This window comes from Cupressus sempervirens, chromosome 5 (assembly GCF_028749045.1).
Source record: "Cupressus sempervirens isolate cs-2001-9-10 chromosome 5, ASM2874904v1, whole genome shotgun sequence".
NCBI lineage: Eukaryota > Viridiplantae > Streptophyta > Pinopsida > Cupressales > Cupressaceae > Cupressus > Cupressus sempervirens.
In genome coordinates, this window is record NC_143122.1 from 485,560,956 (window position 1) to 485,633,044 (window position 72,089).

At 36.2% G+C, this 72,089-nt stretch overlaps 1 protein-coding gene across 1 annotated transcript; it reads right to left on the minus strand.

The window, feature by feature from the left end:
* Window positions 1–6,026: 6,026 nt before the first annotated feature.
* LOC149556858 (protein SHOU4-like) lies at window positions 6,027–47,735 on the minus strand. Its single transcript, XM_089831447.1, has 5 exons — window positions 47,035–47,735; window positions 45,015–45,953; window positions 44,466–44,621; window positions 12,589–12,800; window positions 6,027–6,949 (listed from the first exon to the last, which is right to left on the minus strand). The coding sequence occupies exons 2-5, from the start codon at window positions 45,912–45,914 to the stop codon at window positions 6,757–6,759; spliced, it is 1,461 nt and encodes a 486-aa protein (XP_089687573.1). The 5' UTR covers window positions 45,915–45,953; window positions 47,035–47,735; the 3' UTR covers window positions 6,027–6,756.
* Between the last annotated feature and the right edge of the window lie 24,354 nt (window positions 47,736–72,089).

Sequence of the window (72,089 nt, forward strand, 5' to 3'; positions counted from 1 at the left end):
TCTTCTATTATTTAGGGTGTTGTTCAAGGAGCTAAAAATATTTTAATCAAGGGATGCATTTGGAAAGTGGGCAATGGGCATAAGATCAGGTTTTGGGATGATGTGTGGCTTCTGGATCATCCTTTGATTGAGGATTTTGAGGATAGAACACTTGTTAACAGATGTAAACAAAGATTTGGTATTTTGGTGGAGAATTATTGGATTAATAGTGAATGGGTAAATCTTGCTGAAAGTAATATGGTTTTTACCAGTATCCAGTTAATTTTGAATTCTTTTAGCCTTTATTCTCGTATTGAAGATAAAATGGTTTGGGGGATTGAACCAAGAGGTTGTTTTAAAGTTTCTTCTGTTTTTAGATCTAAGGAAAATAGACCTTTATGGGCTAAAGCTTGGATTAAAGGTCTTACTTCTAAAATTAATATTTTTTTCTGGATCTTGCTTCAAAACAAAATCTTGACTTTGGACAATCTACAAAAAAGAGGGGTTTATGTGGTCAACAAATGTTGTCTATGCAAAATGGAATCTGAAGATAGGAATCGCCTATTCTTAAATTGCAGGTTCAGTTAGAAAGTTTGGAGTTATATCCTACTCTATTGGAACTTAGATTGGGTTCAACATAATAATATTGATCAATGTTTCCAGAGTTGGACCTATCCTTCAAAGGATGTTGATATCGGTTTTCTTTGAAATATTTCTCTGCCCCATCTCCGGTGGGAAATCTGGAAAGAAAGAAATAATCGAATCTTTAGAGACAAAGAAATTCCTGAGTGGGTTCTCAGTCACAATATTATCAGAGCAATCAAGGAAAACTTCAAATCTCGCATAAATTTGAGTGATGAAACCCAAATTAATAATCCTATGAAGACTAAAGGCTATAAAACCAAAATTGATGCTAGAGACAGAATATTAAATGGGATTCTCCACCAATGGGATGGATTAAAGGTAATTTTGATGGTGCTGCAAAAGGAAATCATGGTAAAGTTGGTTGTGGAGGTGTTTTGAGGGACCGTACTAGTAGAATTGTTGATGTTATTGCTAATTTCTATAGGTATATCTACTAGCCATAAAGCAGAGGCTATGGTTGCTTTGTATACTATGAGGATGGCAGTGAATTCTGGTTATTAGAATCTTTGGTTGGAAGGAGATTTTCTCAACATTATTAATATGCTTAGCAATAAGAGCCCAGTTACTTGGACTATTGAGGGAAGTATACTGGAAATTAAAAATCTTATAAATAAATTTGATAATGTTTTATTTTCTCATGAATTTTGGGAGGGCAATTCAATTGTTGATTGGATTGCCAACCAAGCTATCTATAGGGAAAGAAAGTTGAGGTGACAAGCTAACCTATGCAAGGAAGTGGAGCTGATGGCAATAGCTAATTATGACAAGACGCATGTTAGAGAAGGAAAGATTTCCTAAGATTGGATTATTAGGGGAGCGATGGATTTATGGAGGACAATATGAGTTTCCCTAGGAAGTACTTTGGTGCTATTATGATTTTTATTCGACATGTATGTAAGGTTAAAAGCTCCTCAGTAATCATAAAACTTTTTTTTTTCTGGTTTCCATTTCTCAGGTGAATTGCAGGGGAAAAGAAGAAATCGAGATGGGAGGGGAACCAAGAAAGCAAGAATCGAGCAATTGTAGGGAGTGGAAGGCAAATGCTTTTATGTAGGAGATTCTACAAAAGGGGAAATTCACGACTTACATTAAGAGACTCCATGGGTATAAACCACACATTACTGAGATTTTCTTCAAAAACTGGTTTGAAGAAAGGGTCACTTTGTATGGGATCATGGTGAACTTGATTGAAGAATTTATTTATGAGCTTATAAGGCTTCCCATGGAAGGGATAAAATTCAGTAAGGAGACAAGTATCTCAAACGCAACTTTTAAGAAATTCCTGAATACGAAAGTTGAAGAGAAAAATTTGGAGAAAAATGGTGACTTCTATAGCCTAAAACAAATAAAGGTCATCTACAGGGACGTGTTGTCATGTATCTGTGAGTATTTTATTCTTGATAGTAGGGCAAAGAGAGTCCATAAATTTCACTTTGTTTTCCTAAATCATTTTAGGCATAAAGATAAGATCTTCTTTCCATTTTATTTGAAATATTCTCTGCTTCAAAGCCTCTATGCTCATAGGAAGAAAGATTATTGTCCTATGCTTCATGAAGGTTTAATATTATTTATAGAAAATTTCTATAAAAGCAAGGCCATTAAGCCCTCTCCAATTTTGGAGAACAAGAGGAAAGTGTCTGGTAATGATCCTCATTCTAAGATAATTAAGGTTAAAAGCGAGGAGGGCACTAGTGATAGCAAGAGTACAAAAAAAGTTTTCAAATGGGAGAGGAATAAGAAAAACATAGAGGAAATCACAAAATCTGACAATTCTAACAATTCTGACAAAACGGATAGGGGGGAACTTAGCTCCAACCTAGATGGATATTCTGGGAGCAAAGGGGTGTCGACTAGTAAAGATAATGTGGAGGGTAGCAAGGACAGAATTATTGACTCTAATGTTGGGTCGGAAGCCTTGGGGGAGGATGAAGAGAAACAAAGTATTCACCCTTCCCATCTGAAGAGGAATAACAACGAGGAGAAAATGGAAGATACTGGTAAGGAAAATGAGGGTAAAGACCTTGCTACTAAGGACAACAACCTGAGTAAAGAGGAAAAAGAGGAGAGGAAAGAGAAGCAAGATATCAATACTGATATCCAGATCAATACAGTTAATACTGCTATTGATTCTGAGATTAAGGCTCTTGTAGATCGCAGGGAAGAGTCTCATGGAGCGAAATTATTCTTTCTTCACATTGCTACACTCAAAGCATAGGCTTCCCTTTAGGGTGATTCTTGGCTTTACAATGAGGTCATGGTTCTCAAGAAAAAAAATGTGAGTTATGCAAAAAGAGTTGGACTATGAACGTATCATGAGAGCTCATATGGAAATACAAATTGGTAACATCCCTAAAAAGCTCAAGGAATATGAGCAAGAGCTCTATTAATTAAGGAAAGTGGGCAAAGATTGGAACAAGGCACTTCTAGTCTATGTGTAGTGGTGGCCAGTCTGGGTAAGAAGAGCAATGAGGAGATAATGTCTCCAGGTTATGTTGGGATGGGGAATCGAAGAGGACTAGTAAGAGAACTAGGCAAAGCATGAGAAAAAAGGTCGCTGAGGCTCTTGAGGCTCCTGCTTTAGCTTCAGCTAATATTATCTAGAGTACTGCAAAAGCAGGTAAAGAGTTGGTGAATATCATCGAAGAGCTAATGTGGGTGTTGGTCGTGGGTGTTGGTGTGTTGGTTGTTGTTCTGTATGGTTTTACTGGTTTTGCTTTTTGTTTTCCAACTTGTTTAAAACACTAGGTTCTAGGTCCTTGTAAAACTTGATCGTTTTTATTTAGTTTAAACTTTTGGTTCCAAGTCCCTATGAAACATAGTTTCTTTGTTTAAAATTATAAGTTTTAGGTCCTTGTAAAACTTGGTGGTGCTTAATGTTTATCTATAGGTTTTTGTAAAAGGTTTTGGTTCCCTTTAAAACTTGTAATTTTTTGTAGAGGGTTTCGGGTCCCTTCAAAACTTCTTTTTACCTTAATCTAAAATATTATAAGATGCACAATCTTGTATTGTACATTGATTCCCAACACTTGGCAAAGTGTAGTGCAAGTGTGCATGATATAATCCTCAAAAATTTCATAATCAAAAGGCTCAACATTTAGCTTCCAAAATGCAATAGGATTACCATCCTCTTCTCAGACTATGAAATGAAGGTCATTTAATCTTGAAGCTACCTTTGTCCCTGTATTCCCTCTTTATAGATAGAAAATCAATGGGCACCTAAGCATTAGGGTTTAACATAAATATTTCACAAATAGACTCCTTGTCAAATTTGGCCAACAAAACGCTCTTCTCATTGGAGACAAACTAGCTGTCTGAATTATAGAATTTTGATACACTTCTAATTAGGTCTACATTGACAAAAATATTTGGGACAGCAATCCTTCCCAAATCCAATCTCCATGCTTCATAGGTCACAAGAATCATCGATTGTAGTATATCACTTATTGTACATCTACTTCTAATAAGACTGGATTGGCATTATATCACATAATCACAAATTGGTGGTAGGACCACCATTTGAAAAATAATGAACAATAGTTTATTGTCGATTGTTTATAAAATGGTCCCAAAATGTTATATGGCAAGGTATGGCTTCATCGCACTATAGGTAGCAAGCCCATCTTGAACATGTGATAGAACTAACCAATCATATGGTAATAGTGGCATTATTTTGCATCATCGCATATTGTTAGTAAGACCCACTACTTGAAAACAATTAATATTTTATAGCTAATTTGCAACTTTAAAATATATTGAATGCATTGTAATTGATAAAATAGTTAAACTAATATGAATTGTAAGGCGTGATGGGTTCATGCTAATTTTGCGGTTCTCAAATAAAGGCCTACATATAGAATATCTATCATTATAACCATCATCAATTATGGCAATGTCTATTCAATTAAAATATAATAAAATACAATAGATTTATTATTTTGTCTCTTGTTTTGTGAGAGAAATATTAATGATTTCAATAAGAACATTATAAATTGTAACCAGCACCTCAAGCCACCCTTTATCTTGTGTTGCACATTTCGATTTAGTCGAACATTATTTTGCACATTAGATTGTGTAGCTAAATAGAAGACTTATTTTTAAAATAATAGTTGCACTAGTGAAAAGAACGTTTACAAACATTGTTAAGATATGATGGTATGTACTAAATCATATGATGGATGTAAATTAATAAATAGAGCATTTTTGGTATCTATATTTACACATTTTATTCCATAGACTTGTTAGCCAGATGCCACCAAAATCAACTTAAAAAATATGGTTCTATCGAAAATAAATGACAAATCAAATAATATTTGAAATCTATGAGATGATGTGGAATGCGTATTTGATGTTGTAAATACTCTAGTGTAAAAGATTCTAAAATATCATTTTCTTCCAATGTTCTTTCTCCATGGGAACACTTTCTTGCTTAAATTTAAGCAGAAATATCATTTAAGCAGCAGCATAAGGACACAAGAAAAAATGCGATCCACTTTTGAGATAGACTATACAATATCACAATTTTAGATTCTAAAATATCAGTCCATTGTGTAAAGGATGCTAGCAAACACTGGAAAATTACAGACATCCAAAGGTGGGCAAATACTGGAAAAGGTTCATGCTTATTTTCCGGTTTACAAAAGTTATGATGTTGCAATTTTTCGAAGTTCGTAGACAATTAATTGACAATAGGAAAATCCATCTCTACAGGTGAAGACAGAAATACTCTGTGGATGGATGGATAACGCATGGTTTCAACACCTTAAAGTGTTCTTAAAATTATATATCTAGCAACACATGCAGTTCTCAAATTTGTCAGCCAAGAAGTAAGAAACCTGAACAATGTAGCAAGCCCTGAAAGCGAAGTCTCACAACTCAAAAGGTTTCAACTTAACTGCCACTGAAAAATCTACACTACGTTATGTTTGGTGTTTGAAAGTACCATTCCATCGTTTTACTCCTACAAGCTAATGAAATATGTTCAGTTTTTCAAAAAAGTTAATCGTAAGTGACATAATATGGGAGCAAATCCTACAACTCTTCTCAAAAGCAATATGTAAACTTAAATTTTCATGATAACATTTACTCTTGTTTTACAACTGTCGCTGAAACAATATAAAAAGAAAACATTTTTTAAGGTACAAGCACCAAGTTCAATCATAAGGCACTACACAATGTATAATGACTACAAATCATATATCACAGAGAGATAAGTCAACCCAAACACAAGCATGCTGACATATTCAGAATAATTGAATACTAAAATATGAGACTTACTTTAAAATTGGGGTATCTGGGTCTTCACATCAGGATATAAACTGATCCCCAAATAGTCTTGAAAACAGAACCGGATGCCCCATTTTTTGAGCTTGTATCATATATATTCATTCCACTCAAGCAATATATTCCTTGCCAACCAAAAACATAAATTGTACTGAAAAAATATCGATGTCATGACAAGCAATGCTTCGTTTATGTAACTATCATTTGGAAAGTAGACATATCATACAAAATTGACACCTCACCCTACACTAGACCTTGCCTATATATGTGTACATTAATCGCAATCTTTAATGGACTGCTTTTGCAATAATTCTACACAGCTTCTGTAAGCCCAGCTACTCTTGCACATAACACAGTCAAATTTATAGAAAAATATATAAAAATAAATTGAAATCAAATACACAAGAAGCAGCTTGATAAGATCATGTCGACTTTTTTTCCCAAGGCAAATGAGCACTTGATCCAATAGATGAACAATGTATTTTGTAAGCGTCACTGGAATTCATCGTCTTCAGGTGACCTGACCTCATCTTTGTATAATATGTTGGTGTGCCAACTATTATCATTGCCAATTGGTTAATCCCCTCAGGTGCTCTAGGCATACTTTGTTACAAAGAGAATCTTCAAACCAACAAAACTTTGGCCAGCTGTTATGTTATTTCTAGCAAAAAAATATTCTCCACCTGCCCAATGTCCATGCTTCTCAATACCTGTCCTGATATGACAACATGACCAAAAAATCCTCTTTCCCAGATGAAGTGACCTTACGTACATAAAGAATAAAATAGAGCCAATCAACTCCTAACCATAAAGATTCAACCTCGAAGCCGAGGACCTGTAGAATTTTGTGTGCTACACAGGTATAGCATCAACCTTTGAACTATCTTCACATCTTAAGACAAGTCCTTCTAAACTAGCAGGAAGAAGAAACTTTCCCCATTGGCATCCAGTAGATACTGGCTCTGGGGGAGGAACAATCATAAGAACATTATCATTTCTTTGAACAACTCCCATGACACTCACGGTACTTCCTTCTTTGATATAACTGCAAAGAATACAATTTATTTACCAAGCATCATATCAGCCATATAATACCAAATCCTGTGACATCCAAAGAAAAAATTTTAAAATAACTAGAGATAGACCCGCCACCTGTGACACCATATCTATATCTATCATAACAACTTACTAATTTTCCTGTACATGATAGGTTCTTATTGTGTTCATTAGCTAGTAACCAATTTAAAATGATAAATAAAGTTCAAAAATTGGAACTATGAAGTTTGTTCTGTGGTCCTACAAGAGTGACTCCAGAAGAATGCTTTTAAAAAATCTCAAACAAATCCTTGACCCAAAAGTTGCCAATATTTTCAATTGATAGAATGTGATGTCCCCAATGTCCCCTCCTTAGGCAAGTCAACTGACTGATGAGGTTGGCCTATTATACGGTTCCCATAAGCCAGCAGATTTGCATAAGAGGCCCATTTAGGAGCTTATGGAAACATATCAAGTGAGCCAACTGGGCTAATGTTGGACAATCTCTTAGATTTTAGGTGGAATCCCTAATTTTTAAAATGGAATGGGAATGACCAAGACGCATCTGGAGACCTCTAGGATCAGCCTGGAGATTTTTAGCACAGGTACTATTTTCTACAAGTACCTAAATTTTAGGAGAAGACTGTCATTTAGCTGTGCTGGACAGGTGTCATCAGACACAACTCAAATTGGAGTCCAGATGAGTTAGCTATGAATAATTTGGAAATAGTTTCATTATTTGCTAGTCTTACTAAAAAAATTAATAATGTGATTATTATTGTCACTTTGTAAGTCCCCTGGGCTCATAATTTCATGTTATAACTTAAAAAGGGGGACATTTTTTGGCAATGCCAAATAAACCCCTTACAAGGTTCAAATTTCCTAGGGAGGAAATAAACTTAATTCAACTTTATTAAGTTCACAATAAGAAGAGGAGAAACCCTAGAAGAGTTCAAACAGGCTCTTGGACAGAAAAGAAGCTAAAAGGCATTTGGGGGATTGAGTATGCATTCGTTCCAAAAAAATTACAACTCAGAATTTGGAACTGGAATTCTGAGCAGGGGTTACAGCCATTTGATTCATTTGAGAACAAAAAATCTCATTAGATAGAAGACCTATGGGTGTGAGAGATCATCTAAGGGCCTGAATTTGCATAAATCAGCTTGGTACTTCAATTTGCATCTGTAAACTAGAAGCAATTCTTCAGATTAGATTTACAGAGGGCCAAATTGTTCACCATATGTTTGTTAAGTCAGAATTTATCAGAATTAGGACACATTTGTCAGCCGTACCACTCCGGGGATCATTATTTTAGACTCAGCTCAGGCATGGGCAAAAAAAATTGGTCAGACTATTGTTTCAGGTGATTGGGGCAGAAAAAAGATAGTTTCCAGATCTGTACGGCTTCTCAGCAATTAGCAGGCAGTTTGGCATCGGATGTTCCAGAGGTATAACACATCAGTCATTATATCATCAGAACTGGGCATTTCTTTGCATCACCACCAGTTATATCCATAGAAAATCTGAGCATTTTGCTTGATACCAGCACCTGGGCGTCAGAGAATTAGAAGTTGCTGAAAACAACAATATTTACTTGTGTGAAAATCAAATCATTTGCCTGGTAAACTCCTCAGCAAGCTTTGCTCATAATTTTGCATTAAGTTGTTTGTGTTAGCCATTTTCGGATTTTTGGTGTTTGGTCATTTCATTGCAATCATCCATTTTGAAAAAAAAAATCCACAAGCTTCAACAATGCCAAAAAATGCAAAAAAAAAAAAAAATCAGAATCTTTGCAAAAATCCGACTTAGCAAAACAATATCCAAGGGAGTACACTACAGGGGTATTAGAGGACAGACATTCCTGCCATCCAGTGAACAGCATTCAGACTACTGATGAGTGATCAGCACATTCTGAATTACATCAAGAGAGGAAACCACAGGACAGACTTTAGAGTCAGTCATACTCTGACAACATGGCTAAGAAGGAGATGGAAAAGGCTAGTTCCCTTAGCCCTCACTCTAGAATAAATAAGAATTTTGATATCATGATAGATATGATGTCTCAGTTATTGGGACGTATGGCTAAGCAAAATCAGTCACGAGACGAGCAGCCTCAGCATATCACCTATACAAGAGAGACTACCAAAGCCACAGGGTGACCATACTACAACCTTCAATTCAGTTACAAGACCTCTATAGCCAGTTTTCATTCCACAGGGTCAAGGATTTGACCACCTGAAAAGGATTGTCTATAGCTAGTAACTAAAGCTAGAAAAAGATTGTCTAAAAGTTTTAAGTTTTTTACTCATTCCATATTCCTGACAGACTTAGCTATAATTTACACTTTGCGTATATGATGGACTTGTCATTTATGTTCCTTGTTTATCTATGTGATGACAAATTAGCTTCTATTTGATGATGTTATAGTGTCTTCAAGTTTTATTCAATAAAGGGTGCATGAAACAAGTTTTAAATTGTTAAAAATATCTAAATTTCATGGGTTTCTTCATTTTGCCAATTCGTAGCCGAGTTACAAGTAGAGTTGGCCTTGCTGAGTCTGAGTTTGGGAAATATGGTTACCAGTGATGGTGACAAACACCTCTCAGAGGAGATTGATAATTCTATTTGTTAAAGGACTTGTGGATCCTTCACATAGTTAGGTAAGAGCATTTAACCCACCCACATTAGAATTTTTCATGGAGAGGTCTAGGAGTATGAAGCATACTGATTTGAGGAATGAGTCCTCTTACAAGCACTTTTCAAGCAATAAGTACAGGAAACCATTTCATAAAACTGTAGAACAACAAAAGAAACCATTTCAGAAGCCCAATGATGAGTCCCTAAATGACCCATGGTACAAGAATTTAAGTTTTAAATGTGAAGAAACATGGGACCCTAAGCATAGGTGAACTTGTAAAAGGAAGGCTAACAAGATGGAGTACCTTTCAGGAGATAATACTAGTTCTGAAATTTTAGACCAGCAAACTGAGAGGTGCATCAGAAGGATCAATTGCAAGAAGAGGAAAAACCTATGGCATGCCTTTCTAGCATTTAGAAAGAGAGATCATGCAGGATGAGAGGGGTCTTAACAGGGTGGCGAGTGATCATCTCACTTGACACGGGTGCTACACATAATTTCATTGATGAAGGACTCATAGCTACATGTGAAATTCAAACAGAGGAGCTCTCGCGATCCAGAGTGAGAATGGCAAATGGATTTATTGTCACATGTACTGCGAGGACTCTCAACCTTCCCTTGACGTTGAATGCTTATGAGTTTTAGGCATATTACTACATTGTTAGTTTGGGTGAGATGGATGACTTGGCTTCCTATATGATTGAGGAGCTCTACCTTAATGTGTGCACTATGGAGATTAGGTTTGAGGTTGATGGGAGGAAGCGGGCATTTGAGAGGTATGACGGATGGGTGCATTCATATTGCATCTTTGAGGATGGAGAGGTTGATTAGACATGAGCAAGTAGTGGGCAGTAGAGTGTATGTTGATGCCTACAGCAGTTGAGAAGCAGAAGCAAGATTATCCTCCATAGATTCAGAGGATATTGACTAACCATAGTAAGGTGTTTAGCTACCAGACAAGAATATTGGGCACATTTTGCAAAGTCCAAGATTGAGGTTGCTTGAGTACAGGCAAATCTTAGCAAGGACAGACTGTAATGTGCCCGACTTAGGCAGGTCAATTGACAGATGAGGTTGGCATATCATACAGTTCGTGTAGGCCAGCAGATTTGCATAGGAGACCCATTTGGAGCTTGTGGAGACATCAAAGATTTGTAAGCCAGTTTGGTTAGTCTGGGACAGTCTCCTAGATTTTATGAGGAATCCCTGCTTTAGGGATGGACCAAGACTGACCAAGACACATCAGGAGACCCCGGGATCAGCTTGGAGACTTTTGGCGTGGTTTCTAGTTTTAGGAAAGTTCCTAAATTTTAGGAGAAGACTATCAATTAGTTAGCAGTGATCAGAAAGCATCCATGGACAAGTGTTGTCAGACAAAACTTAGATTGGAGTCCAAATGAGCGACCTATGAATAATTTGGAAATAATTTAATTATTGTCTAAGTCTTAATAAAATAATAATAAAAGTGATTGTTATAACTGGTTTATAATATAACAATAAGTCATAATAATATAATGGCTTGACCCAATCCCTTATGCTTGTGATTTAATGTTATAACTTAAAAGAGGGACGTTTTTGGCAATGATAATTAAAACCCTTGTGAGGTTCAAATTTCCTAGGGAGGAAATAGATTAAATAAAACTTAAATAAGCTGGCAACAAAAAAAGAAGAGACCCTGGAAGAGTTTGACTGGGTTCTTGAAGGGGAAAAGAATCTAAAAGACAATTAGGGGATTGAGTATTCATTCAATTCCAGCATTATTTTTAATTGAGGTTTTGGAAAATGGAGATCTGAGCAGGCGTTACATCCATGTGAATCATCTGAGAAAAAAAACTCTCAGGGGATAGGAGACCTGCAGGAGTGAGATATCGTCTAAGGGTCTGAATTTGCATAAATCAGCTTGGTACTTCAATTTGCATCAGGAAACTAGAAGCAATTCTTCAGATCAGATTTGCGAAGAGCCAAATTGTTCACCTAATTTACAGATCTATATTTGTGAAGTCAAAATTTATCAGAATTAGGGCACATTTGTCAGCTGTACCACTCCTGGAATCATTATTTTAGACCCAGCTCACGCATGGCCAAAGGAAATTGAAAATCAAACTACTATTTCAGGTGATTGAGGAAGAAAAAGGACAGTTTCCAGGTCTCTATGGATCCTTAGCAATTTGCAGGCAGTTTGGCATCAGAAATTCTAGCTCCAGCCATACAACACATCATAGTCATTATATCATCTGGGTGTTTCTTGGCATCAGCAGCAGTTATATCTGGAGAAAATCAGAGCATTTTGCTTGATACCAGCACTTGGGCGTTGAAGAATTAGAAGCCACTGAAAATAACAATATCTCCTTCGCATGAAAATCGAATTATTTAATTGACACGAATTCATCAGCAATTTGAAAAAATTAATAAAATCAAATTTGTTCATAGTTTTGCATTAAGTCATCTGTGTTGGCCATTTTCAGATTTCAGAGTTTGGTCATTTCATAGCAATCATTAATTTTGCAAAAAAAAAAGAAAATTCTAAGTACATAAAAACCTCTGCAAAAATCAGACTCACCAAAATCACATCCAGGGAGTACACTACATAGAAGATGTTCAACTGTGGCTATTCCGATTATCTCATCAATGGACTAAATAATTGGCAACAAGCACCAATATATTTCGTGCAAACAGAGACATGTAAGAGATTAACTATAACACATGAGCTAGATGAATTGAATGCTAGCTATATAATATTAGTTTGCTGAAGTATCTTTATTTATGACGATACTGAAATAGCTCCTCTACAAAAAAGGTTTAATGAAAAATACACTAAAACAAGTTCAAACCAAAGAACCACCAAAATCTTCTACAAGAAGAGAAGAGCTTCTAATTGAATTACCAATTATGTGCATTCAGATTGTCCCATCAAATAGATAAAATTAATGCCTAAAAAACAATGAAATAAACTGTTAATTATGTCAGCACAGATAGACCAGAGATTGTGTATTCAAGACAAATGTCCTTACCCTTCTTTCAAACGCATTACTCGATCATCACTCGAGAGATTTCTTTCACCAAGCCACCGTATGAAGTTTGAGGGAAGATCTCTGTTATTTTTGTTAATTTCAATGGCAGTACTTTCATCCACATAAGGCGTAACTTTTGCGCCATAGCCAGCTTTCACCAATGCTCTCAAGCCAGACTGGAAGTCTGAAATGTAGAAATCCACTACATGCCTCTGCCACAAGTAAGATGCGATTCAATATAATAGCCAAGATATGGGAATTTTCAAGCATGATTTGTTTTACTTCTAATTTTATTATGATCAACTAGGGAACATTCCTTGGAATAGAAATATAGGACTGTCAACAGCCAGAAACAGATGCAACTACCGACATTAATCAAAATGGAAGGAATCTTTCTGACGTCATTTAACATTAACATGCTGAAAAAATGATGATTTTACATATAAATGATGTTACATGTCAGTATATATAGAAACAACAGCTATGTGATGACAGAGACTGACATAAGCTGTCAACAGGAAAATAAAATACATAGCAAGATACATTACATATTTTACTGCTTTAGCTATGTACTTGATCGATCATATTGCGCATCTTTTGTTCTCAGATTCAGTTGTAAATTTCCAGCTTCACTGAGATTTATTTTGGTCCTTCCTTACCTCTTTCCCTTTGAAATCGCTAATTATCACACCAAGTAATCTACTGTCATAAACAAAGACAAAGAAAAACAAAATTGGAAGAGATGCTTTGCTGATAAATCGGCATATATATTACAGCCTCTGTTGAAATTACCGTTGTCGTTACACCAAAAGCTCCAGCTGTCAATAAACATCACAACAGCCAGAGACAAGGATCCACGGGAGATGGCTACGCACATGTCACAAATCCATCAGTCTATGCTAAACAGTACATTCACCTAGAGGGGACAGAGGCACCAACCTCCTGACAATCCCCCCTCAGCATGACCCAAGGGATTTGAACCCGTAACCCAGCGCTCTGATAGCACTTGTTGGAATCACCGTTGTCGTTACACCAAAAACTCGAGCTGTCAATAAACGTCACAACAGCCAGAGACAACTAGAGGGGACGGAGGCACCAACCTCCCAACAGCCTCAACATGTGTGTGTGGGTGTGGGTGGCTGGGTGTGTAGAAAAGTGTTTAACACAGATGCAAATTGCATCTTTTCTACTGTCAATTGCTTTGGAAGTCATTTGAATAATCCCATTCACAAGATTAGGCAGCAGATATTATATTTGCTGGCAGATAAATTAGTATAGCAAGAGAGAATAACCCTTAGGATCCATGAATTAAAAGGAATGAGCTCAAGTGGTAAATCAGTGGTGCTTAATAAACAATGTCCAATTTCAAATACCCAGGAGACATATTATGTGCTAATATGTACACATGCCATGTGATCAACTGACTCACTCCAACAGATGAGATATGGTGCAAATTTTAAGTGAATTTGACAAAGATATACCCCTTGGTAGTTGGTAGGAACACATCCTCCTCAATCCTGAGATGTTTCTAAAACAGGGAAACACTAAAGCAACCAGTAATCAACACTCAAGTAGTCAATTTCATACAATTGTCATTTTCAGACATCCAGAAACATTTCCACCATACAATGTTTCCGTAAGGGTAGTTGTTTATTTAGATGCCTGGAATGTCTCCACAAGATGCCAGAAACATTCACGATTATTTTGGTGACCATATAACAGAAGATGTTTTCTGATACCAAAAACTTTGTACGATCAGCCAAAAGCATTTTGGGTGTCCAAAAATTTCCTGACCAGAAAATAAAAATAAAGAATACAACATAAAAAGATGCAAAAAAGATGCCATTAAATCCTAAAAAGCAAACAAGATGTTTTCTAGACCAACAAGCCTCCTCAATTTAGTGTGCCACACTTCATTCTTTCAGTTTGCTCTGTGCAGCAAGTAACACATCTTATTTTTGTAGGTCTTGTTCTCTACAGAGGTTGAAGATGACCATTTCCCCTAACATCAGAAGCTTAAGATTCTGGTTGATCTGTACAGAAAATGTTAAAGGTATCTTTGAAGACTGCCAACAAACATTGGGGTCCCAGTGATAATAGAAGCCAAAATGAATGAAGCAGCACCAAGTGCAATATATAGCACTCAGAATCATATTCAATATTAAACGCAACTCTTACTCATTACTAAAGGAGCTGATATCTACAGGCAATGAAACCAGAAAGATAGGGATAATTTTAACGGGGTCCAGAATAAAGCAAATGATGCAAAGGCTCTTCAAAGTGTCTCTTACAGTGATAAACATTGAAAAGGTTTGTGTGAGAAAACAAAGGAGCCATGATGCAATTGAGCAATATGTTTCACATACAAAAATGATCTTAAAAAAGAAGCCACAAACTTGGCAGATTCCTTTATACATGTGGTGCCCTGATTAATGTAACATTTTTCCTCGATTGGCATGACATAGCACATATGACAAGTGGACCACCAAGGGATGCAAGAGTTTTTCTGTGACCGCTGCACTGCTCTATTAGTCAAGGACATAAAAACGTGGGAAAAATATTCAAATATGCTCATTCTGACTAGGGAACTTGTGATGTCTCAATCAAATCAGATCAATGCCTCAAGCAGTAAGTAGTCCATGGATTGGCCTCACTACGTCTCATTCAGGCACATATTTTCTTAAGAGCAATTGACTGTGGTAAGCACAAGAATTAAGATCCAATCAATTGCAAATGTAATCACAGAAGCAGTGAAACAAGTTAGTACCTCGCATATGTTGCCAGAAATCATCTGCAATGTCCTTGCATGGAAAAATGACTGGTTATTGAAGTGATTGGCATATATTTTGTTCTCCGGGCATTTTGCATGATGGGAATTTTACCCAGTAAGGAGAAGGAACAATGAAATTAAATGAATTGAAGAATATGTGATATGGTAAAACATGTCAAACGCTTAGAAGTTTAGAACTAACCACAACCAAGTATACATGCGTTATTTTTTGATTTCTCAAAATTCACAACTGCAAATTTTGATGGTTATGGAAACCAGACTTTCCATTTTGTATAACACTATATGCATGATGTGAAGAGCGTCAAGTACAATGGTGATTTGATACAGTTGGGAGAATCACGGAGATAATGAAACTAAAGCATCATTCTATCTACATAGCATTGTCATGGTGTGACAAGAGTTAAATTGAATTTAATTACCCAACTTTACAATAAGGAAATTTGGAAGAATTCATAAAATTGAAATAATCTAAGAGTTATATTATTATATAAAGAGCAATAACTTTTTAACCAAAAACTGGAATAACTTGCAAGTTATTCTCAGTTGTTTGAAAAAATAGCAAGTTTGGCAAGCCATAATTATTTTCAGTCTTTGCTGCTATGAATGAAACACAGGAACTCCCAGCAGCATTGGACCACTATGCTCAAGTGGGCTAGGCCGTGCGGCTTCAAACTTTGTTGTCCTAACTCCCTCTCTCTTCATGCAGCCCGATCTATCTTCCTCTCCTCGAGTTTCAGATGGTGTGTTGCAGAATGAGAATATCCAAAAGGAGCAGATTTTTAAAGATTGTAAGAATTCTTTAAAGATTAATCCTTTTAAACTGGTTTAGTTAAGGCCTCAAAGGTTGTGCTTGAAGCAATCAAGAAGGGGGAAATTTTAGTCTCTACAAATGTTACTAACTTCCAGGAGATTAGTTTAAAACTTTAAAAGATATGGTGAAAGTATTCTTTCATGTATGGGGGCAGAGACTAGGGATTCTCTAGTGTCCATAGCCTGGATGCTATTCCCTCAGAGATATTCCCCAAACACTGAGGTCCAATCAAACTGATCTATCTTTCACAGAGAGCTGAAGTTTTCTCGAAGCATGAGTCTAAAGCTATAATCTGCAGATTTGTGGGTAGGATCCTAGGTGCAATTAAAGTTACCAAGTGGATGAAGTTCTATAGCACAGATATCAAGATTCCCTCTCTTTACTCTTTCTAAAGGCTTCAATCTTTTTTTCGTACAACTATAGAGCAGGATTGTATTTGGCTTTGTGGAACATCATTTTGTGGGAGATACTATTTTGATCATGTGTACATTGCAGAGTTGCCGGAAACTCCTCTGTCCTTCCTTGGGCGCGCATATCCCCATATCCAATTTGGAAACATATCTGATACTGTCTGGATACACATCAACTATTGTACTCATGCATAGTTACACTGCCCTACGAGACAAGGGGACGGCGAGACAGGGGGCCAGAGGGGCCTTGATTTGGGGACTGCAGGGGGACGGCAGTGGGGGACGAGGGGACGACAGGGGGAGCAGGGGTGTATATACTATACATATGGTACTTAAAATGCTAGTTATGAAAATATGTACTACAATTATACAGTATAACTTGATATATCATATAAAGATGTAAAAAACAATAAACTTAAACAATAAAAAATGAAAATTGAACATTGCATTGAAGTTTTGAATTGGAAAATCATGATTCATGATCAAATGACAAACAAACAATGAACACTGACATTGAACATCAGCAAATATTAGTCTATATATCAGTCTTCAGATCAATAGTATGAGTATCTAGATTCTACTATCTAAAAGTAATCAATGATCATATGAGTCATGACTCATAAGTCATGACATAAAGATGATTACAATAAGTATCATATGCCATGAATCACAATATCAAAATAAGTATATAATATAATAATGCAAACAAGAACAAGAAGTCTCCCCACACCCACAATAAAGGAGACTTCGTCGTGTCCCCCCGCACCCACACAGGAGACGTCTCGTCCTCTCTGACAGAGGTGGCAATCTAAGTAGCGCTGCCCGAAACACCATCTACCCCGTCCCGAGGACGTCCCCGTCTCCAAGACGGCCCAATTTTGTTGGGGGGGGACGCCTCCCCATGTTACACTGTACCCATGTCTTCCTAAAAAAACTATAATTTTCCAACCGTGCCAAATACTATGGGATTTGATTTTTTTAAAGATTTGACATAAATCTTCTTCCCAAATTTATTTTATTTTTAAAATTATTAAAGCAATTTTTTAAAAATTGGTATAAACAATACCTTCACCAAATGAGAAAGACAATTTTTTTTTTTAAATTGTTTCAAAAACCTGTTTTTGGGGTTATCTTCTAATGCAACTCTATTATGTTTACATATTATAAAGTGTTAAATTAACTTATAAATATTTATGTAGCATTTATGTATCAATAATGCTTTTGAAGTAATGAAAATCTCCTATAATGACTTGGAAAACTGTGTTAAATAAATGTGTATGTGTTATTAAACATTTATTAATATCATGTCCAATCGTATCCATATTGGGGGTCTTAAAAAATGGCAGTATCCATATCCAATACCATATTTGTATTTGTATCCATATCCATATCCATGCAACTTTGGCACATTGCATCCTTTTCTCAATCCTGACTAGGTCTCTTTTCCAAAGGTTCCTATTTGGAACCATTTCTATAATTTTCCTCTGGTATGTAGAGATGCAAAGATGATTCAGTTGTTCTCGGGGAAGATTAATGTTTTTTGTCAACACTCAACCAGATCTGGATGGGTTTTTCAGTTGGTGTGCCACAATTTGTGTCCATAGATTTCCATTCCTTGCTTCCCAATCTAACGACATATAGCCCTCCCATGGCTCTTGGATATGGTTTGTGTCTTTTGAGTATTTGTCTTTAAGGTATTTCCATTGCAGTCAGATTGAGCACAGAAGATCAGCGTGCTCTTGTCCTTAAAACTGTTGACGATTGTAAGCTGCGACAGAGATCTTTATCTCTGGTTTTATGAGAGAAAAATTTGCTTGTTATGACCGTTATGGTCATTTTCAGCTGAAAGAGATAATTGCGATCATATTTAAGCTATTATTTTATGTCAAAGGACATGTGTCATACGTCATACGAAAAGGCATGCGTATCGAAATATGAAGCATTGAATATGTGGAAATATGAAGGGTCTTATTTTTGGGACTCAAAGAGACCTTCGTGTGATAGGTGAAGAGTCTTATGCTTCAGCTACATAGGATAACGGATGACATATATTAGCCGGTCAACTTCCTGATACCGTTTCATAGAAACCAATAAAAAATTCTTGATTATAACCTCAAATAAACTCCCGCGATAGAGAATCTTCTGGTCACTGTGGTGGCTTCTCCACCAAGGGACGCCTCTAACTGAATAGATGATACAAAGAGACCCGATATCCTCATGCGTTGAATAGATACATATATCTTCTGTGAATAGTTTCAGTAAAAATTCCACCAACTGAAGAAGTAATCTGGGCATAAGATTAAATGCAAAATGCTTGACAACACTCATGGCAACTCCAGACTAGAATGAGTTAATAGATAATATGAAGAGATAGAGAGATCTAAAGAAATCCACCATAGAGGAAAAATAACACTCTTAAAAGAATGAAAGCACAAATGTCTGAGAGGACTCGAGCACCAAGAAAGAATGAATATATGTTCAACGCACGAACACCTTAATGAAAATATATTATCGCAGAATGAGAGAGCAAGTATCACTCATTATTCCATAGATGATAAAGATGATTAGAAAATAATCAATCACCACTTCAAGGATCGAACAGAGATATCTTTTAAAACATCACAAAGAATGATCGTGCAAAAGCTCCCACTCTGGTTAATGGCCATGAACATGTCCTGCACCCGTACAAAAAAAATGAAGAAGCTACCATAAAAAGAAAAGAATGAAAAGAGAAAACATTCACCATAGATGATATGATCAACAAGGGTTCATTATCCAAACTAATCAAATCCTCCGTTTTAGCCATTCTGAAAATGCATGCGCACTGTAAACCAACAAAATCCTTCTGAATATACGTCAAACTGTTCAGCATAGTATCCTCAGCATTTCAAATAAAATATGTCGCTTCAAAATAAACTCTATTATGCAGTGCCAATACTTGGGTCGATCTGAGGTTGTCCAAAACAGAAATATCCCCGCAATCCTTAACTTCAATATGTTAAAGTGTAGCTTCAGTAGAAGTGAAGTACACATTATCTTAAACATATTAATCTGTCATCATCACACACCACACACACATGTACATTCTTACTGTTATGCAGCTTGTAATAATAATCATATACTCATGTTAACCTTTGTGATGGTGTGCGAATAATAATCATATACTCATGTTAACCTTTGTGATGGTGTGCGAATAATAATCATATACTCATGTTAACCTTTGTGATGGTGTGCGTGTGTGTGTATGTGTGTGTGTATACACACGCACACTTATTGATGTATCGTGCAGTTTTAATTAGTATCGACTGTCTTAACTAATTTTGAATCATGGCACCGTAGAGCCATGACTCAACGTGGCCCAAGGGCCACGTAAGAGTCATGACCCTACAGGGTCACGAGTCTTTTGATATCATATTTATAGATGACCAATCGTGGTGTATAGACATCAATCACATAGGAAATGCTCTTATATTTTCTGTGATCTGATCTTCTATAAACTATTCTTGCATTCAGAACAGAATTAAATTTGGACTTTATATTACAGTTTCAAATACAGAAGAGTATTCTCATAAACATATAAACAGTCATATATCAAGAGTCTGAATTTATTTCAGTCTATTGTATTTCATACTAAAAGGATATTTGTATTTCCCTATCAGAGATCCTCTTAACTTTTACATGGTATCAGAGCCATCCTGATAGAGAAATTCAATTCTTAAAATTTCTGATATAAGATTCTAATATCTTCAAAATTAAAATGGTGAATCATGTGAGGTTAGAAGATAGACTGCAAGGAGCTTTAAACTTCACATCGTGGAAAATTCGAGTTATGATTATTTTACGAGAGATGGAATAGAAGAATACGCAGAGACAAATAAACCGATACCTGAAAATGATCCAGCGAAGACAACATGGAAAAGACACAACAATAAAGCCATGAAGATTATCATAGATTTTGCAAAGGATCATATTCTTCCTTCTATATAAAGTCTTAAGACAACTTTTGAGATGTTTTCCACAATTAAGAATACCTTTGAAATTAATAACACTAGTAGATTGCTAACCTTGAAGCGAGATCTACTATACATCAAAATGAATAATGGAGAATCTATAACGTCTTATTTTTTAGGAATTTCAGAGTTGAAAGATCAACTTGTGACTATTGGAAATCAAGTAGATGACAAAGACGTAAGCATAACATCGCTAGAAAGACTACCACTATCTTGGGAAACTTTTATTCATGGGGTAAGTTCTTGACTTGATCTTCCTAAATTTGAACTACTCAAAAATGAATGCATTCAAGAAGAATCTAGATTAGTTTTTAGAGGAATCAGTTTAAATCAAGAGGGAGACATTCAAGCTCTACAAGTAAATACCAACAATAAAGGAAAGAAAGGTAAATTTAAACGAAATAGAAAGGAATTCAACAAAACATACAAGAAACGAGATTGGTCAAAAGTACAATGCTTCAAATGTGACAAATTTGGTCACACTCATAACTTCTGCCCAGATCGAAAGAAAATTCAAGCAGCTCTACCAAAAATCAAAGATGAAAAAGATGAAAACTTCGCATTCTATCTAGCACTCTCAAGTGAATTAAACTCCAACAAAAATACATGGATTATAAGCAGTGAAGCATCACGTCACATCACAGGCTTTTAGAGATAAATTTGAAAGCTTTGAAGGATACTCCTCTAAAGAAGTAACCATTGGAGACAACTCTACACACCGTGTAAAAAGTATTGGATCATGTTTAATTCAACTAAATTCAAGTATTACTCTTCAACTTAACAATGTGTTGTTTACACCTTGCATAAAAAGAATTTTAATCTCTATCTCCGGTCTTGCTGATCAAGGATATCGAATTACCTTTCAAGAAGATAAAGTACTATCTTGGTCAACGAACTCAAATATCAAGAAAGCTATATCCATTGAATTTAGAGATGGAAGTTTATATAAACTTTGTAACCAGCAAAACTTAGCCCTAAATCATGAAACATCAAGCTCAAATGAAATATGGCATGGAAGACTAGGTCACCTTCATTTTTGTGCCTTATCATCCATAGGGAAAATTGTAACAGGATTACCTAATCTTAAACCTGATCATATAGGCATTTGCAAAGCATGTGCACTAGGTAAAAACACAAAAGGGTCCTTTCCAAAAAGTGAAACACAAATCTAAGTTTGTACTTGAACTAATTCATACTGATCTATGTGGTCCTATTTCTCTACCTTCCCTAAGTGGATGTCTCTACTATGTGATTTTTATAAATGACTTTTCTACGAGAACTTGGATGTACTTTCTTAAACAAAAGGAATCAAATGAAGTGTTATCCAAATTCAAAGAATTCAAAGCCCTAGTAGAAAACCAATTTGGACAAAAAATCAAAACCCTAAGATTAGATAGTGGAGGTGAATACATCTCAGAATTCTTTTAAGACTTGTGTTTCTGTTGGGATTAAGAAGGAGTTTTTATACTATATAATTCTCAACAAAATGGAATCATAGAATGGAGAAACAAAACCATCATTGAATCAAACAAAGCTATGATGCATGATCAACCTCTTTTTGGGCTGACGCTTCTAATACTGTAGTTTATACTCAAAATATATGTCCTCACTCAATATTGGAAAATACAACTCTTGAAGAAGTATTTACAGGGAACAAACCAGACTTAAGCCACCTAAGAATATTTGGATGTCCTTTTTATATCGTAGTTTTGGGACTCTGCGAGTCAAAGCAGGACTCGCCAAGTTTGAGCCAGAGTCCATAAAAAAGAGGCAGATTGCCTCTGGCCTCGGACTCAGCAGAGTCACCATGGACTCACCGAGTCCAAGGACACTCCTGACTCACAAGGTCCCAAGCTATGGACTCTCTCCAGCAGTATGACTAATAAAGTGCAAAAAATAATAAAATAAAGGGTTAAGTGAATTGTTTGTGCTTTGTATAACATCTATTTTACCTAAAAAGGTCTTACATCCTTTGATAATGCTTGTGATAGATAGAAAACATTTAGAGAAGGGTATTGGAGTTTTGAGAGAAATTATCAAACCGGTAGGCTCTCCCATATCGATTGTTGATTGTTTGTGCAACTTTGTAGCTTGCACTTAAGTATTGAGAGGAGTTAAAGGAAGCATTTGGAGGAGGCTTCTACAAACTTACTTGTATTTCCATTGTTTGTGCAAAAATTGAATGATCTTGTCTTTGCAGTTTGTTCACTACAACCTTCGCCTTCTCCATAGACAGATCCAAAGGCACTGATATATCACCGATTGTATTCAAGACTATTGATCCACATGCAGAGTGGAACACAAAGTTCATTGATCTTGTGTTAAGTAATGAAGATGTGGAGTGGGTTGATCATCTAGAATGGGAGGCAGAGGCAGTAGCGATGGTAGTCGAGGAGGCTACAACGCAAGGAGACTGAGTGTAGGACCTTGAGGCTAGGAGTGATCGATCTGAGTCTGATGATGAAGATTATGTGGGGGTGGATGAGGATGAGGATGCCTTTGAGGTTCAGCCTCAAACTCAGGGAGAGAGGATGGCTCTAGAGTCTTCCATGACTTAGGTGTATTCGTAGGAGGGCATAGGCTACTATGAGCCTTAGTCTTCTACACTCTAGCTAATATTTTGATATATGTGTTGAACTTTTGATTCCATGGATTTCATATATTGTAGACATTTGACAATGACACTATGTTTAACTTTATATTATGTTATTCAATTTTTTTCCTTTAGAAGTTCGCTTTTATACTTACGTGATCTATGCAAAATTGTGTATATGTATTAAGTAGCTTCAAATCCTGCTATAACTATGGTTTATATTCATATTCCTAAAGAAAAAAGAACCAAATTAGAACCATCTAGAAAGAAGGGCATATTCATCGAATACAGTCAATCAACCGAAGGTTACAGGGTCTATGTCCCTAGACAAAGAACCATTGAAATCAGTAGAAATGTAAAATTTGAAGAAGACATTGCCTTTATTCTTTCCAAGAACACTGATGAATCATACTCAGAACCTACTACTGAACTAGATGAAAATCCATCATTAGAGAATGAGAGGGAGAATGACACTAATCATATTACACCATCCATTCCAAATTCAGAGAACATTGAAAACCCTAACATTAAAAAGAGACCACTTTGGGCCAGAAAAATGATAGAAGAAAATCATATAGAACCAAATGAGGTAATCAAAGAAAACAATAGAACAAGGAATCATTCATGCTATGTAGCGCTACTCTCTGAACTCATCAAATCAGAACCTACAAATGTTGAAGAAGCATTATCATGCAAGTCCTTGAAAGATGCAATGGTTGAAGAATATCAATCCATATTGAAAAATGATGTGTGGGATGTTGTACCTAGACTCAAAGATAAATTAGTTGTTTCTTCTAAACAGCTATTCAAAATCAAGCACACACCAGGCGGTAGCATTGAAAAATATAAAGCCAGATTTGTGGCTCACGGATTCTCTCAAAAGAAAGGAATAAATTATGAAGAAACATTTGCCTCAGTTGCCCAATACACATCCATTAGGTCCATCATAGCTATTACAACATTCAAAAGATGGAAGGTACATCAAATGGATGTCAAAACAACATTTTTAAATGGTGAAATTGAAGATGTATTGATTGAGCATCTAGAAGGGTTTATTACTCATGACAAAAATTCTCATGTTTCTAAACTAAAGAAAACACTATATGGTTTTAAACAAACACCCAGGGCACGGTATGGAAGAATAGACAACTCTCTCAAAATTAGGGTATTCCAAAAATGAAGTTGATTCTAACATATATTTCAAAAGGATTGAAGATGATATGATTATTCTTGTATTATATGTTGATGATTTACTAATAATAGGTGAAGAATATCTTATAGCTAAATGCAATCAAGAACTAACAACAAAGTTCAACATGAAAGATTTGGAACTTCTTCATTACTTCTTAGGTCTAGAAGTCTGGCAAAAGGAAAACCGCATCTTCTTAAATCAAGGAAAATGCACTATTTATATTATAACGAAGTTTAGAATGATGGATTGTAAACCTGCAACTACTCCTGCGGAAGCTAATCTTCACAAACTAAAGAATGACAGAGTTGAATCTGAATGTATTGATCCTACTTACTATAGGCAAATTATCGGTTCACTAATGTACTTAGTTAACACTTGTCTTGATATTTGTTATGCAACTAATACATGAAGTCAATTCATGATACATCTTACAACAACTAAGCACATCTTACAATACTTAATAGGTTCAGTTGGTTTGGGTCTCAAATATGATCAAGTTGAAATCAATCTTCATGGATATTCAAATTTTGATTAGGCAGGGAGCTCTACTGGTCGTAAGAGTACCTCAGGATGTTTCAATATTCGGTCAACAATGATTTCTTGGTTTAGTAGGAAACAATCATTAATTGCCTTAAATTCCACTAATGTAAAATATATAGCCTCGTCCATGGGAGCCAGAGAAGATGTATGGTTGTGTAAGTTGCTATTTGGATTGTTCTAGAAACCTTTGAAGCCAATTATCATACACTGCGATAATCAAAGTTGTATCAAGCTTTTGGCAAATCCAGTTTTCCACAATCAATCTAAGCATATTGAGAAACCTTATCATTACATTAGGGATATGGTAGATCGAGATGTTATCAAACTAGATTATATAAGTACAAATGAGCAAACAACAAATGTTCTTACCAAACCTCTTGCCAAACTCAAGGAAAACTTGGTATGATCAAATTGTAATTATGTATATTGAACTTAAGCTTCAATTTTATATGTGTTATTATGCTTCTAATTTGATAGTTGCATCAACTATGTAATAAAAGATGATGATCTTTCATAGACATATATATTCAAAAGATAATCATTGTAAGGTGGTGATCTTACAAATGATAGGCCTGTTATCATGACAAATTATGTTATTGTTCAGGATAAGCCGGAAGTCATTGATAACGAATGTATTATGGTCAGACCACAATTTAATTGTTGGTCTGGAATGTCGGAGATCATAATACATGTTATTATAGAGTTCATAACATTGTGGTTATAGTTATTTGACAAGTCACTATTTCAGAGTGTTAGTCAGATAATTTGCTCTTTGGATGGATATCATTAACATTGATATCATGTTAGAGTTCTATAATATCCCGAATGAATATTCTACTATTTTTTCTCACAAACAGATTTCAGCACCGATAGATATTACTCATGCAAACCAAACCAGTAATATAAACCAGCAAATAAATTGATAAATGCTCATTAAAATACCTCCAATGTTATTGCATTATACATCAGCAACACAATAACTAGATATCAAAACCCAGTCATAAATACAACAATGATAGTTAGATTGGAAACATATTAGAAGAACCTGTAAAACCCAGCGTGAACTTTGTTTGGAATCCACTGCAGTGATGAACCGGGGTTACATCCAATCCACCAACAATGGCCTGAAGGTTTGCGTCCTCAAGTTTGAAATGGAAGATTTAAACTCTCCCAATGTTTCTCCAAAAGAAACTCAAGTTTTCCAAAACAAAGCAATAATCCAAAAATAGCTATGAGAGAACGAGACTCTCTCTTTTAAAGCTCAACTATGATTCTTCAACTACCTTCTATCTTTTCATCTTTTTCCTCTGTCACCTTTAACACACTTAATAATATTAATTTGACCAATTTTATAACTGTTTATTAGACTACCTTAAGGCAAAATTAATATTTTATGAATTTGACTTTAGAATTCTTATCCCAAAAATGGGGACATTACAAGTTCATGAGAAATTATTGATATTTCACTTCTCCCTTGCTAAGAGGGAGTGTTAAAGTGTAGCTTCAGTAGAAGTGAAGTGCACATTATCTTAAGTATATGAATCTGTGATCATCACACACACACACACATATTTATTTATATGTACATTCTTACTGTTATGCAGTTTGTTATAATGATCATATACTAATGTTAACCTTTGTGATGTTATGTTATATATATATATACACACTTACTTATTGATGTATCGGGCATATATATATATATATACACACACACACTTACTTATTGATTTATCGAGCAGTTTTAATTAATATCGACTGTCTTAACTAATTTTGAATCATGGCACCGTAGAGCCATGACCCTACGGGGTCATGAGTCTTTTGAAATCATATTTATAGATGACTGATCGTGGTGTATAGACATCAATCACACAGGAAATGCTCTTATATTGTCGCGATCTAATCTTCTATAAAGTATTCTTATGTTCAGAACAGATATAAATTTGGAGTTTATATTACAGTTGCAAATACAGAATACTTTGAGTATTCTCATAAACATATAAACAGTCATATATTTAGAGTCTGAACTTATTTCAGTCTATTGTATTATTTCATACTAAAAGGATATTTGTATTTCCCTATCAGAGATCCTCTTTCACTTTTACACAATATTCACAAATTGCCTAAGCAACCACTTAAGATAGAACTCCTTTATTGCTTCTATTCAACCTGTCTCTGATACCGTGTTAACGTTTTGGCCCAGAAATCTAGAGATAAACAACAATAAAAGAGCATAAACAAAACACATAACACTAAAGAATTTATCTTGGGAAAAACCTTCTAGATTGAAGGGGAAAACCCAGCCACACTAGCAACAATATCTTTTGTTGATCATAAAGTATTCAAGTACAAGGCTTTCCACCTTTTTTTTAATAATATACCAAGCAATCATATAAATAGATTGAAGATTAAAGGTTCTCTTGCATTCGCAAGTGATGATTGGAATTTGGTTCTATCTTATCATTTCAGAAGTACGTGTGTATCTGAGTTCCGTGGTTGAAGGATACTAGGTGTCGGATTATTTTCAATGTACCAATATCTGTAAAGGTGTTATTTAGAGTAAAATGATGCAATAGAATGTGACAGTAAAGAAAAAAAATTGTGCTAGAGTTACCTCACTGTATATGTGGCAACGTTATTTCTCCTACTCATGTTTTCGAAAGCTTCTTCTTTGGGGTAATGTTATTTCTTTCTCTTGTGCATTTGAAAGTCTGATGTTCAAGCATCGTTATTCATTTTGCTCTGGTGTTTGATATCGATTCAAGAGTTATTGTTCTTTGCAATAATTTCTTAACCTTAAGTGTCAAGTGAGTTCAAGTATTGCTAAAAGAGGAACTCCAGTCTGTGCTGAGAGCAAACCATGTTGTCACCGAATGACATTGGAATGTGTAAGGATGCGATCACAATACTGCATCATCATATGGTTCTGATTTTGGCTAGTAACTTCAACTTGAAGATAAGTATTATTGTTTTTTTAATAGAGGCTCGTACAAGAATCTCTTTTGTGTATATACATCTACATGAATGGTGAAAACCTTGAAATACCAACGATTGTAGCAGAGATGACTACAACTGTTGAATATCACTAGAATGAAGATAAGTTCTGAACTGATATAGAATGTTCTTAGTTAACATTTATAAAGTGATGTTAATTTAGTGATTACAGGCTGCAACAAAAATGATCCTTGGGTGGGGGGGAGCTTCATAAGCTACACTATGTGTACGTAGAGTTTTTTCATATTATGGACTAGCATCAGCATAAAAGGAGCTTTGGGTGCAATGGGATAGTGATAGATTTTGTAAACGTTGTTTGCAGTCTTGGTGGCACACTATCTTCATTACAAGGGAAAATCAAATTTAGAGGGGGAGAGACTATTCAACTTTAGAGGGAGGCTACGTGACAGAGGGAGATGTCCAATCCTTTGCAAGAATATGCAATAGTCAGCCATCTTATTGTGGTAATTATAGTTGTTCCTACTGAGAGGGAGTCTCCATTAAGAGAAAATCTCAGTTATTAATGCATTCTTCTCCAGAAGTTTGAGGTGAAAGCCCTTGGCCCACCCTCTACGAGTAGGTATTGTAGACCACCCTCTGCAAGCAAGCATGGTAGAAATGCATTCTTCTCCAGGAGAAGTCTAAGGTGAAGGCCCTTGTTCCACCCTCTGCAAGTAGGTATGGTGGACCACCCTCTGCGTGCAGGCATGGTGGAAATGCATTCTTCTTTGAGAGAAGTTTGAGGTGAAAGTCCTCGTTCCACCCTCTGCAAGTAGGTATGGTGGACCACCCTCTCTGAGTAGGCATGGTGGAAATGTATCCTTCTCTGGAAGAAGTTTTGAGATTAAAAGTCTTCTTTCTACCCTCTACAAGAAGGCATGGTGAAAGACGTGTGTGACTTCATTTTATGTTCTTATAGAGTAACTATGATGGATTATGTTATGCTTATCATCTTTCATTACAGCTATGTGTGCATGCCAGAGTAAATAACTCTCTCTTGCTAAGAGGGAGGGTTGAAGATTGTAGCTACGACAGAGATCTTTATCTCTGGTTTTATGAGAGAAAAAATTTGTTTGTTATGACCGTTATGGTCATCTTCAGCTGAAAGAGATATTTGCGATCATATTAAGTTATTATTTTATGTAAAAAGACGTTTCATATGTCATGCGAAGAGGCATGCGTATGGAAATATGAAGTGTTGAATATGTGGAAATATGAAAGGTCTTATTTTTGGGACTCAAAGAGACCTTCGTGTGATAGGTGAAGAGTCTTATGCAATCTATTTATATGATTGCTTGGTATATCGTAAAAAAAGAAGTGGAAAGCCTTGTACTTGAATACTTTATGATCAATAAAAGATATTTTTGCTGGTGTGGCTGGGTTTTCCCTTTCAATCTAGAAGGGTTTTCCCAGGATAAATTCTGGAGTGTTATCTGTTTTGTTTATGCTCTTTTATTGTTGTTTATCTCTAGATTTCTGGGCTAAAACATTAACAAAAATTTCAGCAAAACACTGTCAAGTTGCAAAAATGGATGCTTAAAAAGGGAATGCCTGATGGGAACTCTGTTTTGAGAAATATAAGATGCTCCATTGCTTGCCAGAGAGATCCTCCTTCCAGAAAGCCTATAGATGTCTCTGAGGAACACGTTGAAATTTATTTCAATAGTTTGGAGGGCCTTTAAGGCTCGGCAGCAATTGATTTGAAGCTGGAGTTCGTCTGTAGGGCAAGAGAGTTGCTTTATTCATGATTTACCCTCTTAGCAAAAGGCTGTATTGTTTGGATGGTATTGCGCACATCAGAAGGCTGCTGGCAATTGTCTAGAAAAATACATGATCATAAGTCAGAAGATGGAAAACTTCAGATGGAAGATAGAAAAGCAATACAAAGGATCCCAGTGGGAAAATGGATAAACTCATTTCTCGAAGCAGTAGGATGACAGTTCTAACCAATTCTTATTATTATGACAATATGATTTCTCTTAGACTGTGTAGCCTACAGAGTTGGAGTCACTTCTGGTGTTTGATGTATCACTGTTTTTAGTGGCTCTTTAATTTCCTCCAGGTGGTCTTTTGTTCTCTTACATTTATGATTGTACTCCCTTGTTATAATTGTTGTGGGTGAGATTCCCCCATCTAATTAATCAAAAGTATCTATGTTCCCCGGGGACGCGTTCCCCCCAAAAAAGCCAGCATTTCAGAGATGGGGACATCCCCGTCCCCAAAACGCTGGCTTTTTTTTTGGGGGGGGGGGGGGGGCCGCGACACGTCCCCGTCTTGGGGACTTGCGTCCATCCCCAATTTTTTAACACAAAAAATTTTAAAAATATACAAAATGTCACTTTTGCCGTCCCCAAAATGGGCAAAAAAATTTGCCGTCCCGCTGTCCCCTGCCGTCCCCGTCCCGGAAACTCGGGCGAACATAGAAAAGTATGTATTGAACTGTACTGGAAAATTAAAACTTCAACAATTCGAAATTAAATTTAACTGAAATAAAATAAATATATCGAAAATTTAGAAGCAACATTTAGAATGTTAAACAGGAAACCTAAATACTAACCTAATACAATATATCCCCAGTACAAAGAGATAAATTGATGCTGAAGATTTGTGAATATCTCAAAATTAAAAAATAACCACCATCAGATGGGTGTATAGGATAATTTGAAAATATATATAAAGAGTGTAGAACCTGCCAAAAACAACTTAGATGAAATAATCCTATATATCAAAGTTTATTTATGTGTATGTTGTACTTGTGAAGATACAAATTGTAGAAGTTAATTCTTCTCTCACGCTACAGTGGAGCCTTTTCCTCAACTGTTTGAAGGATCTTGCACCCCAATATATATTGGATAATTTCCCTACACACTTATACACTTACCAGAACCATCATCATATAGATTATATATTCTTCACCTCAATATCTATGAAAACCTAATACACCAAGGTTTTGTGTGTAATCTGTACATATCAAGACTTTACTAGAACCTTAATTTCATGGATACTTGAAAGGCATGCTAACTGAATGACTGGATCATCTACAAGTCATGGATCGCCAGCTATCAAATATTTTCCTAGAATCTGGCGTAGGTAAATAGCTAATAGTATTATTTGTAAAAGTGCCACTACATACAGATGTTTTTAGGAATTGCATTGACAGACAACGATGTAATATTACAAAGAGTATTACCAAGTGAGAAAACTGTTTGAATATAGTAATACATATTACAATGCTTATCTATGTGTAAATGATAGCCACCAGAAGATATGAATTAAACAACTTAATTCTTATGTCACCCTCTTATACATGTCTTATCAACACCTATTATAAGGATCTTGTGTCCCACCATCTATTTGATAATTTCCACATAAACTAGCACAAGGTCGTCTAGTTAAATATACTGATGTTGAAACTTAAAGTCCTTTATTTCACAGATGCCTTAAGGACATGTCAAGTAAGCAACTATGGGTCATCTACAAGTCATGGATATTCTCACAAGCCCAATACATTCCTAGATTTTAGCTTAGGTAGATAGCTATAGCCTATAATGTTTCTTTATTAGTCTAGATACAAGAAAAATGACAGTGCAATAATAGAACAGATATAGGTGGTATTTATTTCTTGCACAAGCACATCATAGACAATGCTCAACGTACTAGAGAAAGGTTTCTGTATCAACTGCAAATGAACAGAATTAGACCAACACGAGCTTATGAAGTTGATACTAGCATATTAGGCAGTACTCACACTCACCTACCATGCTACCAGATGCTTATGACCCACCTAGATACTTTTGCCCTATCCAAGTACATCTTTCCTCATATCAAATACAAACATGATCAGAAACTTCTAAAATACAGCTTAGACGAAGAGTCAGGCCATATATGTTTGCAGATGCATCCTAAGTAAGGTCAGAACATGTATAACTATGGACAATAAGTAATCCTTAGCCGTATCCTATAAAATTTATTAACAAAAAAGGCCCTAGAAAAAAAATTGTCAAAGGAAAAGGCATATACATAAGAAAAGAGATAAAAAGCCTCTATATTCACACATAACACTCAACCTTGAGTTCAAATTTGGATGGTTGGGCTGCTTTGTAAATATGAAGTTGTCATAGCTAATACATAGTAGTGAAGCAAGCTGACACTGAATATGAGTTGGATGAAATACTAAGATACTCATTTTCCATGTAAAGTGATGGCAGTTACGAATTTATTACAGAGATAATGCAGAAGAATTGAGAAGCTTGCTGAGAAGCTGCAAAGAGAGAGAGGAAAACAGAAGAATTAGAAGAGAATCTACACCAGATGAACGTAGGCCAGAAACTTCTTTAAAAACCAAAATTTTAATGAGACTTTTCTATTCCTAGCCAAAGGAAGATGAGGCATTTCATGGGAGGAAGCTATGATGTTTTTAAAGTCTGAAAAATAAACCATTCTGAAATCAATTCAACTTATTGACAGTGTACAGTAAGAGAAGAAAAAAGTGCCAAAAAAAGGTGAATTCTTAGCAAAAAGAACATATTTATGATGCAGATTTAAAATCATTCAGTGGAGGCACATGAATTGAATGGGGCTGCACGGAGAATGCAAAGTGAAGTTCTTTTTAGGCTTTAAAATTTGCAGATTTTAGTTTGGTTCTTACTCCACTAGGGTCCGATGCTGGTACACTCAAGACACTACTCTTCTTGGCTTGATCGGGATTGAGATTGATCGTCTCCCTCCCTATCAGTTTCCTCTGGATGCTCCCACTCACCTCCTCCCCTCGCATCAGGAACTGAACAGGCATGTGAGACTTGATATTTACACAGTACATTAGGACGACTTGGATCAACCCTCCAAGAGGGCTGCGTCTGCGGATGGCCTTTTATGCTAACCACTTCTTGGATATCTGTGATGGGATTATCGTGTGTCCTGCATATTTGACCCAGCATTGGTGCCATGCCCTTCGCATCTCTCTTGGTTCCTTCAAAGTTGGATCCCACCGACTTAGATACCCAACCGACCATCACATCGACAAAGAGGACCATATTTGCCATTTATGTACCTTGGCTGAGACGGAAACGGAGATCCACTTCATCTTTCGTTGTCACATCTACTATGAGATCAGAGTGAGGTTTTACTGTCTTTTCTGAGATTGCAGGTCCTTATCGGTTTTTTTCAGTTACATTGCGCTGTCTTCAGGAGGCCACTTAGGTTCGGGACCATACTTTGTAACTGTTTTTTCCTCAGCACCAGGCTTTGGATCAACATATCACGGACTTTTATGCACCCATGTCCCCTGCCAAAGGGCATGAAGCGGTAGTTCTGCACTCCTGCTCCCAGTCATATCAGATTAGTGAGACCCTGTTCTTGGCTCACCAGACAATGGCACTCCTCATCCAACAGTATTCAAAGACGTTTCACTACCCTTAATTGCCCTGCTCCTTATCCTCAGTGATGGACTTCTTCCAGCCAAGGAAGGACCCCTAGTCCTTTTCCTTGGTGTCTTCCAGTGTTTCTTTGTTGCTCTCGTGGGCACCATTTGGTATCCCTGCTATGAGTGGTTTCCCTTGTTTGTAAACTTTCAGTCCCTTAGACCCTTCTTGTCTCTTGTTGGTATCTTATCTTATCTATGGTCAAGGGTGTGTAAGAAAAGGAGGAATAAAGCAGAAAAAAGATCTATTGGAATGTGCAGAGTTGAGTAGAAGGTGAAGTAGCTTGAATAACAATGAAGATATCATGTGTGCAGACGACTGAAAGGCACTGATTGGCCATTACACGTAATTACTTAATTTCATTTTCATAACTTCATCTGCATCTATGGTTCATTGTTTAGATGTAATGAGATTTAAATAGTTTGAAATCGAGGAGAATTGTATGTTGAGTTAGCAGGGAGATTCGGGCAATCCCCAACTCTGTCTGCAAAAAAAATGGTATCAGAGGAGCAGGTTGGTTGGCTAGGAGAATTGAAGTAGTTTATCTGACAAAGGTTTTTGCCCAAAACAGAGAAAAGACTTCATCCTCAAATCTGATAATTGTAGAGTGTGCATATGAGTTGGTATCCTCCATCAGGGGTTAAAGCAGGATAGAAGATGCATGAGGGGGGTGTGTCTCCCAGGAACTTATTTGTTAAATAGAAAATAAAGAAGAGTCAGCTTGTTGCAGGGAGGACCTGTAACTACAGAGAAACGAGTGAGTCTCTAAGGAAATTGACAAAAAATATGAAGATGAGAAGGATGAATTGGGTCATGAGGAGACCCATGATAATCCCATTTTGGGAAGAATATAGAAAATAAGTGGAAAACAAAAAGCTGTGTGAAGAATTAGGAGAGCTCCAGACCAGTTTAAACATTTTGGAAAGGAAGATTTAAGTGTAAGAAAGAAGCTTAGGAGAGAGAGGGGAAGGAGAAAATCCACTTGAAAGAGGATAACTGCAGCTCTTGGACAAAAGAAGAATTGAAGAAGAAAGATGTGAGAGCAGCCCATGCAAGTGTGATAGCCAAAATAAAGACAAGAGGAGAAAATGAGAGAAAAGAAACGAGAACATAGTCACTATAGACCATCAGTTAGCGAGTGAACGTAGAGAGTATGAGGGAGGTGAAAATACCTCACAAGAGGTATAAGACGTTGTTCTGAAATTGAACTTGGAGAGACATAATTTTGATGTGACAATAGACAAAGATAAGGATACCACCTTAAAAGAAGAGATTATAAGGATTAATAGCTTCTTGGAAGCTAAACCTGAAGAAATTGTGGCAGATGCTAGTCTTTGTGAAGGCTTCGAAATATCAATAGCACAAGAAAGCATTGGAGAAAAAGCTACCGAATTGGAGGCAGATTGGCTCACACTGATTGCAGGCAAGGGAGATGATACAACATGTCTTGCTTAAGAAAGAAAACAGGAGGATATCAATGAAAAGGTAAAGCTTTATTTTATTCAATTTAAGAAAGATGATTTACATGTTAAAAGTTAATGACTATGGAAGCCATGACAAATGAATTGTGTTCATGCATATTTATATGAAGATGCTGCAAAGAAACAAATAAACAATGTTGCAGGAAAGAAAGATACGCATTATGCAGATGCATACTGAAGGAGGTGGATAGACTACAGTGAGTCTGGTTCTGGTAAGTTAAATCTCACCACAAAGGAGAATGAAAGTGGAACATGGTGGTGGTGGTTGGCTTATGGTGGGTCAAATCCCACATGAGAAGAGGTAAGAAGGGAAAGAAGATGGTCAATGTCTTCAGGGAAGAGCTTGGGCAACAGTAATCAGAAAATTATAAGCAAAAAACATACCGGTAAACAGATGCAGCAAAGACAAACAAGTAGAATACCAGAAAGATGCTGGAAAAGATGAAAGAAAGGATGAAACAAAACAAATCCAACAATAGCATTGGAGTTACTACAATCACCTGGAGAACTACAATCACAACCTTGCAAATCAGATGTTCTCTTTGTTAAGCTCCATTAACAACAACATCTTCTCTCTTACGGGCTGGATCAAAGACAGAGAAATGCAGGATGATGAGGAAGGAAAAGACAGGGATGAAGCCAGAACGGAGGACGACTCTGCAAAGGACAACACCATTGATTAGGACCAGGGGGTCCAAAGGGCGCAACAGCTGGAAGCGGAGGAGAATCAACTGGCCTTTGAGGCTGCTCAGGTTATGCAAGAGCTGGAGCGAAAGAGCGAGGAATAACTCTCACCTGTTCTTTTGTTTTTCTTTGTCTTTTGGCTTTTGTTCTAGCATTAGGCCGTGGTTTTACTTGTCTTTTTACCTGGTCTTTTCTCAGAACTCTACTTTTTGGCTAGGCTTTATGCTTATTATTGTATGCACCCAAAAATGGTCGCCTAGACTATGGGCCCCCATTATTCAATTTATCAATTTATCAAATTTTCTGAATCAATGGTTTGTAATATATTCAAATCAATTTCCTTGATCAAATTCGATTTATTTCATTTCTAAGATTGATCATTTTATTCCAAGTCTTATTTAATTAAAAAAAAATCTTCTCTTTTAATTAAATAAAATAAAATCCCCATTTAATTAAAAGAAAACCTCTCTTTTAATTAAACAGTTCATCCACATTTAATTAATTAAGAGAAAAACCTCTCTTTTAATTTAATTAAATATCTTCTATTTAATTAAAAAGAACTTGCTCCCTTTTAATTAAATAAAAATACCACTTAAATATCTCTTTTGATGAAAAAAGGAAATAAAATAAATTCTTTTTATTTAATTTCTCTACACTTAAAAATGTGATCTAAGTGGGATTTATCTTTCCACTTTCTCCTCAACCACTCCTCTTTTCTAATTGGTGGAATCTTGTCTCACATGGATCACCACTTTCTTTTCAACCACTCCTCTTTTCTCATTGGTGGAATTTTGTCTCACATGGATCAAGCTCTATTATCCCATATTGGTTGTGAGAAGCCTCTCACCTCCATAATTTTCTTTATAAGGGAGAGCCCTCTCCTCATGTTAGACACCCATGATTATGCTATCGTTATGCTGCAGGTTTGAAGACCAATTTTTTAAAGAGTTTGAATACAAAAGCTTTTTGTGGAAAACTTCTATTTTCTTGTCTTTTTCTCTCTTGCACCCATCATGGGCTTTTAGCTTAGATCTTGCATTTATAGATTAGATTTTACTTTCATAGATTAGATCTTATTTTCATGCATATTTGAAGATCATGGAGACTAGCATTCTTGCTTTTCCTCTTTGAATCTCTCATCTCATGGTGTACTTGCATGGGCACAAAAATAGGTCAAACTGAGGGCCTCCATTGCAAACCCTTGCACTCTATGAGTAGAGAGCTATGGATCGATTTGTGAGGGCTCATTCTTGAGTTTTCTTACATGTAATGATTCATAGAAGTGTGACAACATTTTAGCACACATCATCCTCATATCATCCTTCTTCTTCCACAAGTCCCAAGTCTTTTGGAAGTAACTTGAATGTTCAATACAAGAAAAAGAAGCAATTCAAGAATCCATATAAAAAAGAAGACCACCATGTCTCTTCTAATCGACATGGGGGCATTAAGTCAAAAGAGATATCTAAGAAAAAAATTACAAGACAAGTATGGGTTCCAAAATCCATCATTGAAGATATTATCTCTAAATCATCAAAAAGAAATGAAAAGAAGCCTAAGGCTATATGGATTCCAAAATCTCTCTTGAGAGAGTCTAATGTTGAACAACAATTGAAGTTGACATTCAAGCTTCCAAAGACTTACGCTTCATCTTCTTCCAAAAGCATTCTTCCATTCCATGTGCCTAAACTGCAACCTTTTCTATCCACTCACCATAGTCTTTCACATATTCCTTCATTCACATTTTCTCCATCCTTTCGCCACCCTTCAAGGTGTGTGTTGACGTTGATCTTGCCTTCATTTCCATTTTTCAATCTCACTCACTTCGCATAAAGCCATATCCTCCATTTTTGTCTCCCATCTTCCTTTTCCTATTAGCATCTTTGAGCATATCATTTGAATTCCTTTGTATATCATGGTTTAAACATTCAAAGAGCATTATCTCAAAAGCTTGACTTTTTCCAAAAAAAAAAAAAAATTGAAAAAGATTGAAAAAAAAAGAAAGAAAAAAATGAAAAATTTGAAAATGTGCCTTGGTGAAAACCTAGTAATCAGGCACCTTGGTAGCAAAAGTAAAGAGAAATAAATTCATCCTATGGTGAAAACCACTCCCTTGTGGTGCCTTGGATAAGTACCATGATGAAAACCTAACAAATAGGCATAATGTGTAGTTCTTCTACATCTTTCATTCATTTCGTCTTCTCTCTTTGATCTTGACAATGTTGACCTATAGACAAACATTTGGCTATCTTGTGAGATATCTTATGATGATCTTGTTTTCATTCCTTTCATGTTTAGCCTTCATATCTATTTTCCTCCATTCATTCTAGTCTTTTGCTACTCTTTTCCCATTTACCCCTTTGGTCTTGATCTAATAAAATAGAGTAAAATATGATGCTATAAAGTCTCTTGACATGTCTACTTCTTTGGATTGCATCTTTCCCACCTTTACATTATGCTTTCATGAATTATCCTATACTAGCCTTTCATTTCTTGTCCAAATGTTCTTTACATGACAAATTTTCCCTAGCTTGGGTACTCTTGAGGAGTCAACCTTTGAAGATCACTTTCACTTGCTTCATACACTCCTTGCTTATCCATCATATCCATTAGCTTACTGCTACATTATGTCCTCCACCTTGTTAGACATTGGGACTGCACGATGTGATCTTGTTTAAGAGTTTAATGTCCATTCTGTCTAGGGGTATCTTTGTACATATTTATTGATCCTGAAAAAAAATCCAAAAAAAAATTGATATATTTCAAAAATTCAAAAAAAATGATATATTGTAAAAATTCTAAAAATTGAAAAATGTCCTGAAAAAATGATTATCATAGTGACAACCTAGCAAAAGGCACTTTGATGTATCTTCAAAAAAATTATATATTCCAAAAATACAAACAAAAAAATTTTTAAAAAATTCAAAAAAAAATTCAAAAAAAATAAAAAATAAAAAATAAAAAAAATAAAAATCCAAGTGGTGAAAACTTGGAAACGGGTGCTACTTGAGGCCTTTGCACCCTTGTTTCTTAGCACATGTCCTTGACACTTAGCCTTTCTCCACCATGCCTTGTCCTTGTTACTTTGATTTGGAATTGGTCTTTGTCTAGGGGGCATAACTATGTTAGCTTTGGTTTCTTAGATGTGTGAGTCTTTAGGACACCTCGCAAATGGTGTTTTTCAACACCCATTGACATCGAGTGTTTTTCAACACTTATTGGTTTGGTCTTACCCAATATCATCATGTGATCTTACCTTCCTGCAAGCATTTGATCCTTCTCCTCAGAACTCAGTATCAGTTAACACACTTAAATTTTTAAACGCAACACTTAATGCTTGACTTATGTCATGATTTTTTTCTGTGTACTAACTGTTATTGATTTTTGTTGAGTGTCTTTGTCTGATAAGTCTCTCCATGATGCATCGCTAGAAGACTTGGGGCATGGGACATGTTTTTATTTGTTTTTTGCTTGCGGGTGTGGTCTTGAACTCTAGAGTGTCTTTTGTTGTCCCCTTGAAACACTTAGGAGATTTGAGACATCATCCTTGATTGTTTATGCAAAACCATTCTTATAGTCATCTTGGCATCTATGCCTTGATGCGAGTATAGTTTTTCTATATTAAATTGGGTAAGCTAACATCGAAGTCATCTTGACCTTTATGTCTTTGATGCTTATGTTAGAATCTTTCCACATTTCAATCCAATATAAATCGCATTCATATCTTCATAGTTACATTTGTAACTAGAGATGATTGTGTGATTTTTCGATGTCCGTTAATAATGGCCCAATGATGAAAATAAGTTCTTTTACATTCTCTAATGAATGATGAACACAAAATCCTATATTACAGTTGCTCTTTTGCAAGTACACCATTGCATTTCATGTAGCTTGCATTATTAGACTTCATGTTAGTTTGCATTCTTAAGCTGCATTATGAGTTTGAGAGGGTTCTCCTTTCATCTTTATTGTGGACATTTAATCAATTGTGGTCACATTTTTATCTTCATTTCTTTATTTTCTGTTGTGATCTCAATCGAAATTTCTATCTTAAACAGTTGATTGATTTTTGGAGCATTTTCTTTTCTTATTTCTATTTCTTTCCATATCTTTCAAACTTCTATCTTCCATTTTCTTTTTCCCCACTTCTTTTCTTCTAAATCACCTTTGGGGCATAATATTTCATGCTTGATGATCTACCTTGGTTCTATGATTCTTATATCTTTCATCTTACATCAAGAACCTTATCTTTTGTTCGATTTGATCAAATTTATCAATTTGTTGTTTCTCCTCTATCTCATTTCGATTTCGATCACGAGGGGGCAGTAATTATCAATTTCAATCTTTGATTCAGTTTTATAAATTTTATCCTTGACTTTTTCAAGTTAAAATTTATTTGTATTCTTTGTCCTGATGTGTTCCCGAGTCGACCACACATCTGGGTTGTTTTGTGATCCCAAATTGACCTCACACTTCAATTTCTTTCTTTGACTACATGTGTTCCCGAATCGATCACACATTAGTCAAAGAGGGGCAAATGTATGCACCCAAAAATGGTCGCCTAGACTATGGGCCCCCATTATTCAATTTATCAATTTATCAAATTTTCTGAATCAATGGTTTGTAATATATTCAAATCAATTTCCTTGATCAAATTCAATTTATTTCATTTCTAAGATTGATCATTTTATTCCAAGTCTTATTTAATTAAAAGAAAATCTTCTCTTTTAATTAAATAAAATAAAATCCCCATTTAATTAAAAGAAAACCTCTCTTTTAATTAAACAGTTCATCCACATTTAATTAATTAAAAGAAAAACCTCTCTTTTAATTTAATTAAAAATATCTTCTATTTAATTAAAAAGAACTTGCTCCCTTTTAATTAAATAAAAATACCACTTAAATATCTCTTTTGATGAAAAAAGGAAATAAAATAAATTCTTTTTATTTAATTTCTCTACACTTAAAAATGTGATCTAAGTGGGATTTATCTTTCCACTTTCTCCTCAACCACTCCTCTTTTCTAATTGGTGGAATCTTGTCTCACATGGATCACCACTTTCTTTTCAACCACTCCTCTTTTCTCATTGGTGGAATTTTGTCTCACATGGATCAAGCTCTATTATCCCATATTGGTTGTGAGAAGCCTCTCACCTCCATAATTTCCTTTATAAGGGAGAGCCCTCTCCTCATGTTAGACACCCATGATTATGCTATCGTTATGCTGCAGGTTTGAAGACCAATTTTTTAAGGAGTTTGAATACAAAAGCTTTTTGTGGAGAACTTCTATTTTCTTGTCTTTTTCTCTCTTGCACCCATCATGGGCTTTTAGCTTAGATCTTGCATTTATAGATTAGATTTTACTTTCATAGATTAGATCTTATTTTCATGCATATTTGAAGATCATGGAGACTAGCATTCTTGCTTTTCCTCTTTGAATCTCTCATCTCATGGTGTACTTGCATGGGTACAAAAATAGGTCAAACTGAGGGCCTCCATTGCAAACCCTTGCACTCTATGAGTAGAGAGCTATGGATCGATTTGTGAGGGCTCATTCTTGAGTTTTCTTACATGTAATGATTCATAGAAGTGTGACAACATTTTAGCACACAATTATCAGCCTCTGAACTTATACTTTTTTGGCTGGGCTTTCACGCTTATTATCAGCCTTATATGTTTTAACTATTGGGTTTCAAGATCCCTGTAAAACCTGTTTATCTAATCAAAAACAATAGCATTGGAGTATGCTACAGATAGTTCACTATCTAAAAGTGTACTACAACTCAGCTCCTTTTTTGTGACATATGCTCACAAAACTCCTACTTGGCAAGTTTGGTGGAGAAGCATCAGGAAGGTTGCCGAGAAGCTGCAAATGAGAAAGTTCACTATCTAGAAGAGTACTACCACTCACCTCCATTTCTGTGAGATATGCTCACAAAACTCCTTGGTAATTTCAGTGCTGGAGCATCAGGAAGGTCGACGAGAAGCTGCAAAAGAGAAAAGGAAAGACAAAGGAGACATTGAATTAAAACAGAAATAAAAGGTGTTTAATTTGGAATGTGGAGGGATGCGTCGTTAGAAGAGAACCAACACTACATGCAGATAGCCCAAAAACTTCTTTAAATAATAAAAACTAAAATGTTAATGAGACTTTTCTATTCTGAGCTGGAGGAAGATGAGGATTTCAAGGAAGGAAGCTATTATGTTTTTAAATTCTGAAAAATAAACCATTCCAAAGGCAAATAAATGCCTTTTTGAGACTGCGATAAGAGAAGAAAAGAGTGCTAAAAAACAAGTTGAATGCTTGGCAAAAAGAACATATTTATGATGCAGATTTTAAAACATTGAGTAGAGATGCAGGGATTGGATGGGGTTGCACAGAGAATGCATAGAGTGAGGCTTTTAGACTTAAAAATTTGCAGATTTTGGTTGATATATATTAACTATTACGTGCAGTTTGGTCAAGGGTCAAGGGTGCATAAACAAACGAGAAATAAAGCAGAAGAGATATATCAGAATGTGCGGACTGAATGGAAGTTGAAGTAGCTTGAATAACAATTGAAAATATCATATGTGCAGACCGTTGAGAGGCAGCTTTTAGGCATTACTTGTAATTACTTTATTTCATTTGCATAATTTCATGTATTCAATGTTTTGAGGTTAGAAAAAAAATTAAATTAAATCAAGAAGAAATGTATGGGAGTTAGCTGGGACATTTGGGAATTCCCCAACTCCGTCTGTGCATTAGATCGATAATGACATATTTCATATATTGCATGGAGTTTCTGAGATGTGACAATGGAAAGCATTTCGGTGACAACTGGTGTGGAACACTATTTTTAGGGGTTAAGAAAGGAAATATCAATTGTTTATAAACAAATACAAGGTATTAATGATATACGTTATTGAACAATAGCCTTGTAACCAAGACATGAAATACAATGCAGTAGACCAAGCAAGAATGTCTGTGGTGTAAAATACTTTTCCAGCAATATATTTGAGATGCACCCCAATCCAACCCTAAGCAAGAATGGCTGTGGTGTAAAATACTTTTCCAGCAATATATTTGAGATGCACCCCAATCCAACCCTCCCCAAAAACTCCCACGTACTTAAGAGTGACACAAGAAGTCCATACTGGATTTTTATGTATCCCTGGGAAGACCCTATCTACTTCATGTTGTCTATAGCAGTAACACAAGATCCTAGCCACATGTTGCTGCAAGAAACAGGATTCATGAGTGGAAGCTCATCAGGGCCTCCATTACTATGTGATCTTCACCTCTCTGGGCAATGACATCAATGGTTTCATATCTCGTAATCCAGTGGTTCAGATACTCCATATGCAATAGCATTTATGAACCAATATTATCTTTATGCTTGGAATCAATGCTTGAGGCCAGCCTCCTTGCAGAGGATTTGATGTTATTTATACAAAAATCTGATAATGGTCATGTATACTCTTGAGTTCTAGCCGCTTTCAGAATTGATGGGTCTTCCACTTGATAGTATAATTGATATCTTCTTGACATGGTGTAAGCTCAAGATTCCTATGTTGCTGATTTACAGCACTAACTACTACTTTCAAGTTAGAAAGATTATGACAATAGTTGTAAATGTCGGAATTTCACTCACGAATTCAAGAACCTGAACCAGATTTTCAAGCAAATAAGTTTACGACTTTAGTTGGCTGGTCACAGGGGGTGATCAGGGGACATCTAGGTATCCCCTGGCCATATGCTCAGCAGTGATCCTCGGGCAGAGGACACATGCACTGTTTCCCTCAAGAAAGAAGAAAACAATTAAAACATAGTTTTAAAAAAGGAATAATAAGTGGCACACAATCATGGTCAAAAATAGATTTATCCACATCCAGCTCCAAACGTCCATACATGATGGATGAAAAAACAGATTCATAGTCAAGTGACCACGTAGATTGAAACTGCTATGAATGCAAAAGTAGAAGAATGGGGACAAAAGAAAAAAGAGGCATTAAGAATATGTTGGATGAAGATCTAATTTGCTCAGCAGACTTTTCCTTTATCGATTATCACATCGAAGTAAATAGAACACATTTATCCTAAGTCAAGGTCTGGGAGTACAATTTAATTAGAAGCTTACGAATGAACAATGTTGACCAATACGGTAGTTATCCTGAAATCAATTCGAGTTACAAATATAAATCTTCTGCCATATCTTAGGAGGACGAATGGAGATTTTGTTCAAATGAGAAACAGCAGATTAGTCAGTTTAATACCAGATATTGCACCATCATTTATTTGCCCATAGATCAGAAATGCGTGGACATAACCAAAAAATTCTTAATGTGAAGCACTGCTAATCTAGTATTCATTTTTCAGCTCAAAGTGCACCTTGAAATTGACTTGTATTAACCACAAACCACTGATTGCATTCTACCTTGAACTACAGGTAATACTTGCTTTAATCCTAGCAATTATAACAGCAAGGTGCTGAATGATCTTTACGATTGTACCAACTTCCATATCTATTATTGACGGTTGAACTGTCACACATTTGAAGTGGCAACTGGCATATGCAGCCAATCTAAGAATTTGCAGATCATTTTTAGTATTAAAAATATCAGGTATAGGGCAGACCTAAGGCCAACCATAAGTAGGGTTGCTGAGGGTTGAGCTTTTCAGTTAGATAACTATTCCAGCAAAAATACAATCACTCTGCTTTCTTAATTTATTTTTTTATCAGCCAATGATGAAAAATGCCAATTTAGTTCCAATCACATGAGTCTGGGACATTACACTGATTTACTTGTGAAGAGACGGATATATCTGCTAAGCAAATTAACAAGTAAAATAACTTCCAATTTTCACTAAAAACATGCCATAATAGAAGGTGGGTACTATTTTAAATGGATAGACAATTGGAAACATAGCAACCACGTTAAGCAAATGGCAATGATAAACCAGGACATACCTCTAGATATCTAAGTCCCCAAGTGAATGATCGGTGTTTAGCATGTGCAGGCTTTGAGGACCATCCCCTGTACTCATAGAGACCAGTAGATGTATACACACATCGAGAAACTTTTTGAAATGAAGACTCAAGAGGGATACTTCCACATGTGACAACCTGACAAAAAATTGAACTGCTAGTTTAGGCAGCTAGCTCATCATTCATTTTGTTAAACAAGGGACTGAAGAAAAGTGTTAAGTCCACAAAAATGCATGAAGACGGAGACAACATTTTAACTAATTAAAGCTACTTGATTCTATGATCAAATTTTATTCTCCAAAATGATATTGTCCAATTAACTGAGTTGAAAGAAAAACTTTGCATAGATGCAAATCATTTGGTCACATATTTTTGCAAATGATGTTTCAAGCTATTTACTAATTAATATCGTGTCTGAATTGTATGTGTACAGTTAGACGGTAGTCCCAACAAGTATAATGTATTTGTAAAATCTCATAAAAAATGAAAACAAAAAATCAGCTTTAGGATGCCACACAAAACAAGACTTACCCCAGAAACCTTGACATACTGTCCATCTTTTGCATTCCTGAGTTCCGCATCTGGATATCCGGACATGAAACCTGTAACTGCCCTCTTTCCCCACCAGGTGTTCCATATCAGAAGAAGTGTAACAGCACAAAAGATGACAACAACAACAATGAGTAAAATGGCATTCTGAACAGCTGCCAGAATAAATCCCCCAGCCACAAAGCCCATAATAAAGAGTGGAATAACAGTCCAAAGGATCACTTTGGGGAAGCTTCTCTTGAAGGAATAGACTTCATCATGGCTCAGATTGGTGACAAATTGATTATTTCCCATAGACACACTATGCAGCTTACCAGATGCACTAGTATCCAGAGGACCGGAAACTTTTCTTGGTGCACCAGATGAATTTAGGGGGCCTGAAGAAATTGGCCCAGAAGTAATGAGACCAGTCGCAGGAAGTGAAGGAGGAAGCGGCCCAGAAGTTTGGCGGACAAGTGGTGTGACACCCCCAGAAAGAGGACCAGAAGTTTTCCTAACAGGATCCCCATTTTTATTCAGTGGCCCTGAGTTAGATTTCTGTCTAGCTGAACCAGTTCCTGGAACAGCAGATGATGATATAGGTCCCGACTTTGGAAAACCAGCCCGGGCAACATTGTGTGGGAGAGGCCCTGAATGTGATGCAACCCCACCAAATGATGTGACTCTCCCAGGGGCACTTGTAACAGGTCCAGATTTCTTCAGTTTTGAAGCATCCATGGGAATATCAAACATTTTTCCCAGCTCCCCAGATTTCTTAATATCACCTCCAGTGTAAGGCATGGCTGTAGAAGTCATAGTAGGTTGCCTCTCCTTGTATTGCTCAGGTCGCCCTGAAACATACAGCCCATTGCTGAGCTGATGTGAGGGGAATCTTGAGCCCATTGTACTTGATAGGAGAGAAAAACGAAATGCTGCTAACAGCTGTAAACAAAGACAAATTCAGCAAAGATGCATGTGACATTGTTCAATCAAATGGATATGTGTTGGTGACCAGAAGAAACTATCTATATTTATGATATGTAATGACAGAGAACAACTCTCTAGTGCTCATTTTAATAATTTTTAAACACATCTGCCAAATGCTAAAGATTAATTGCATAGTCAGTGCAATTCCAACTACACGATAGGCAACCAAATATCCCAAAATAGCATAACTTACTCAACACGGCAATATAAGTTAATTCTTTGAAATTGATATCCAAACACTGTTAAAAATGTCAAATGAAAAATGCCTCATTCACTCTATTGAAGCAGCCCATTGGCAGCTGTAAGTATACCAAAATGTCAACGTAAATATCTCATATTAACAAGAAATCGAACATTTGAAATGTAGATATTGCACTGGTTTCTGAGCTCAGTCCCTGGATGCACCAACTGCAACACCTCCATTACCTCATCTAAAACCCAACCTAGTAAGTGAGCAAAACCTGTTGCATAATTCCCAAACTCAAATGGGACCAAACAACGCAACTGAACTTTCCTAGAGCTTTAAGGTAAAACAAAGCCGGGACATCTGAATGTCAAATTCAATTCCATGTTAAATGCTCCCCATATAAGACATTACAAAACAAGAAATGAAGATTCTGACATAAGAGGATCCAAATTAAAAACAAAGCTTGGGCTGAGTTATGAGCCAAAAATTCAAACAAACAACATTGAAATGTGTGAAACCGACGAAGTCAAGACTCGGAACAGACAGCAAAGCCAGAATGAAATCATATTTCGTGGATCTATTTATAACCAAACTCTGCACTCCCACTACATAATGCAAGACCCACACCCCCCCAACCGCAACCCCATTTTTTGCATCTGTAACAATACTATTCAACCGAAGACCCGCGAGCTCACACCCAAAGACGAAAACCCAAACTGACAAAAGATAGCTAACCAAAACGAGAGGTGCCCAAGCAAAGACAACTAGAACAGTGTAATGCCCAGATTATCAAATGTCTCTCATTGCTTCTGAACCCACATGAAAGCATAGAATATAGAAAGGGCCTACCTGGTAAGCTGGTGTTTTGACAGCGCGGATGTATCAAAATTGAGCCAACAGAACGAGCGTGAAATCATCCGATCCAGGCTTCAGCGTTCAGCCCTCGTCCCTTAATCATATTCATATGACGTTGATGAGGATGCCCCAGTTCCACTCTACTCTACTCTCCACTGGTGTTCGGTAAGCAATCTACCTCAGCTACGGACATCTCCAACAGCAAGCACTAGAAGCGTTTCCCACCATTCTACTCTAGGCTTCAACAAGACGGAGGGGGAGAGGGAGGGGGAGAGTAACAGCTCCACGATCATGGGTCCCGCCACGCACCGGCTGCGTCCGGTTCTGGTGCTGCCCTTTGTCCCATCTGGGTCTCTGTTTATGTTTATGTTTATGTATCTGCTTCTGTTTATATTTTCTGTTATGTTCCTCTCCCTCTGTCTATCTGTCCCCCTTACCCACCTCGTTTTCTAAAGCCTAACCGCAGCGGTTGGTAGTAGTGGCATTCTCGGTGGAAGGGCCTTCTCGCTTCCTTTTTTCTCCTCCCTTTCTAACTTCCCGGCATCGCTATTGGTGAACTCTGAATTCATCAATCCTTTTTTTGTTTGTTTTCCTAGAGCTATTCAGGAAGAGTTGGGAAGAAATTTTGATTCAAGATGGATGACCATTATTGCACTTTCAGTTCGTTGGCCTTTCGTAATCTGAATGTTAGATCTATGCTTTGAATCTAAGTTGGGTTTCCTTTACACTATCTCATTCTATAATTATGTGTTTTTGAATATTGTAAGGAAAACTAATGCTTTTAAAGGTAAATAATTAGAGGATTTCAAGCGAGATTGTCTTATTCGAGATAGTACATATGATTTTCACATGTTTCAACATTCCATTTGTGAAGGGTGATTTTGGTATATGAATTTGAAAGATGAAATTTTATTATAATATTTGTTATAAAAATAATGTGTGAAACCTTGATTTGATAGAATTATGTCTAGATAGATAAATAATGGTGTAATGGTGTGAGATATTATTGAGGAACTTGTTAGATAGTGATTAATCTTGTCTTAGACAAGCATTTTGGTGAGTCAATTTAACAATAATGAATAGAGATCAAACACAAAGAAACCATGCAATAAATACATTCCAAGATTTTGATATATTATTAATTTATTAAGATTATTTCAATTACTTCATGTGTTCCTAGATTCCTACAGTATTCAAATGAATTGGAGCTAATGATCAAATAAAATACCTTGCACTTGCCTAATATGATTCTTCACTATTGTGTGTGGCTCACAAATGGGTCACACATGGAATATGTTGGACTATTATCCATTATGTGATAATTGTTGGTGCAATGGCAAAGAAAATGACATATTATGCTTTGAGAATGAAAACAATGTCCAATGGATGGGGGGGATATTCAATTTCTATATAACTATTATACATAATGAGTGGACTTCTTCACATAGACTAATTAGCTTTTATAGATGAATTTCAATAATAGCCAAGTGGGAGATATATTGTTCTTCTTTGAAGGTGAGTGATTTCAATTGCTATTAAAGAGTCATTTTCACATTGGATTCTTTATAATTCTTTAATTTTGTTAAACTTCTTTGGTAGTTATAAAAGTTGGTGAATTCTCCCTTGGCACTCTCATAATGACTTCCACCCAATCCTCTCTCTCAAACACACTTGGCATAAAATGCCTACCATGAATTAAAGAGATAAGAGATGTTCCAAAATTACTTCGTTACCACTTTAGTTAAAAATGAAGTTAATTTTAGTTGGTTTTGTTATAATTTTGAGTTAGAGTTCAATTTTTTATTTGTGCTTAATTAATGTTAATCCTTGAGGTTGCAAGTTAGATGTGCCAAATATTTTATTTGTTTAGAAAATCACATCTTTGGTCGTTTTTGGAGCATTTTACCTCACAACAAATTAGAATATTTTTTATTTGGTATTGTGTTTTAGAATATGTTTGAATGTTTTACGTAAAGAATTTTAATTATATTGAGCTATAATGTCTAACACCTCTAATTTGACACCTTTACCATGTCTAGAAAAATAATGGTGTTAAACATTATTGAGGAACTTGTTAGATAATGGTTAATACTCCCTTAAACTGGTGCTTAGGTGCGTTAATTCAACAATGATGTATAGAAATATTTTTTTAAATGAAGAAACTATGCGAAAAATATGATCCAAGATTTTGATGCATTGTTCATTTAATAAGATTATTTCCATTCCTTTATGTGTTCTTGAGATTCTTAGATAATTCAAATGAATTGGAGCTAGTGATCAAATAAAATACCTTGCATGCTCCTAATTTGGTTCTTCACTATTGTGTGTAGCTCACAAATGGGTCACATGTGAAATAATTGCAATAATCAAATAAGTGTTGGACTATTATCCATCATGTGAAAATCATTGGTGTAATGGCAAAGAAAAGGACATAGTATACTTTACCAACAGAAAAAAAAAAATGCCCAATGGGTAGTGGGGATATTCGATTTCTCAATTAATATTATACATAATGAGTGGACTTCTTCACATAGACTAATAAGGTTTTATAGGTGACTTTCAATAGTAGCCAAGTGGGAGATTTATTTTTTCTTTCAACTTGAGTGATTTCAATTGCTACTAAAGGGTCATTTTTACATTGGATTCTTTATAATTCTTTAATTTTGTTAAATTGCTTTAGTAGTTATAAAAGTTGGTGAGTTCTCCCTTAGCTCTCTCAGAGTGGCACTCACTTAATCCTCTCTCTCAAACCTATTGAAATCAAATGCCTACCATGAATGAAAGAGATAAGAGATGTGTTAGTGTAAATTAATTATTATTACACTTTACTTAAGTTTATTTAGGTTAAATGCATTATCATATAGACACCTAAGAATATGTGTAGTCATATGAGTTGTCTTGTTGACAACACAGGAGTTTGCATATTCATCTTAGTTGTCATGTCGATAACACAATTGTTTGCACTCCAATTTAGCACATGGTGTCTACAACATCTCTTTATGAGATACACCTATGTAAACTTATCCTCTCATTATCGCACAAACTCATGTGCTCAATGGAGGATAATCCACTCTTGATGGACATGTGCTTAGTTGTGAGGCTTATCACTTTGTTGACTCCTAGTCATTCTAGATGCCTTTATATGCAAGCACTTCTAGTGTCTATTCATATGATTTTCATTCTCATTATTGTTATTATGATCATTCATTATTGGTCCATATTGTGCTAGTACTTGAGCTTTTCCCTAAGGAAAATTCTTACATGGTATCAAAGCGATAGGAGATCTCTTCACATAGCCATTGTAGACCATTTTTGTTTCACCTCTTGGAGGGCCACAATTTAGATCCAGAGTATCTACAATTATTGGGAGTGTCTAGAGCCAAAGCGGACGTCACCATTGCGTCTAGAGCGATGATTCAACAAATTTTAACTATAAATTTGCCTACCCAAGGCCATAGTCAAATCTGAGGCAAAACAAATTGCAAACTAGAACTTGAAGGCCCAATTTATGAAATTGGTATGATCTCTTCAATCTATGCATTAATTTTTTAGTTCTGCATTTTTATTTGCTTCTCCACACTTGTTTTATTCAAATTTTCATTTTTTCTTTTCGGATTTGTATTTTATTTGTGGAATTTCGTCAAAAATTTTGGCCATCTAGTCAGTAGGAGAGCAATTTTATTGCAGGGAAGCCAGGTGGTCAAATCCTAACCCCCTGTAGCTGGCATTAATATTCTAGAGACCTGCACCGACGTATTTTTCCACCATGATCGCCATTCTTTTCCATACCACAACCGCTAACCACAAACCTCACACCAGCTTCCAAATCGCAGCGGCTCAAATTTCCAGCAGCTTCTTAGCCCCTTTACCTCTTGTGGGCTCCTTCTTTTCAAAGCCATTGTGCATTTAAATAGGGTAAATACGGGATTAAAAATCCCACACTTGTCGTCGCACACCCACCACTCCCTCTGCTTAGATCCACACTGGTCTCCTCCTTCACCAGGCAAGCACTCCTGCTATGTGTCCTCCACATAACATTAATGCCAAATCACCTACCATACGGCCTCCTCTGACGGGGTTCACAGCTGCCAACACGGTAGTACCAGTCAACCACATTAGCATCTAATGCAACTGCCACATCACTGCAATTCAGCAGCCATGACAACTACCACATTGATAAAATAGTCAGCCGCCACGTCAGAGCCCCTAGCATAGTCAACTAACATGTCAATGACATGTTAGCACTATACAGATCTGCCACATCATCTGACCATACTGCCATGTCAGCCAACCAGGCCCATTTTTTGCTAACATCATCCATACACTAGCCTAAAATTGACGATTGTTTGACTGTCACAAGCAGGACAAATTCCATTGTCGAGATGACCGTTTGGATGTCAAATTTAACTTGGCAATTTTGTGACATCATCAGGGTAGACCCCTCACCATATACAGTTTTGATTTGACAGCCCAACTTTGGGAGGCCATAGCTCAGTCATCCGAACTCCAAATTAGGTATAAATTTTTTTATTTGGGCTAGAATTTCCTAAACTTTTTAGTGGTGCTATTATTTTCTGGTTTTGGTGCATGGATTTGTCAGAAGAATTAGTTTTTGGTGACTATACCTATCTAATCTTGCATTTTGCAACTTCAAATGCTCCATACGGGCTCATTTGGACACATATTCAGGTTCCATTTTTTTAAAAGTGTATAATTTTTCATCTGCTTTCCAAATCTACAATCATATTATAGGCTTGTGTGGACAAAAATACCACTTTCAAAAATAGGTCCTTTTTTGCATTGTATTATTTTGATCAAACTTCAAAATTGTTGTATATTTGAGCTACATTGCTAAGTAATAGATTTAAACTCCAAGAGGAGGTTATAGATAGCAAAATTAGAAGTCCACTTAGGCCCTAAATTGGCAAGTGCCTATTGTAAACACGCTAAGTATAAAGTGCCCAAAGCATTCATTTGGGGGGGTTCTTTGGTTGAGTGAAAAGTGGGGGGGTGTCTTGTGTTCTTTTGTCTCCTTGATATTGTGCTCTTTATTTTGCATTATGGGGTTTTTTTTCTAAGTTAACACCAAATAATTATTCTACTTGGAAAGAAAAGATAAAGGAACCATTAGTTGAAAAAAGTTTACTATGTTATGTAAGTGGTGCAGCAAAGAAACCTAATGATGATGTTGATGAGTCTCATAAAGAAGATTGGGCATCAAAACAAGAAATGGCCTGAGGAACCTTGTTAAAGAATATCTCAGATCCTATCAAATATCACATTAGGAACATTAACGATCCAACAGAAGTTTCAGATAAACTTGAAGCATTGTATGGGATAGTAGGTGAAGATATGGCCTACACCATTGAGGACGATCTTCTCAAATTGGATCCTAGGAATTTCAACACCATCAAAGATTATCTTACCCAAGTAGACATGTATAGGGCACAACTTAAGGATTATGGTGAACCCATCAAAGATGGAAAGTTGATCAAACATGTGATGACTCATCCTCCTCCTGAATATGCCACTTTTGTTTCAAATTATAATACTCACAAGTTAACAATAGGAAGTGCCTTCACTAAGCCTTCATTCGAGTCATTTTCAGGAATGCTAGTCTTAGAACATGAAAAGTTAGTGAGTATGAGAATCCTCCAGTCTTCCAAGACCAAAGCCTTGGTAGCTAATCAAGGGAATGAAGGTTGTAAAAATTCCAACAAGAAGCAAAAGTAGTGGAAGGCTAAGCCACAAGATGACACACAACAATCTTCCTCTACACATCAATCTTCCTCCACACAACAATCTTCCTCACAACAAGGCAAGTCTTTTTCCAAAAATAATGAGAAGGGGAACAACTTCAACAAAGGGGAGAAGAAAACTTGTGCCCATTGTAAGAAGAATGGTCATGATGAATGTGAGTGTAAGGATAAGAAAATTGATGAGTTGCCAAACTTAATGAGGAAACATAAAATTGATGTGCCAAATGCCTATAAGGATAAGGGTTCTTCATCCACTTCAAAAGGTAAGGGACAAGCTTTGGTAGCAAGTACAAACAATTCTGAGGAATGGGTTCTTGATTCAAGAGCTACACATCATATGGGTGCTTCAAGGGAGCATTTTTCCTCTTTGAAACCATCACATGTACCTTACATCTATGTGGGAAATGACACACAAGTGCAAGTTGAAGGAAAAGGGAATGTTGAGTTGGACAATGGAGTTTTCAAGGATGTTCTTCATGTTCCCAACCTTAGCACCAACCTCCTTTCAATCTACCAAATAACTCACTATAGATCTAGCAACAAAGTGGAGTTTGTTCCTAATTCAATTGTGGTGAAAAATCTAAAGGATGATTCTATGGTGGAAATTGGAAAGGCTAATCATGATATAATACTTTATTCTTTTTTCTCATTTTGTGCCTAAGTCCACTTCCCTTTCCTTGTTGACCCACTCAAATTCACAAAGTAAACTATGGCATGAGAGGTTTTGACATCTCAATTATCGCTACCTTCAACAACTTAGCAACAAGGATATGGTCATGGGTCTACCTCAAGTCAAGTATTCAAAGGGTGTATGTACAATTTGTGAAGCAGGCAAGCATCATGAAGAGAAGTTTGACAAGGGGAAGTTGGAGAGCTACTATTGCTCTTGAATTAGTTCATAGTGATGTAGCTGGCCCATTTACAATACCATCATTTGGAAAGGCTCGCTATGTTCTCACCTTCATTGATGACTTTTCACACTACACTTGGGCTTCTTTCTTGCTCATAAGAGTAAAGTGTTTGATAAGTTTATCACCTTCAAAGCTCAAGTTGAGAAGCCATCAGGGAAAGCCATCAAGATTCTATGAACAAATAATGGAAGGGAATATATGAACTCAAGGCTTATAGACTTTTGTACTCGTGAGGGTATTGATCTTCAACATTCAGTTGCATACACTCCACAACAAAATGGTGTTCCTGAAACAAAGAATAGAACCCTTAAGGATATGACCACTTGTATGCTACAACATAAGTCTCAAGTTTTTTGGGCAGAAGCTATGTGTTGTGCTAATTACATCCAAAACAGAAGTCCCCATAAGGCCTTGGATGGAATTACACCTTTTGAGGCTTGGTGTGGAAGAAAACCAAGTATAAAACACTTTAAAGTTTTTGGTTGTCCAACAAGGGCAAGGATACCTCCACAAAAATGGAAGGCATTGGAACCTCAAAGTAAACCTTGTATATTTGTTGGATATCCTAACCACCTTAAGGCATACAAACTCATGGATCCAAAGACACATGAAATTTTCTTTGATAGGAGTGTTCACTTTGAAGAAACTTGTCCAAGTCTGGGTTCTTCAATTCCTCCTTCCTCCTTCATGGAAAGTGATGATAGTGATGATAGTGACTTGGAAGGTGATATTCCTTCAACTTTGACTCGTAGAACACCACCTTCGTAGAGTCCACAAACAGTTGAGGATATTCCTTCTTCTTCTTCCACTAGACCTCGTTGGGCACAACAACCACTTGATTCAACAGGTTCATTGGTGGGGAATCCTTCATATGCTAGGAGGAAAAGGTCACAACACAAATAATTTCCACATGCATATATTGGCATTACTTTTGATCCACAGTCATTTAAGGAAGCATCAGGGATTCTTGAATGGGACAAGGCCATGGAGGAAGAATATAACTCTTTAATGAAAAACAACACTTGGGGCTTAGTTCCTCTTCCTAAGGGAAGAAAGTTGGTTTCGTGTAAGTGGATCTATCAGACCAAGTTTACAGTGGATGGAAGTGTGGATAAGTATAAGGCTAGACTTGTTGCCAAAGGTTTCTCACAAGTTCCTGGTATTGACTATACTAAGACCTTTGCACTAGTAGCTAAAAATGAACTCCATTCGTTTGACACTAGCTATTGCTGCAACTCATGGTTGGGTTGTTCATTAGATGGATGTGAAGAGTGCATTCTTGAATGGTGATCTTCATGAGGAGATCTATATGGAGCAGCCACAAGGTTTCATTCAGGATTCTACTTTGGTTTACAAGTTGAAAAAATCTATCTATGGTCTTAAGTAGGCTCCTAGGGCTTGTTATGCCAAGATAGATTCCTTGCTACTGTCAACAGGATTCACCAGGTGTCATTCAGATTTGAATATCTACATTCTTTAGAGGGATGACTCACACTTGATACTCATGCTTTATGTAGATGACTTGATCATTATAGGTAGTACTTCACCCATCATTTCCAATGTCAAGACAAATTTGCTATGACAGACTTGGGTTTACTTCATTATTTCCTTGGTATTGAGATCACATAGTCTTCAACTGGGATCACACTTTCTCAACCCAAGTATGTTCTTGATTTACTTTCTCGCATTCGCATGAGCGATTGTAAGCCTACACCTACTCCCTTTCTTTCAGGTGTTAAGTTAGAGGCCAAGTGTTCCACTCCACTTGTTGATGCTACATTGTACAAACAGTTGGTTGGGAGTCTCATTTACTTGACACATACACACCCTAACATAGCTTTTGTAGTTGGCATGGTTTCTTGCTTCATGCAAGAGCCACATGAGCTTCATTGGAAGGCCGCCAAACACATCTTGCACTACACACAGGGTACACATACACATGTTATACACTATGTGGTAGGTATTGGACTTTAGTTGGTTGGATATACAAACTCAGATTATGCAGGGGATCTTGATTCTCGCAAGTCTACTTGATGTTACATGTTTCATCTTGGTTCCAACTCCATTTGTTGGTAGAGTAAGAAGCAAAATACTATTGTTTTTTCTTTGACTAAGGTTGAGTATTGAGGGATTGTTACTGTACCTACAGAGGCTATATGGTTATGACATATCCTGAAGGAGTTTGGATTCAACTTTCCACAGTCTATAGTCATTCATTATGATAATCAAAGTTTTATTGAGATCTCAAAACATCCAGTTCAACATCAGCGGACCAAACATATTGCGGTTCATATGCACTACATCAGAGAGCTGATACATGAGCAAGTCATTGCATTACAATATTGTCCTACAGAAAAGAAAATTGCAAATATCTTCACCAAACCCTTTACTGAGGTCAAGTATATCCATTTGCGAGGTCTCTTGGGTGTGCAAAATATTTCGAAAAGGGGAGTCACTTGACTTCTCTTTACTTTCTTCTAGAAGGGATCTTTTCCTTACATAAGGTCTTCTTCTCTCTCATCTTCTTTATTGTACTTATCTCTCTTTTTGGGGGAGGGTTCTTTCCATGAGGTTTTCCCTCTTTCTTCATTTTTAGAGAGATTGCATTGCATTATATGTAGAGCATTGCATTTGTACATGGGTACCTAACATGGCCTAGTAGCTGAGACCCATCATGCATTTTCATCATGGCTTTTGTGAGCTTAAGTGCATTCTCCTAAGTTGCACTTAAGGGGGAGTGTTAGTGTAAATAATTAATTATTATTACACTTTACTTAAGTTTACTTGGGGTAAATGCATTATCATATAGACACCTAGGAATATGCATAGCCATATGAGTTGTCTTGTTGACAACATAAGAATTTGTATATTCATCTAACTTGTCATGTTAACAACACAGTTGTTTGCACTCCAATTTAGCACATGGTGTCTATAACATATCTTTATGAGATACACCTATGTAAACTTATCCTCTCATCATCGCACAAGCTCCTATGCTTAATGGAGTATAATCCACTCTTGGTGGACATGTGCTTAGTTGTGAGGCTTATCACTTTGCTGACTCCTAGTCATTCTAGATGCCTATATATACATGCACTTCTAGTGTGTATTCATATGATATTTATTCTCATTATTGTTATTATGATCATCCATTATTGGTCCATATTGTGTTCAAGCTTCTTGATCTTAGAGTCAATTTTCCTTAAGGAAAATTCTTACAAGATGGTCCAAAATTGCTTTATTACCTCTTTAGTTAAAAATGAAGTTCATTACTAGTGGTTTTGTTATAATTTTGAGTTTTTAGAGTTCACATTATTTTTGTGCTTAGTTAATTTTAATCCTTGAGGTTGCAAGTTAGATGTGCCTATTGACCTTATGGTCAAATCTATTGTCCATTAGTGACTTAACACTTAATTAGTTGGTTACATTGCTACCAAGCTCTATAATTACTACCAAGCTTATCATGCTGATAGTAGTATAAACCAAGTGTTCCAATTGCTTTCGAGTCAATCTGACAGATTTTAATGTTTGTCAAGCATTACAATGTCTACCAAACTACAATGGCAAAGTGCAGTGTTACTCGAGCATAGTCTACTGAGCCTTTTAGCATAAGTGATGAAGAATGTAGTGTTGATTGAGCATTGCAGTATCAATCAAGTCAACCAAGTTCTTCAATGTTCACCAAGTCATCCAATGCTAATTGAGTTCTTGTTACCGCAAGTGATTATTAAGGACCGAGCATCTACATCAACTGAGTGCCAGAGTTTGTTGAATGTTGACAGTGTTGTTGAGTGTCAAAACATCATAGAGTAGTCTTCAAAACCCAAGTTACAACGAGTGAGCCGACTTTGTGAAGATTGTTTGAATTGGGTATTGTAGCCGACTGTAGAAGATAATTAAGTGGATTAGTATATATATAATACATTGTATCATATCCAAATGTAATCAGAGTGAACAAGTAGAAAAAGCATATGAATGTGAATTAAAGAAGGCTACAAGAAGTATAAGGAAATCTTATCACAACTAGGTGATCATTGTTATTCAAAGGAATCTCATTCAAAAAACCAAGTTGCTAATTAGAGATTAGACATTGATTCATCCTAACAGGTGTGTTAGTCAAATCCTTTAATAAGGTGGACTTAACAATCTCATTCCAAATCTCCTAAAGAAGTGCATACTTCATTGTATGTTGTAAATTCTTTCACAAGGTGGACCTAATAGTCCTTATTGCTTATAACGGGGTAGACCACCAGAAGTGATCAATTGTAAGCTTTAATAGGCTAACTTTATAGTGCAATAATAAAGCTTGTGGGTGTCATCCCCACCCAATTTTACTTTCTACTTGGAAGGTTTCTGGGTTACCAAATATTGTGACAAGTGTTATGAATGTTTATTGTTGTAAGTCTTTCATGAATACAATTAGATCAGTTTGCATGAAGAATGTTTAATTGGTGAATTAAAGTATAAGTTTTATTGGTTCCTAATTCAACATTCCCCCCCCCCCACTCTTGGTCACCTAGTCTATATTACATTTCCAACAATGCCAAATGTTTGTTTTGTCTATAAAATCACAACTTTGGTCATGTTTGGAGCAATTTACCTCAAATTATGTAAATTAGATTTATTTTTAAATTTACTATTATGCTTTAGAATATGTGTGAATGTTGTAGGTAAATAATTTTAATTACATTGAGGTACTTTTAGGACAGGAAAAAGGAATGTTTGCATGTTAAAGAAACCTATAAACCCCCAAAATCATACAAGCAACAAACCTATCCTAACATTAAAGCATCAAAGGAAAATCATAATGTATTAGAATAAAATTAAAACCAAACTCCCTTCAACATGCTCAAATGCCTCTCTTACTTCTGAAAAGGCTTGATGTAGCTCCCATGATGAATTTGTGCACTCGATGAAAAAAAATTGACTATAGTAGCAAGAAGATTTGAAAGATTGTGGCCAGAGGATCTGAGAGAAATCGAGTCCAATTTATAGAGTTTGAGGGTGAATCTCCAAATTAGCAAATTGATGACAATTGGAAATTTGTCATAGTTTATGACATAATATAACAAGATTTGGAGTACATTTAGTAAGCACATAATTGGAAGGGGTGTTTGGAAGAGAAAAGTGTGAAAATGGGAAGGGAAAGTGTAAGAGATGGGTATTGGAAAAGAGGATATGTAATCTAATTAATAGGGATTGAATGCCATGTAGAAATGATAGGCAATTTTTAAATTTGAAAACTCATATTTTTCCACAAATTCAAAGTTGGGATTCATGAAATTAAAAAACTCCATAAATGTGAATTAGCCAATCAATTCATGTAGAAGTAAAATTAATTGTGAAACATAGGAAAGAAAGAAATAAATCATATTTATTTATCAAGGCTTAGGGGTTAGGGCAAATAAAGGGTTGTTTACCCTGCAAAGGAGATATTAGTTGATTTTGATGATATTGATATGACAAGGGATTGGTTTTGATGATTGCGATACTATTTTGAATTGATTTTCATGCTTTAGCTATATAGTTGATTATGTCAAGTAAATCAGATGTGATGCAATTGAAAGAGAAATACTGCTAATTAATTAAACAAAATTTGATGTTTAATTAATTACAAAAGAGATAATGTTGACACATGATAAAGACCATGTGTGTAACATAGGATGATAATTAGAGTTTGCAAAATTATATTCCAGTCATAATGTGAAAATGACATTGTAGGTATTAACCAAATTTGAGCATCTACATTTTACCCCTCTTTAATACAATATGAATCTGATTGTTCTCTTAAAGTAAAAATAGACAAAATTTGTATAAAAAGTTGCCTTGACAATGACAAGATGCAAAAATGTCCCCTCAAAAAATGGGCCAAAAGATAGAAGTGATTATCCAAATTGTTGAGAATGATGAAACAGATGCATAGAAATAAATAGATAAAAAATTGGAGGTCAAATGAAAAAGTTATTAAGTTTGGAGTAGAAAAAGAATTACAACCAATACAAAATTCAAAAGATTTGCGACCATATAGGAAAAAAAAGGTGTATAAAAGGTCTTGGAGAGGAGAAAAGAGATCATTTTCACTCTATCATTTGGAAGATTTTTAGCTTAAGAGATAGGAAGATGGAGTGAATTCTAGTGCATAATCATTGTGGTTACTGCATGTGGAGCTACTAATGACTGAAGGGAACAAAGGTAGAGGTATGTACACCAAATTTCCCTAGTCACTATGCATGTAATTTATGCTCTCATTGGTAGATTTTATCATTTGTTAGGGTCAAAGGGGTCATAATGTGCATTGTTGTCTGATTTCCCCCTGCCCCTCCTATTTTCGTGACACCATCATCAAAATCTAACCTAAGATACCTCTCATGGTGTCAAAGTGCTCAACTGGTCAAAATCTACTAACCCTAGCTCTTCGTGCCATATATTTTCATATTTTCCAAGGAGAGATATGATCTTACGATCAAGGGTTTTATCATCCAATCATAAGCCTTCATTGTCTCTTGTTATGATGTTACAAAGTATAGTGCTAGCGGGTCATCCTAAGGTCAAATGACAAGTCTTTTGATCTCACGATCTTCTCTTGTCATGATATCGCCATTGTATATTTCTAAGGTTATGATCTTATGGCCTTCCTTTTATCTTAACATCGTAGGTTGTGTTTTAAAGGATTGTGATCTTATGATGGTTCCTTGTTGTATGATCGTAAGTGTTGAATGCTAAGTAGAGTGGCCAATGTTACGATGTTATGATAGACTAGCGATCACAATATTGTAGAAGCTCAAAACTAGTCCCATGACCATACGAAGGAGAGAGTGTTCATAGCATTGGGAGATCATTAGGTTGTAGATGCATGGAGGGTTTCAACACGATGGAAATTGTCTCATAATTTTATGATAAGCAATTGATCGTAAGATCATAGGTGGAAATAATAGATGTTTCGACCATATGGTGGGTAGTGTTCAATGTGGCATTGTGAGTTTGTGGGATCATAAGGTAGACCAATGATCATAAGATCATGAAACAAATTGTTAACTCTTCTGATGTTACGATGGATGGAGCACCGCAGGCCCACATTTTTTCAATTGTTAGATCTCCTAAGATCAATGGATGGTGTATAGACACTTTTCGAAGGTGCATAATGTTTAATCAAATCGAGGAAGTGGGCATTTGCCACCCAAATTTTGTGGGACCAGTTTCAATATGTGGGTCACACAAAGCTAGTATGTGTTAGAAGATTGACAGGGTGACATGTTTTTATTGGCCATGGGTTTTGACTTCACCGAGGTTTTTTAGTTCTACAGCGACCATCGATCAGCTAAGGATCTCCAGATGTCACTTCCCTAGAATTCAAAGATGTTCGATGTTTAAGAGAAGTGGGGAAATGACAGTCTACCATGTGGCATGGTAGGCCTGGTTCAGAAGGAACTCCTTCTTGCATCGTCACAAGGGTTAAGGATTTTTTCATCGGACAAGGAAGGATCATTCAATTGATGCACTTCATTGATAAATTTTCACAGTTTTAAGTTGCGACCCTATGATGGTCAACAACTCGGTCAAATCTAGTGTTTCATAGCATCATAGGTATAATGTTCAGAGGTAGTCTATCGATATTATGCTAAAAGGAGCAATCATAAGATCATAAGGGTCAGTTTCCCCATTGTTGATGCTACAATAGTTAGTGTTCATAAGATCATAGGTGTAGGCTGAGGGATCCTTGATGTTACAAGATGTTGTGTTTGTGAGATCATAAGAATGAAATAGTAGTCATAACATCGTGTGGTGTTCTGATGCTACAAGGGATGAAGATAGGTGTTTTGATGCTATGACAAGGTGGTTGTCATAAGATCTTGATGGTGATTTCCTGGGCTCCTGAAGTTACACCAAAGGTGTCATCCTGCCATTATATGATCATAAGATCATAGAGGATGTAAAAGGGTAAAGGGCCTATTTTAGGGCAATCATTCATCAAATGAAGGTGACAAAGGTTGAATCGAGGTTTTCCATCAATAGAGTCAAGAAGAGAGGTCTTCTGATCTCAGGATAAACTATTGTTGTGAGATCGCAAGGGTAAGTTGATAGACCATCAAAGTCATGACAAGGGTTAGCTAATCGTGATCATACGATCATGAGGGTTATGGTTGTTGTTGTATATGTTATGATAGATTGTGATCATGAGATCATAAGGTCAAATTAACTATACTTGTAACATCGTAAAGAAGAAAAAAGGGACTCATGACCATAAGCCAAGGTTGTTGTTGTAAGATCTCAAGGGCAGATTGATGGGTCTCCGACCATACACCGATGTATTGTCATGAGATCATGTTACTGTGAGATCGTAAGGCAAAGGGGAGTTTTGATGATATGAAAAGGGATGATTGAAGGATCATAAGAGTTTGGTTGCCTATTGTCGATGCTATACTAGGGTGGTTATTGTAAGATCATAGGTGTTTCATTTTGATCGATCATAAGATTGTAGAGCTAAAGTTCCCAGCTGAAGATGTTACGAGGGGTTTGACTTCATTGAAAATTGTAAGATCATAGGTCCCTGGGTTGACATAAAAGGGTGTTCAACTTTTTTGAGATGGAGAATTAAGAGGTATCCTCGACTAATAAAATTGCAAGAAACGTATAGAGTAGAAGTTGAATGTAGTTGACTGAATGAAATACCTTGTTTGGCATATCAAAAATAAAGAAAAAGTAGCTCTTTAATGTCAAATCAATCTTTCAATCATCTACAACTACTTTTTTGTGCTCTCCATGCTTGTTTGATGCAAAGAACACTCCATCACCACCTGGTTTATCCATCTACCTAGTCAGAGTGTCAATGGTCACCATTTTTGTCTTCTTAAGGCTCAGATTAGAATAAAAAATATGATTTCTTACATCTAGATGTGTACCTTGATCAAATCTTCCACAAAATTATAGTGGTTGTTCTCTGCAACCTTAATGGTAGTAGCTAAGCTTTGCCTTAGGGCAAAAACTATCTTAGTTATGCTTAAAATATAAAAGAAAATTTTGTAACCCTTCCAAGGGTTAGTCTTTTCTCTTATTTTGTAGCATTGTGTTCTATGCTTTGCTACTATAATTTCCTTTTTTCTATGAATGGATATATTTCTCTGTTGTACCTCATTCTCCTATTAATATAAGTGCAAAACCTTATTGCCTTTGTTAGTGTATTGCTTCCATTCTTCAATTTGCATGATAGTATATATTTGGCCTTGAATGATATAGAGTGAAGTCTCTTCCTTATAGCATCCATTTGGTTCCTGATCTATATGTGATTGTTGAATTAGAGTGTAGGTGGAATCAGTGTATCGTGATAATATATTGATGAATAGTGCATTGTTAGGAAGAGATAAGATTAAACATACTATTTTGGTGTATCACCCCTCTAGATTAGATTAGGTAGTTTTCTTTCATGCATTCCTTCTCTATTTTCCTCTCAAGAAGTATTTAGATGCACTCTAATAGTAAGGAAGCCAGCCTTCTCTGGAGACTCAATCTCATTGTTCAAGTCCCACAACTTGGAGATTGTTTCCATGTTACACAAGGTTGCCTTTAGATAAAAACTTTAGGCAAGGGTGGAAACTCTCGTGTTAATAGTTTTTGGCACCCTTGGTGGGATAGACATTGAAGCATTCTTAAGTTTACCGATTCATTGGTGTCAAAGAGAAGACCTTCAAATTGATGCTGAGAAGATAGTGTTGCTCTCAGTATTCCAGGCCTTCAGGAGGCTCATTTTTAAGTACTTGGCATTTCCATCTCTACATTCTAGTTTCCAAACCAAAGTTTCTATGATTCATGCTTAAGGCACATACAAGGGCATCTTCTAGAGGTAACTTTCAATATACTAAGCTTTCATTTTCAAACCCTAGAAGAAAGAGAAGTAGATTATCTCTATCACCGGTTCGGAGTGCAGTAGTATCACAGGTTCAGAGTGCAGTAGTATCACACACACCTGCAATATCTCTCTCTACTCCTCCTATTGATAGGTCACAGCCTAGGGTACCATCTCTTTATTTGAATAGATCATTATTCCATATGGCACAACCTAGAGATCATGATTTTTCTACCTTCAATGGTGGAAGTCCCCTCATTTTGGCCTAGATACATGATATTCCAGTTGCTACACTTAGAAGTACACAAGACTTCACTGGTGAAACTTTCATCTCTCCCTTAGAACATATTCAAAAGATTTCAAATGTTTGCAATATACATGGTATTACAGAAGATGATGTTGCTATTAGACTTCTAGCTTCATCGTTAAAGGGAAAGGCTTCATAATGGTATATAGGATTGCCTCATAACTCTATTGCTAACTGGGATGAGTTAGGTGAAAGGCTTTGTAAGCATTTTGAGGATAAAAGTGAACAACTATCACTTTTAGAGAAGTTAAATACCATTAAAAGAGCACCCCATGAATATATGACAGACTCCAATTATAGATTTCAAAAGACATGGGATAGAATACCCATTGCAGTGAAGTCTAACCCTATTAATGCCTTTTTGTATTACCTCAGAGCCTTTAATAGTGATATTACTTCCACTTTACAATCCATGGGAGGAGACACCTTGCCAACTACCTATGAAATTGCTATAAGGGAAGAGAATGTCTTAATTCAAGGAGGGAAGTTAGCTCCAATACCTCTAATGCCCTTATTTCTTGACATACCTAATCATCAGCCTACAATAACTCCCATTCCTACCACTTCCACAAGTCAGCCTCTTGCTATTGTCCCTCTAGTTTCCACATCTTCAAATGGGGTGGATGAAATTAAAGATATGATGCAGTCCATGATACAAAATATAGACAAGAAGTTGCAAGGTGAAGAGAAGAAGCTTGAGGATGGCCTCTTAGTGATACAAAAGATGAGCAACAAGGTGGTAACCCTAGAAAGGCAACAAGCTCAAAACAATAGATCCCCCTAACCTCATTATCAAGGTCCCATACATAATAGGCCTCCAAATCAAAATCAGGGTTATGCCCCATGCAACTAGAATAGACCTATTGGTAATAACCCTGCTGCAAATGCAAACACAAACCCAAATAGGGCATTAGTCCCTCAAAACAATCTCGCTCAATATCAAGATTTATGTTCCTCTTGTAACTATTCATATAGGTATTGTATGTGCCAGAAGGTAGAATATTTCTTAGCACTAACTATACAAGAGCAAGCAATAGGACAATAGTAAAGTGCTAGTTAATCTACTGATGATTCTCATTTTCAACAACAAGGTGATTGTTCTTTTATGAACCATCAGCTAGAAGAACATTTTCATTCTAACTATGATGTTATAGCTCATAATACCAAAAGTAAGAGAAGAGCTACTAAAGATGACATACCTCCTCCACCAAATCAAGCTTCAACTTCAGGTACTACTCCTCATGTGCCAGTGATAAATGCCGAATCCAATGTTGCTCCCCAATAGAAGTAGAATATAAGCAACAAAGGTTTTATTGAACCTCGGGCTGATCAATTTTAGTCATCAATCCACATAGCTCCAAAGGTTCCAATCAAAGTAGACTTTACTCCTTTTAATGTGTTAGATCGAATGAAAAAGGCTATGATTAATATATCTATGTGGGATGTTGTCTCCATGCCAGGACAAAGGAAACTGCTACAACAAGATTTAGAGAGCATAGGGGTGGAAGATTAGTCACTCACCTTGAATGATACAATAAGTTTGATGCAGCCAACAAAAGAGGAAGATTCAACTAAGAAAATTAGGCCTCCTCCCTTTTATTTCTCTTTGATTATATGGGATAAACTAGTTCATAATTGCATGATTGATTTAAGAGCTAGTAGCTCTATAATGCCTATACGTGTAGCTGATCTCCTTGGCATTAAGTATGAGCCCATAGTTAGGGATGTCCTTCAATTAGATGGTAGCTCTGTTAAAACTGTAGGGATCCTAAAGAATGTGGAAATTGCATTGCATGCATGCCCTAGTTGTACTGTCACTCAAGACATATTAGTAGCTGAGGTTGAGCCTTATTTTTCCATCTGTCTTTATAGAGACTTCACTACACAGATAGGAGGTCATATTACAAAAATGGTCCTATATGTTCTTTAGATCAAGATATGGGACAAGAGCTTCTTTAAGGGTAGAACCTCTATCCCTTAATCACATAGAGACTTATACTCCAAGCCCCATAAATATGAATCATACAATTAGGTAGGAGGATGAGGAATATATAACTCATGATTATGCTACTTCATTAGTAGAGGTGCCTAATTACCTTTTGGATGAATGGGCAACTAAATTCTAGTTTGATCCAACACAAGACGCTCTAGAGACAAGCCTTGGCACATATTGTATATTGGAGAAAGGTACTCCTATTCCTAGTCTCATGAAAACATATGAGGACACTAATGGATTGTAGAGCATGTTATTTGATGCCTCAAGAAATAAGGATGGCTCAGGGGTTGGTGTGATGCTTGTCTCCCCTATTTTGGAAAAGTTTTACTTCTCTTACAAACCCTAGTTCAGTTGCACCAACAACATTATAGAATATGAAACATTGATTCAAGTCCTCCAACCTGCTCACAAGAGGGGAATCAAAGCTTTAAGGGTCTTTGGAGATAGTGAAATGGTTGTTAATCAGGTAAGAAGCCAAAACATCACAAAAAATAATCTACTCAAATCATACAAATACAAGGTTTGGGATTTTCATGAAGGTTTCCATGCATTCAACATCCAAAGTGTCCCTAGAAGAGAAAACAAACATGTTGATAGACTTGTAGCAATAGGTGCTCATTATGATGTACCAAAGCACGTTGAGGATAATAGAGAACAACACATCATAATGGTTGTAATACCTATTGTTCTAGATAACCATACCAATTGGTAGGTGTTTGACTTTGATGTACAAATTCTTAACTTTCTGCAAAGTGAAGCATAGTTCTTTGAGAGGAACCAATCTAGGCTACAAAGCCAATATGGTGACCAAATCATGAATCTTAGTTCCATCAAGTTACCCAAAGGTCTAATTACTTTGGAAAGTATCTTTAACCTTGATGATCAAGCAAGGAGTAGAGGTCCAAACTTGGCTACAAATAAAGATGATCACATACCAGTTGTCATTATTGATGGAAAGACTCTCAATTTGGGAAAGGTATGCTCTAAAGTTGAACAAGAAAGTTTTGTTCATTTATGCCAAGAATTCAATGATGTATTTGCATGGACATATGATGACTTAAAAGGTTTTTACCCAAGTTTGTTTCAACATACCATAGATTTGAGTAATGATGCAAAGCCTGTTAGGAAAAAGCAAAGACCAATTAACCCTAATATTAAGCTTCTAATGAGAAAGGAGTTATCCAAGATAATAGAGGTTGACATTAGTTTTCCTATTAAGAATTCTTCTTGTGTAGCCAACCTTGTTCCCGTTAGGAAGAAGAATGGATAGATTAGATTATGTGTAGATTTTAGAGACTTAAATAGGGCTTCTCTGAAAGATCACCATCCTCTTCCTTCCATGGAACAGATCTTGTCCAAGGTCGATGGTTCTAAAAGATTCTCCTTCTTAGATGGGATTTTAGGGTATAACTAAGTGTTAGTCCAAGAGTCTGATAGATACAAGACTGCTTTTACTACTAAATGGGGCACTTGTGCCTATAGAAAGATGCCTTTTGGGCTAACTAATGTAGGTGCTACCTTTCAAAAAGTAATGGATATGGATTTCAAGAGCATGATTGAGAAGTTTGTGTTGGTTTATCTAGATGATATAATAATCTGCTATAAGAATGTGGTAGATCATTTTGGTCATCTGAAGCAAGTATTCATCAAATGCAGAGAGTATGGTGTGTCTTTGAATCTAAGCAAGTGTGTGTTTGCCACCAGCCAAGGAAAGTCACTTGGACAAATTGTGTTTAAGGAGGGTTTAACCATTGATCCCAAAAAGAACAAAGGAAATCCTAGCTCTTCCACTTCCTATTTATAAGAAAGGGCTACAAAGCTTCCTTGGTAGAATCAACTTTTTAAGGAGATTTATCCCTAATCTTCCTACCATGGTCAAGCCTCTAACAACAGTAAAGAAAAATATGGTTTACATCTAGACAAAGGAGGGGAGATCTAGTTTCAAAGAGATCAAAGAAACAATAACATCAACTCCTACCCTTATCAATCCCAATTTTGATAAGGATTTCATTCTCTATACCCTTGGAGGTGAGTCAAGTATATTGGTTGTTCTGACACAGCTGAATGATGCAAATGAAGAACAACCTATAGCCTTTTTCAATGAAGGGAAAAGATTATGAGGACAAGTACAACTATGTAGAAAAATTAGTCCTCTCTGTCATAAGGGCCTTAAATAAATTCAAACACCTGCTATCACATAACAAGGTCCAGCTCCTGGTTCCGCATGCAAGTGTGAAAGATTTTCTCTTAAATAAAGACATTGTTGGGCCCATTTGCCGTTGCACCAAAAGCCATGACTGTTAGTGAACATGGAACACCACATAATTAACCACCTGTGGGCAGGGGAGCGCGTCGCATCACCCAACAATCTCCCCCTCGACGTGCATACCAGGTGCTTACGCGGGTCGAGAAGGCACCGGGGAGATTTGAACCCATGACCAGGCCAAAACCAGGCTCTGATACCAATTGTTGGGGCCCACTTACCGTTGCACCAAAAGCCATGACTGTTAGTGAACATGGAACACCACATAATTAACCACCTGTGGGTAGGGGAGCGCGTCGCATCACCCAACAGACATCAATGAGGAAAGAGTTGGATGAGTCACTGAGGTCATAGAGTATGATATAGATATCAAGATCGTGATATTGCTATCAGGATTTAACTGTGTAATTTTGAGTCAAACTCAAAATTATGAGCTTAAGGGGCTTTCTAATGAATGGTTCATAAGGCAAAACACTTGGTGAAGGTTTTACAAACGGGGTTGCAAGCTTTGGGTTTAACCATGGAGGAAATTCCATAGTTAAGCGTGCTCAGGCTGGAGTAGTACTAGGATGGGTAACCTCCTAGGAAGTCCTGGTGCTTCACCCCTGTGAGCATCACCTAGATCCAATGAGTGCTAAGTGTTCCATTTATTCTCATGAGAGATGGATTCATGTTGAATAACTACTCATGAAACAAGGGTCAATGAGTTTGAATCAAAATTACACAGTTAAATCTTGATAGCAATATCACAATTTGACTTACTGTAGAAATTATCTCCTACTTATCAATTGATGAGCTTAAGGGGCTTTATAATGAATGGTTCATAAGGCACAACACTTGGTGAAGGTTTTGCAAAATGGGTTGCAAGATTTGGGTTTAACCATGGAGGAAACTCCATAGTTAAGTGTGCTCAAGCTGGAGTAGTACTGGGATGGGTGACCTCCCGGGAAGTCCTAGTGCTTCACCCTTGTGAGCATCACCTAGATCCAATGAGTGCTAAGTGTTCCATTTATTCTCATGAGAGATGGATTCATGTTGAATCACTACTCATGAAACATGGGTCAATGAGTTTGACTCAAAATTACATAGTTAAATCCTAATAGCAATATCACAATTTGACTTACTGTAGAAATTATATCCTACTTATCAATTGATGAGCTCAAAGGGCTTTCTAATGAATGGTTCATAAGGCACAACACTTGGTGAAGGTTTTAAAAATCGGGTTGCAAGCTTTGGGTTTAACCATGGAGGAAACTTCGTAGTTAAGCGTGCTCAGGCTGGAGTAGTACTAGGATGGGTGACCTCCCGAGAAGTCCCGGTGCTTCACCCTTGTGAGTATCACCTAGATCCAATGAGTTCTAAGTGTTCCATTTATTCTCATGAGATATGGATTCATGTTGAATCACTACTCATGAAACATGGGTCAATGAGTTTGACTCAAAATTACACAGTTAAATCCTGATAGCAATATTACAATTTGACTTACTGTAGAAATTATCTCCTACTTATCAAATATCAAGATCACCAAGCTTGTAAGAGGTAAAGGACTATATGAGGGTAAAAGTACAAAGTTGCATCACCTTTTAGGTTGATTTATCAGAATGACTAAATTTGAGTATTTCTATCTAAAACTCAATTTTGTTCAAATGTATGATCTTGATAAATTTATTCTAGCTAAGTTATATTTGGTCTCACACTTTTCTGATTGAAAATGTCTATTAAATGCATATTTTATACTAGTTAGTATCCAATTACTAAAGAAATACAATTATTTCAGTAAACTAACATTTCAATAACTCTTACTATTTTTTATGATATTTTTTTAATAACATAGAAACACCATTTTATAGAGCTCAAAGTCAAGAATATTCACATATAGAGTTCACAGTGTTTTAATTAGATATAGTATTTTATAATTAAAAAATTCTACAAGTACATATTTTAACACCGAGGAAGATGTCAATTTTGAGAAAGAAAAAAAATTAAATCAAATCAATAAAAAATAAAAATTATATGATGTTCTAGAGGAGAGAGTCCTCTTTTAGAATCTATAAATTTTCTTTTGGTTGGCATAAAATAATTTTGAAAAATGTGGTGGGAGATGAAAACTACCAATTTGAATAAGTTGAAGTTTGAATCGTTATAAAAGAGAAAGTATAGGTCTAAAACCAATTTTTATTTTTGATTGTTCTAGCTACATATGTTATCTATAACATAATATGAGATCAAAGGGAAATAAGTTTATTTCCATGTATTTTTGTGGTGGGAACTAGACCCCTAATTTCCAACATTTTTCAGCAACTAAAAAGTTATCATTAAAAAATAGGAAAATATATCATTTATTATTCCAAATAATTATTAAAAATTATAATCCTAAACTTAATCCATTTCTACACATTTCAGTAGTTTACTTCATTTACAAATTCTAAATAATAATACCAGTTTTATGTCATTGAAGGTGAACAATTATACTTTTGTTAGCCTTTTTCTTTGTAAAAGGGTGACACAAGTTTGTTCTTTTACACATGAACATATGATTTCATCCCAGGAGACAATTGAGGAGGTTGCTCTAGTTATAGAAGATGCAGAACCAATAAGGGATGAAAATCCAAATAATTGGATATATGACATGACAACCTTATTGTTGGGAGGAGGATATCCACAAGGATTAGATAGAGCTAAAAAAAGGCAATTGAGATTGTAATATATTCCTTTTGTCCTAATGAATGGGACTCTTTCTTGAAGAGATCTTTATGGAGCCTTATTGAGATGCATTAACCCTAATCAAACTAATAGGATGATCAAAGAATTTCATGATGGCCCTGATGGTGGTCACTTCTTAGCTAGAATGACAACTATGAAAAATCATGAGAGCTAGTTATTATTGGCCAACTCTATTCCATGACTATCATAAACATGTGAGGAAATGTGAGAAGTGTGCCTTCTTTATAGGAAAACAAAGTTTAGCAGCTCTACCTCTCCATCCCATTCAAGTTGACCAACCCTTTGCTGAATGGGGTTTGGATTTTATTGGTCCAATAAACCCACCCTCTAGTGCTAGTCACAAATGGATTCTGACATCCATAGATTACTTTACAAGATGGATAGAGGCAGTGGTTTTGAAGGATGCCACAAAGACTTCAGTAGTTGAATTCCTTGGTGGAATGGTCACTAGGTTTCCCTTCAACAATAATATCAAATAATACCAAGTCTTTTGTTCGGACTAACATCTACTCTTGGGTAGTTGACCATGTTATCTATTTGAGCACTTCCTCAAATTACTATCCCCAGGGCAATGACTTGGTTGAGTCCTCCAACAAGAACTTGATCAAAATTATTAAGAGGACAATTGAAGATAACCAAAGGTTTTGGCATTCAAAGCTGAGAACTACCCTTTAGGCTAACAAAATTACACCTAAGAAAGTGGTAAGGAATTCACTTTTATGCTAGTATATGGAAGGGAAACCAGACTTCCTATTTCACTGGAGTTCCCCTCTCTTGAATTGGCTCATCAATTGGAGCTAATTTAGGATGATGCCATGATGGTCAGGGTAGTAGAACTAATAGAGCTAGAAGAAAAAAGACAATAGGCTATGCACACACCGGAGACTTGTCAACAACAAGTCAAAAAAAGTTTTGACAAAAAGGATAAAGCTAGAATTTTTAGAGAGGGAGACCTTGATCTCAAGTGGGATGCAGATGGAGCTAAACTAGGTAGGCACTCCAAATTCGTTACTACATATAGTGGACTTTATGTTATCATTAGTTGTAAAGATGCCAATGCTTTTAAGCTATCCAAGCCTAATGGTGATGTTCTATGGATTTGAGTCAACAGAATTCATCTTAAACCTTGCTTCTAGAGAGGGTTAGGGTTTTTTGTATATATTATATTAGTTTCTCTTGTTTTCCAAGATGTGCATGGGCATAGGCTTTCTCTTCAAAGAGATAACAAGTTTTTAAAGTTTTGCAGTT

Bases quoted from the DNA above. Each gene is read 5' to 3' on its own strand.
- LOC149556858 (XM_089831447.1), bottom strand. From the start codon at position 45,914: ATGGGCTCAAGATTCCCCTCACATCAGCTCAGCAATGGGCTGTATGTT. The intron at 12,801-44,465 runs GTATGTCCTGGT...TACTTGTGGCAG, and splicing joins GGGGACTTAGATATCTAGAG to AGGCATGTAGTGGATTTCTA. The intron at 6,950-12,588 runs GTAAGGACATTT...TATTCTTTGCAG, and splicing joins GTAATGCGTTTGAAAGAAGG to TTATATCAAAGAAGGAAGTA.